General features: G+C 48.2%; 2 protein-coding genes across 3 annotated transcripts; both read right to left on the reverse strand.

The window, feature by feature from the left end:
- Positions 1-2409: 2409 nt before the first annotated feature.
- Positions 2410-24338, reverse strand: LOC121855374 (protein dachsous-like). Of its 2 annotated transcripts, none has more exons than XM_042350266.1 (17): positions 24124-24338; positions 23078-23250; positions 22755-22900; positions 22404-22549; positions 21586-21761; positions 21076-21273; positions 20174-20515; positions 19910-20050; positions 19340-19487; positions 16083-16300; positions 15471-15599; positions 10321-12209; positions 9854-10102; positions 8579-9450; positions 8075-8406; positions 7140-7408; positions 2410-6566 (listed from the first exon to the last, which is right to left on the reverse strand). In XM_042350266.1, exons 1-17 carry the CDS (start codon positions 24311-24313, stop codon positions 4010-4012), a joined length of 8175 nt encoding a protein of 2724 aa, XP_042206200.1. In that variant the 5' UTR covers positions 24314-24338; the 3' UTR covers positions 2410-4009. The 2 variants fall into 2 exon arrangements, with proteins under 2 accessions (XP_042206200.1, XP_042206199.1); XM_042350265.1 differs by having other exon boundaries at positions 22398-22549.
- Positions 24339-42096: 17758 nt separating this feature from the next.
- LOC121855372 (sarcoplasmic reticulum histidine-rich calcium-binding protein-like) lies at positions 42097-42750 on the reverse strand. Its single transcript, XM_042350264.1, has one exon. It carries the CDS (start codon positions 42748-42750, stop codon positions 42097-42099), a length of 654 nt encoding a protein of 217 aa, XP_042206198.1.
- Positions 42751-52500: the final 9750 nt, after the last annotated feature.

Raw genomic sequence — 52500 nt, forward strand, 5'->3', positions numbered from 1 at the left:
TAAGGAATTGCTGGACGTAGGCAATACATACAGGACCACGACCCAGCAAGCTATAGGGTTTCTGGGAGGGACGCTCCTGGAAGGGTCCCTGGGGCGCCACAGCCTCTGGGACGGCCATAGGGGCACTTCTGTCTATGGGAAGGCCTCTGGGGTCGCCGTCCCCACCCCTGGGAGGGCTGCTGGAGTTACCACCGCCTTTGCGAGGGCCCCAGGGGTCACATCAACTCAAGGAGCCTCATCTGGGGCTTCAACGACCCCAGGGGCCTTCCCTGGGGCTGTGGCGACCCTAGAGGCCCTCTCTGGAGCAACGGCGATTCCAGAGGCCTTATCAAGAGCAGCAACGATACGAGGGATCCTCCCTGAGGCTTTAGCAACCCCCATTGTTGTCGGAGCCCTCAGGATTTTTGGCCAAAAAATAGATTTTTTTCAAAATCTCAGTATAGGTACTCCTGAACATGCTAATTAAGGATCTGTTGACCAAAATATGATATCTGGATTATTGCTTGTTGAAGTGGGTTTTAGACAATTTTAATTACTTTTGCAATGCTAATTACTCGCCACTTATGGGTTTTCGAGGTCATTTCTTGGTGCTTGTGTATTATTCTGGATGCACTTAAATAGTCAGGCACATTAAATTTTAGTTCTGAGAGAAAAAGTATTTTGGGCCAAAAATCATGTAAGGCATAAACTTAGAATTTTTGTAATTTTCGGCCAAAAAATTTTGTTCAAAATCTCAGTATAGGTACTCCTGAACATGCATGCTAATTAAGGATCTGTTGACCAAAATTTGATATCTGGATTATTACTTGTTCAAATGGCTTTTAGAAAATTGTAATTACATTTGCAAGTCATTTGAATGAGTAAAAATGCAGATATCAAATTTTGGTTAACAGATCCTTAATTAGCATGTTCAGGAGTACCTATACTGAGATTTTGAACAAAATCTATTTTTTGGACGAAAGACAAAAATTTTAAGTACAGGCACTCTTATCCGAGTTTATCAAGGGTGGACCCACACAAATTTCTTGTCTACCATCTGTGTGTGTGTATGTGTGTGTATGTATGTTGTCTTACTGTAGTGTAATGTTATCTTTGATCTGAATTTTAAAAAGTACAAGTAACAATAATTCAGTCTTATTATTTTGGTCCAAACATTAAAACACAAGATTTATCAACTATTTCTTTATTAAAGTTTATACCTTAAACAAGGTATAAGGCGTTATCACAATACAAAATTATACAAATTTCTGTGTGTACACAAAATTAACTGTACAGAAAAGAGAAAATGCTCACATCAAACTATGTACAGAGAGAGTTGCCTGTCCGCGGCGGACAGGTTGATGCTATGTAATAGGTACATTTTGATTTGGCGGGGAAGGTGTCAGGTTGACGGCTTGACACTTTAGGCGAAAATCTCATTGTTTCACACAGGAAGCGAACCATGTGTGGCGGCCTTGCTTGTTGCACTTAAGCCTTTGGTAAATATGTAAGATGTATCTGATGGCAGGACTAAGGGAGCCCACCAGTGAGGAATATTGTCTCAACAGTCTAACCCGACACTTATCCTTACTTGGCATTGCACAAGTTTATTTTTATATAAATACAACAAATTCACATCTTTAACACTTATAAATAATCAATAATCTATTGCGTAATTTCTTCATTCGACGACAGCCAAAGAAAAACGTGTTGTGTGGAAACAGTCAGAACCTGCGTAATAATTTATAATTTAAAAACAATCTGTACATCTTCAAAACTGACCAAGGCATCAATAGACGACTGAGAAGGTGTGGTGAAGGAGGACTTGGCACAATCAATGCCCAGGAGGACCTCTGGGTGTCTTCTGGACTGTGTGTGAGGCTTGGCACTCTCTTGCCCACAGCACCATGGCAATGCATGGGGATGAATTGGCACCGAGTTGCTCAGTGAACCACGGCAACATACATATGGGAATTGGCACTGTGTCACCCATAGGAATGTGGCAATGTGTGAATATGGGAATTGGCACTGCATTGCTAAACAGGCCATGGCAACATTTGGGTTTAAGGGGCATTGGCACTACGTTGCCAAATGGACCATGGCAACTTATGTGAGAAATTGGCACTGCGTCACCCAGCGGACCATGGCAACGTGTGTGTGTGGAGGTTGGCACTACGTTGGCCATCGGATCATGGCAACTTGTGGGTATGCAGGGAAGGAGGGAGAAGAATTGGCACAATTATTGCTCACGTTCTTCATGGGTGGCATCAAACTGTAAAAATAATGTGGTAGGGCATCTTGGCACAATGAGGATCCCAGCGACCCACCGGCTGGAAGTTTATGGTAATTCTGGAGGAGGAGGAGTGGGAGAAGGAGTGTCTCTAAGGAAGGAGGCTGCTGAGGACAGGAGGTGGAACAAAACAACGGGACAGTAAATCAAGCATTTTATAACTTTGGTATAACTGAGGATAAATAAGAGAAGACGGAGAGCGGGAGAGAAATAATCCTTAGACTCAAAGCAAGACTCACACTGCTTGGCTTTAGCACACAGTTTGTTTCCTTAGACTTAGAGATCCAACATCCAGCAATCTTTTGTCAGTATGGTGAAGAGAAGTGGGTCTTGGCCAGTGGATAAGGTAAAGTTATGTAAACATGAGCAGCTTTGGAGGAGAGACAGTCATGTTACCAAAATCAGCTAAAATATTATCTCCTTGGGTAATGCAGCAAAATGTCACTACTGTCAGAGGTAATGTTCAGCAGAGCCGTGGACAGTGAGGTGGTGTGTGTCTGCACCCTGGAAGGTCGACATCACCCTAGCCTGAATAGGAGAGTGAGAGGACAAAACCTTATTGAAAGGAAGGTGTAGGGGATTTTATCACACATATAATAGAAAAAAAGGAAGGAAGGAAGGGTATCCAGGAGAGGATGTGGGAAAGTACAGAGGTTCACACTAACAGGAAGACCCGGTAGTGCAGGAGGCAGAACATGTTGCCGGCGAGGGGTCGTAGGTGTGGTAACTACCTTGGCACTGCGCCACTATGGGCAGGTTCATTGGCATAACATTCCTTGTGTGACACATTTGGCAAATAACTTCTGAGGTGATACAGTTAGCACCCTTATTTTTCAAACAGGGCACCTTTATCGAAGCTCTATATTTATTTGCACTGGGTGTTTATTTCACTAAAAACACTGATTTGAGTTATCACTGGAGAACAAAATGAGTACACAGCCACAGCGACGTGGGCGTGAGGGGCGGATGACACACTGATAGGTTTATGTTACCATCACTGAGGTGCAGCAGAGTTCCGCTACACCGCACACGGATATAAGATACTTGTCTGTGAGGCGGCCTCATGGCTCACAGCTCTGGCACGCTTAGTAACTGGTTGGTTGTTTTTTGGTGACTCCATCAGACTTCGTCACGCATCGTCGGTCACCGATGCACTGCTTAACAACACTAGTTAACGAGCACTGGTATAACGAGCAAATGATCAACAAACACTGATTACTGAGGTACAATTCAATAAAGGCATCAAGTCGCACCGGCTACATGATGGTGACGGCTGTTCTCACCAGGTGGTAGATTCAACAGTGCTTACACAGTCACTGACACTCACCATTAATGTCACCTTATCAAACACACTGCCACTTTCTTCGCCCAAGAGCCTCCATCAGGTGAGGACCTGACAAGAGGGAGCGCCCCACTCTCACTCTTTTTCCATGCCAGCTTTGATTCTAATATTTAAATATTCACAAATATACACAGAACACACACACGTAATGTACCATGCGATGAAGCACATTTGGCAACGTCACACCAATAACTATATCACATTCGTAATTTGGCCACTAACAAGGTAAAGTCTGGAGTCTGTTGAGGCAGGGGGCAGGGTCCTTTGTTTGGAGCCGGGGCAGTCTAGTGTGGGCGTTGGGGTAGGGGCAGGCTGCTGTGGTTATGGTGGTGGTGCTGGTGAGGGTGATGGTGGTGGTGGTAGAAGTGGTAGTGGTAAAGAAGAGGGTATAGTGACGGCTATATCCTGAGTTCTGTTTCTGAGCCCGATGAAGCCCCGGCCATAAGCCCTGTCGGCCCTGGCCGCTGACCAACTGGTCGACCATGGTGTGGCGTGGACGTGGCCGAAGTCTGAGCAGCAGCAGCAGCGGCGGCAGGAGATGTGGTATGGCTGACGCTTCCTGGGGTCATCAGCGGCGAAATGGATGGGGATCGGGTGGCCAGCGGGGAGAGGGAAGGACTGAAGGATGGTGACATGGCAGGGGAGGTGAAGGAGGACTCGTGGCTGATGGGGGAGCGAGGCAGGGATGGGAGCGTCAACTGACTAGTGCGCACCGAGCTGAGCGCCACAGGGGCAATGGAGCGCGGCGCCACGCTCGTCAGCAGTGGTGGTGGGATCGTCTTCACCTGTGGATTCAGCGTCTTTTTCATTGGCTCCCTACTGTAGTTAGGTGCAGAGTCATCCTTGAGGCGGGCAATTTCAGAGAAAACGTGAGCCAGAGGCTGATATTGCGGCCCCCAGTCCAACAAGTAGTCCCAATTGTAAGAACCCTGCAACTCCTCTTCACTGTGGACGATAGAACTAAGAGAACCCGTCATGGAGGGTTGACTCTCATCACCAAATCCAAATGCCCGTGTGCCGTCCATTATGGAGGATTCTTCCTCTGGTGTGACCTCGTTTAGCTTAGCATAAATAAGATTGCTGATATCCATGCCATCTGCCTCTCCTCCACCTTCGTCGTCGAACATGTGCATACTTTCCATGGAGTGCGCCAGGTCCTGTGAGCCCTTGGTCGACTCACTTTTGGTAGTGTCAATACCGAGTCTTGCCAGGTATTCCTGAGTGTTGTGTACAGAAACGTCGCTCATGTTGTCATCATCACGAATTCCGGAGTCAGGCAGGCCAAGTCTTTCCCTCAACTTCTGCTGTTGTATAAGAGGACCCTCATTGATCATGCGGATCTCCTCGTCCTCCACATCTTCGTTGTCATCAGCACTGCCCCGTCCGCTGCTGGCACTCTGGCTTTGTTCACTCATCTCTGATGTGGTGTTGCCATGGTGATGGCTGCGCTCCCCATGGTGGTCATAGTGAGGTAGGTCGTTGTAGCGCGGTGGATATTGGGACAGGTCTGGTTGTGGTGTGGGTGGAGGTCGGATGTCTATAGTGTCAAAGGAAGTATCAAACTGGTCGGCCATTGCAGGTTTCCGAGCACGAATGTTCCGTCGGTACAAGAACAAAAATGCTCCTCCAAAGATGATCACTAGGAAGATGAGGGCAATAAGCAGACCGATCGCCCAGGTGGCAAGGCCTCCTGAGTCCTGGCCCCCGGTAGTTGGAGGTGTCGTGTTGTTCCATGTTCCGTTCTTTCCTCCGACACTCACCTCAGCTACAGCCACGGCACTGAGAGATCCCACCAGTCCTGATGTGGCCACCACCTCCAACCGTGTGAGCCCCTCCTCGCCTGCACCAGTTCGTCGCACAGTGATCTCTCCAGAAGTGCGATTAATTTTGAATGTGTTAGATGATGTACGGAGGGAGTAGAAGACACGGCCATCGGGGCCCTCATCCTTGTCTGTGGCCTCCACTCGCCCCACCACCATCCCGACCTCCATGTTGGGTGGTATAGGAAAGAAATAGTTACGTTCTAAGAATTCAGGTGCAAACTCATCCTGGCTGTCCACGTTGACCTGGACAGTGACCACAGAGGACTTGCCTCCTGCATCAATTGCACGGAGCAAGAATGAATAAGCTTGCTTATCCTCATAGTCGAACATTGCCTTAGTGACTACGACACCCGTCTTGTAGTCAACACTGAACTTGTCCATGTCCTTGCCTCCAGGTATGGAGTAGTTGAGTGCTCCATACTGTCCCCTGTCGGCATCATTAGCATGTGCAGTAAACACCGAGGTGCCGACAGGAGCATTCTCGCCCACAAACTCAAGATACTTGTCAACAGGGAATTGTGGAGCGTTATCATTCTCGTCTTCCAGTGTGATATGCACCGTGGCCAGAGCTGACAATGGATGGTGGCGGTTACTATCAGTTGCCCGGACAATAAAGCGGTATTCAGCTACACTGTCATAGTCCAGAGCCTCTCGCAGAGTGACCACACCTGTCTCGGAGTCCAGAGCAAACACCTGGCGATCGTTCCCTGATGTAATGTCATAGTTGATGCGTGCATTGTCCCCGGCATCATTATCTGAGGCCAGCACCTGCAGGACTGATGCACCCAGGCTCAGAGACTCACTCACAGTGACAGCGTACTCGCTCTGGTTAAAAATGGGGGCATGGTCATTAACATCATCTACGGTGATGATCACCTCCGCTGTGGCATTTCTCGCGGGTCGTCCTCGATCGGTGGCCAGAGCTACCAGGCGGAACTCAGCCCATTCCTCACGGTCGAGCCTCTTCACCAGGATGATCTCCCCAGTGCTGCTAGTGATCTGAAAAGCACCAAGCTCGTTACCGCCCACCAGTCGGTAGTCGATATTACGGTTGTGGCGCGACTCATCCATATCAGAGGCAGACACACGGGTGACTGGGTGACCTCGAGGGGCATCTTCGCTCACATGGGCTCTGTGAATATAAATACAAACATCAGACAGTTAATCTTCCTCACCCACAAACCACATACATTATCTTTCTCACAATTAAAGTGTGTTGCACTTTGAAGAGGCTAAAGTCAAAGGGGATTAATTAACGTTTGATCACTTCATGGGTTAAAGTTATTGTACTGTAAACATTAAAGTCTTCCACACAGTTAAGTTATTACCTCCAATGTTTCCAAACTCTAAAACTCCAGGAAAATATAAGTCGGTCTTAAATTTGATCAATGGCAACTCAGAAAAAAGTGAAATATAAGATTTTGAGACTAGATGTTGACATCAACTATGTCAGATTATTTCTATTTCAGGAAGTAAACCCGAGCAAACAGTACTGTACAGGGTATGTATGTATGTATATGATGATTAACTTGAGTTAACTATGTAATGTTATGTTATGCCTTGCGTATTACCCTACTGCTTAGAGCTTACCTGTACTGTACTGTATATGTAACATATGGGAAACATTTTGAGCTAAAGTCACCAAGGAAGACATAATTTAAATGTAAACTCAACAAGCAAGTAAAAGACGCGTGGTGGATCTTACGTGTAAACTTCTCGGGAGAACTTTGGGGCATTGTCGTTGACGTCAGTGACTTGTATCCTGACGGCAGCGACGGCGGCGAGGGAAGGTCTTCCACCGTCCCTGGCGGTTACCACCAGCTGGATGACAGGGTGGCGGGGGTTGTAATGGATGGAGGAGTTGGTGAAAATGACACCTGTCCTCTCGCTGATGTAGAACCCGCCGTCCGATGATGTGCCCAGACTGTATGATACACGAGCATTGTTCCCTGCGTCAGCGTCTGTTGCGTTTACCTGCAGAAGATAGAGAGGGAGTGAGTGAGACGGAGTGGGTTATATACATGGTGAGCTGGGGGATTGGTAGTGTGAATGTCTGCCTTTGTTTCTCTAAATATATACATGTTTTATATATGTCTATTGTTTATATAGAAAGCTATGATGAAAATGGTGATGGTGCCTTCACTTCCTCTTCATCCTCTTCCTCATCTCCTCCACACATCACCACTACTTCCTCCACATATCAACATCACTTCCTCCACACATCACCTCTAGCTTCTCCACACATCACCACTAACTCTATCACACATCACCACTAACTTCTCCACACATCGCCACTAACTCGTCCACACACCACCACCTCCAAACATCACCACCTTCATCACACATCACCACTAACTCCATCACACATCATCACTAACTCGTCCACACATCACCACCTCCAAACATCACCAATAACTCATCCATACATAACCGCAACCTTCACACTTGACCACCACAGAGGGTAAACAAGCAGCACATAAAGACAGACAGAGACACACCCGGTCAACAGTTTCCCTTGTGTCCGACCGTTTAAACACTTCATTGTGATCTGTGGCGTGGGTAAATGTTGTTATTAATATTACTAAACCATGAAACTTATCAATATAGTGCCAGGCATGGCAGACAAAGGGTGTCACTCACCCGTATGACAGAGGTGCCAGAGACAGACAGCTCTGGGAGGGCCACTTGGTAGGCCTGTTGGGTGAAGATGGGGCTGTTGTCATTCTCATCAACTACCTGGACGGTGATGGAGGTGGTGGCCACATGGGCGGTGTCTGACGCCTCCACCTGCAGCATGTACTCAGCACGAGCCTCGTGGTCCAGCGGCACTGCCAGGGTGATCTTGCCACTGAACTTGTCGATGCTGAACATATTGTGAGGGTTGCCGTCTGCCGCGAAGTTGTAGGTGATGGCCGGGTTGGTGTCCACATCATTGGCGGTGATGGTGGTGATGACGGTACCCACCTCCGCACCTGTGTCAGGTGATAGTGATGATAACAACATGAATGAGTAGCAGTAACAATAATAACCTTAGTGAAAATAGTGATAACTATAATTAGATTAAAATATTACAGTAAGTTCATCTGTTGACAAGTGACATATACTATCAGGGTATGGAGAGTAAAGATAGTTGGCAGTACTGACCTTCAGAGACTTGGACAATGGAGTGTGGAGGGAAGGTTGGCTGGTTGTCATTAGCGTCCACGATGTTGATCCTGAGGGTGCAGGTGCCAGTCAGCTGAGGCACGCCCTCGTCTGTGGCGATGATGGTTAACTTGTAGGCGTCGCGGATCTCCCGGTCCAGCACGATGTTGGTCTTAACGATTCCAGAGAAGGGCGGGTCGATGACGAAGGCGTTATCATGGTTGCCGTCGACGATGTGGTAGACGATGTTGGCATTAACTCCTGTGTCGTCGTCAGTAGCCGACACCTGCATGACGTAGGCCCCCTTATTGTAGCCCTCCCAGACGGAAGACACGTAGCGGTCCTGTGTGAAGCGAGGGGCATTGTCATTCATGTCAACAAGTGTGATCCAGACGCTGGTGTAAGCATAGAGGGGCGTCTCTCCCTCTGCCTGAGCCACCACGATGAGCCTCATCCTTGGGATAGTCTCATAGTCCAGGCGTCGAGGGTCTCGCACACGGATCAGGCCATTGTTACTGTTTATGTCGAAGATGTGGTCCTCGTTTCCAGAGCCAAAGCTGTATGCTATTCTCTGTTTTCGACGATCAGAGCGGAAGGCGCCAACTTTCACCACGTCTGAGCCAGCAGGTGCGTTCTCACCCAATTCGGCGGAGTAGGTAAAATTCTGGAATTGAAGTGTGGTGGCTGAAGTGGCGTCTCCGACCCGTATCTCTACGAGGCCCGTGGAAGACTGTGGAGGACGGCCACGGTCCTGGGCCACCACCTCGAGATGGAAGATGCGGCCACTCTCCAGGCCCAGTTGGCTAGTGGCTGTCACAATCCCGGTCTCAGGGGTGATTCGGAACTTATTGTTGGCCGGTTCATCCACCAAGCTGAAAGTAAGACGTTACAACATGACCGACTCACACATTTATTTATACCTCACTCCAATGTTTCTAAACCAGAAACCATGTTAGTCAAATGGTAGCCGATGTTTCTCTTGTCTGCAGATGTTCAGTTATTGTAGACATAAAATTGAATCTCTAAATTGTTCATGGAAATCTACCTAAAACTTGCAGCTGCATGCCATGGGAAGGTAAGGGTAAGTCTATGTAAAGATTGTAACTGCATGCCATGGGAAGGTAAGGGTAAGTCTATGTAAAGCTTGAAGCTGCACTCCATGAGAAGGTAAGGGTAAGTCTATGTAAAGCTTGCAGCTGCACCCCATGAGAAGGTAAGGGTAAGTCTACTTAAAACTTGCAGCTGCACCCCAAGGGAAGGTAGGGGTAAAATTACCTAAAAACAATATCGGCGTTGACCCCCTCATCTTTGTCGGTGGCGGAGACCTGGAGCAGCTGGTGACCGGGCTGGGAATATACGGGCACGTCCACGGTGAACGGGTACTGTGTGAACACTGGCTTATTGTCATTCACATCAGTAATGGTGATCTGTACCTGTGCCTTCTCCGAGCGAGAGTCATACCGCCCGCCGTCAGTCGCCCGCACCTCGAATGTGTACACATTCTGTTTCTCTCGGTCGAAGTACCTGTCGAGAAGACAAGTTCCCCGAGTGTTAGAACACGTAAACCAAAATGTACAATGAATAAAAGAGAATGAATAAATATTGGCTTTCGAGAAAAAGTAAAATTTAATCATTTAGTTTCACTCATTTGCAAGAAAAAAATATTAATTTGAAGTTAGCCATTAAATTACTGTACCTTTACGTGTATCAATTATATAATATTTTTTCAGCATTAAACCTACCCAGCAGTTGTGATGACACCAGTCTCATTGTCTATCTTGAAGAGCCACTGAGTCTCGTTACTGAGGGAGTAGGTGATACGGGCGTTCTCACCGTGGTCCTCGTCCACAGCCCTCACAGTTAACACCGTCGTGTCCGGCAGGGCGTCCTCAGGCAGAGTGGACGTGTACCGGTTCTGGGAGAACTTGGGGTCGTTATCATTCTGGTCCTCGACTGTTATGGTGATGTTGCAGATACCACGAAGGGCCGAGGATGCCCGGTCTTCTGCCGTGATCACCAGGAAATACTTGGCGTGTGCCTCTCGATCTAGAGGTCGAGAAGACAGCTGCCCAGAATATGACCCAATACTAAATTTGTTGTTGACGTTACCATCTGTTATGGAGTATCTGACCTTGCCATTGAGTCCTGCGTCTCTGTCAGTGGCTAACACTGTGTGAATGACGGAGAGGTCAGTGTTCTCCGGCACACGCAAGGGGTAGCAGGAGTCACGGAACTCGGGAGCGTGGTCATTGACGTCTGTAAGTGTTACCAAGACAGAAGCAGTGTCGTACTGAGCCGGGAAGGATCCATCACGCACATATACAGTCAGAGTGAACTGGTCTTTTTCTTCGCGGTCCAGTGTGGCCACAGTGTGGATGGCTCCAGTGGCTGGGTTGATGCGAAACTTGTTGTCACCGATCCCCGCTGGGATGATGTAGGTCAGATTGCTGTTGGTACCATGATCACGATCTGACGCTGTCACACGAATGACGGAGGTTCCTGGAGGAGCTCCCTCGGAGACATTGGCCCGGTACACAGGCTGACTAAACTTGGGAGGGTTATCATTGACATCTTCAATGAAGACTTCTATGACCTGCGCAGCAGAACGTGGAGGTTGACCGTGGTCACTTGCGGTCACATTGAGGCGATACTGAGTGGCACGCTCGCGGTCCAAGGCTTTTACTATACTCAACACTCCTGTTTCGTAGTGAAGAGCAAAACTAGCATCTTCATTACCAGAACTGATGATATAAGTGACGCGGCCATTATCACGCGAGTCCTCGTCAGTTGCAATGACGTGTAGGACCGGGTATCCTCGAGGCTCATCCTCCATGATGTCAACACGTCCCCGTGATACGAACTTGGGCGAGTTGTCGTTGTAGTCCTCGATCAATATGCGCGCGGTGACAGAAGCCTGACGGCTGTGGGTCTCGTCCCGGGGCTGGTCAGCAGCCGTCACTACGAGCGTGTACTCCTGGTGCTCCTCGTGGTCAAGGGGCGCCATCAGGGTCAACATCCCAGTCGTTGAGTCCAATTTGAACACCTTCTTGGGCCTCTGCTGCGTCAGTGAGTACTGTACATATCCATTGTCACCTGAATCCAGGTCGGTGGCAGTGAAGTTCCACACTGGTGTACCGATAACTGTGTTCTCGCTGATAGAGAAAATGATAGGATCATCTTTGAAGATGGGAGACTGATCATTCTCATCCTGGACTTCTATCTTGACGTTGATGATGGAGCTCTGGGGGTTAGTGGCTGAGGAGTCAACAGCCTTCACCTGCAGCATGTACTCCGTGGCCAGCTCGTAATCTACCTGTTTAGCAGTGAACACCTGCCCCGTCGTCTTGTTGATATCAAAGGTGCCGTAGGTGTTGCCAGTGAGGATGGTATAAGTGACACGGCCGTTTTCTCCGGCGTCCCTGTCCACAGCGATGACAGAACCCACCTCCTCGCCCACCTTCACACCTTCTTTCACCTTGAAGACCATCGACGACGCGGGGAAGGTGGGCCGATTGTCGTTTAGGTCCAACACCTCTATCTGTATGACCTTGGTGACGTTTTTGGGCGGGTTTCCTTGGTCACTGGCCAACACTGTGACGCGGTACACCTGCTTCACCTCGTGATCCAGAATCTGTCAGAAGACAAGATATATTGTATACAAAATTCCACTATCTTTGTCTCTTAAGTTCTTATACAACACACCCAAGCACCTTCAGGGAATACTCTCTCTCTCTCTCTGATGTAATAAAATATATTCACGACTCAAATCTTCGTTATACACTACATTGCTGCAGTCCAATAAACAGTGACCCCAAGTTACGGATAGTGACCCCAGGGTATGGTTAGTGACCTTATGTTATGGATAGTGGCTCTGGAGTGTGGATAGTAGCCCCGGGTTACGGATAGTGGCCCTGGGGTGAGGATAGTGACCCTATTTTATAGAATATAGTGGCCCCGGGGTGTGGATAGTGGCCCTGGGGTGTGGATAGTGGCTCTGGAGTGTGGATAGGGCCCTGGGGTGTGGATAGTGGCCTGGGGTGTGGATAGTGTCCCTGGGGTGTGGATAGTGGCACTGGGATTTGGATAGTGGCCCTGGGGTGTGGTTAGTGGCCTGGGTGTGGATGTGGCCTGGGGTGTGGATAATGGCCTGGGGTGTGATGTGGCCCTGGGGTGTGGATAGTGGCCCTGGGTGGATAATGGCCTGGGGTGTGGATAATGGCCCTGGGGTGTGGATAGTGGCCCTGGGGTGTGGTTAGTAGCCCTGGAGTGTGGATAATGGCCCTGGGGTGTTGATATGGTGGCCTGGGTGTGCCTGGGGTGTTGATAGTGGCCTGGGGTGTGGATAGTGGCCTGGGTGTGGATACAGCCCTGGGGTGTGGATAGTGGCACTGGGGTGGATGGTGGCCCTGGGGTGTGGATAACGGCCCTGGGGTGTGGTTAGTAGCCCTGGAGTGTGGATAGTGGCCTGGGGTGTGGATAGTGTCCCTGGGGTTGGATAGTGGCACTGGGATTTGGATGGCCTGGGGTGTGGATGGGGGCCTGGGGTGGATAGTGGGTGTGGATAATGGCCTGGGGTGTTGATAGTGGCCCTGGGGTGTGGATAGTGGCCCTGGGTGTGGATACGGCCTGGGGTGTGGATGGTGGCATGTGGCCTGGGGTGTGGATAGTGTCTGGGTGATTGGGATGGATAGTGGCCCTGGGGTGTGGATAGTGGGGTCCTGGGGTGTGGATAGTGGCATTTGGATAGTGGCCTGGGGTGTGGATGGGGCCTGGGGTGTGGATGTGTCCTGGGGTGTGGATAGTGGCCCTGGGGTGTGGATGAGCCCTGGGGTGTGGATAGTGTGGGGTCCTGGGGCCCTGGGGTGTGGATGTGTCCTGGGGTGTGGATGGTGGCCTGGGGTGTGGATGGGGCCTGGGGTGTGGATAGTGTCCCTGGGGTGTGATAGTGGCCTGGGGTGATAGTGTCCTGGGGTGTCCCTGGGGTGTGATGGCCCTGGGGTGTTGATAGTGTCCCTGGGGTGTTGATAGTGGCCCTGGGGTGTGGATACCCCTGGGGTGTTGATAGTGGCCCTGGGGTGTGGATAGTGGCCCTGGGGTGTTGATAGTGGCCCCTGGGGTGTGGATGTGGCCTGGGTGTTGCCCTGGGGTGTGGATAATGGCCCTGGGGTGTGGATGGTGGCCTGGGTGTGGTGGCCTGGGGTGTGGATGTGTGGCCTGGGTGTGGGTAGTGAACCTGGGGTGTTGATAGTGGCCCTGGAGTGTGGATAGTGGCCTGGTGTGGATAGTGGCCCTGGGGTGTGGATAGTGTCCCTGGGGTGTGGATAGTGGCCCTGGAGTGTGGATAGGCCTGGGGTGTTGATAGTGGCCTGGGGTGTGGATAGTGCCCTGGGTGTGGGTAGTGAACCTGGGTGTTGATAGTGGCTCTGGGTGTGGATGGGGGTGTTGATAGTGTCCCTGGGGTGTTGATAGTGTCCCTGGGGTGTGGATAATGGCCCTGGGGTGTGGATAGTGGCCCTGGGTGTGGGTGGTGAACCTGGGGTGTGGATAGTGGCCCCTGGGTGTGGGTAGTGAACCTGGGGTGTTGATAGTGGCCCTGGGTGTGGATAACGGCCCTGGGGTGTTGATAGTGGCTCTGGGTGTGGATAGTGCCCTGGCGTGTGGATAGTGGCCCTGGGGTGTGGATAGTGTCCCTGGGGTGTGGATGTGGCCCTGGAGTGTGGATAACGGCCCTGGGGTGTTGATAGTGTGGGGTGTGGATGGTGGCCCTGGGTGTGGGTGAACCTGGGGTGTTGATAGTGGCTCTGGGTGTGGATAGTGGCCCTGGGGTGTGGATAACGGCCCTGGGGTGTTGATAGTGGCCCTGGGGTGTGGATAGTGTCCCTGGGTGTGGATAGTGGCACTGGGGTGTGGATAGTGGCACTTAGGTGTGGATAGTGGCCCTGGGTGTGGGTGAACCTGGGTGTTGATAGTGGCTCTGGGTGTGGATAGTGGCCCTGGCGTGTGGATAGTGGCACTGGGGTGTGGATAGTGGCACGGGATGTGGATAGTGGCACTGGGGTGGATAGTGGCCTGGGTGTGGGTAGTGAACCTGGGGTGTTGATGGTGGCTCTGGGTGTGGATAGTGCCTGGCGTGTGGATAGTGGCACTGGGGTGTGGATAGTGGCACTGGGTGTGGATAGTGGCACGGGATGTGGATAGGTGTGGATAGTGGCCCTGGGGTGTGGATAGTGGCCCTGGGGTGTGATAGTGGCCTGGGGTGAATAGTGGCCCTGGAGTGTGGATATTGGTCCCGTGTTATGGATAGTGGCCTGGGTGGATAGGCCCTGGGTATAGTGGCCCTGGGGTGTGGATAGTGGCCCTGGGTGTGGATACAGATCCTGGGGTGGATAATGGATATGGATTCCTGGGGTGTGGATAATGATCCTGGTGTGGATAATGATCCTGGGATATGGATAATGATCCTGGGGTGTGGATAATCCTGGGGTGTGGATAATGATCCTGGGGTGTGGATAATGATCCTGGGGTATGGATAATGATCCTGGGATATGGATAATGATCCTGGCGTGGGATAGTGGCACTGGGGTGGATAATGATCCTGGGGTGTGGATACGATCCTGGGGTGTGGATATCCTGGATGATCCTGGGATGTGGATAATGATCCTGGGGTGTGGATAATGATCTGGGGTGTGGATAATGATCCTGGGGTGTGGATAATGATCCTGGGGTGTGGATAATGATCCTGGGGTGTGGATAATGATCCTGGGATGTGGATAATGATCCTGGGATATGGATAATGATCCTGGGGTGTGGATAATGATCCTGGGGTGTGGATAATGATCCTGGGATGTGGATAATGATCCTGGGGTGTGGATAGAAGAGGGATGGTACAGACCTTGGTGGTGGTGATAACACCGGTGGTCGGGTTGATGTTGAAGGCACTGTCATCATCATTGTCGTCGCTGGTGATGAAGGAGTAGGTGATGGAGGCGTTGTTGCCCTCATCCCGGTCTGTCGCTCGAACCTGTACCGGCACACGGCTTAGTTAATGACAATTTGGCACCGTTTACCATTTTATTGGTGACTTGACGCCTTGTTGGCTAGATACTGGTTAGTTGATGCCTTGTTGGCTAGATACTGGTTAGTTGACGCCTTGTTGGCTAGATACTGGTTAGTTGATGCCTTGTTGGCTAGATACTGGCTACTTGATGCCTTGTTGGCTAGATACTGGCAACTTGACGCCTTGTTGGCTAATTATTTGCTACTTGATTCCTAGTTGACTTGATGCTGGCTATTTGGCACTCTGTTGCTAGCTAAGTCACGTACAGGATCCTAAAAGAGCAAGGGAACAATGGTGGAAACTCTCTGCATTAATCTACGGAAACTTATAAGAATCAAAGAAAGACTGGAGACCTTCAGTGACTACAGAAGGCCTAAAATTACTACCTAATGGAGCCCAACAGAAGCCAAGTAACTCCGGGAGAAGAATATCATCAACACCACCTACCTGCAGGACCTCGGTGCCGGCGGGTTGTTCCTCCCTGACGCTGACTGATGGCTCACGGGGCTCGATGAAGGTTGGGGAGTTGTCGTTAACATCGGTGACGAGGACTCTGACGGTGGCGCGGGCGTGACGTGGCGGCCGCCCCTCGTCGTGCACCTCCGCCGTCACCTCGTACACCGCCTTCAGCTCTCTGTCCAGGGCCACGCGGGTTACGATCTCTCCTGCAGGAGGAAGTGGATCTTTAGGGAGGTATAAATAATATATATGTTTGCAAGAGTTACATTAAGGTTAGGTTGGGCAACAGTGATGCAGGGGTGAGGTTTGAGACAACAGTAAGAAGGGTGTGGGGGAGCAGTGGAGGGGTGTGGGGAAATACCAGGTGCAGTGGAGGGGTATGGAGAAACACTAGGGGTAGTGAAGGGGTGTGGGGAAACACTAGGTGCAGTGGAGAGGTGTGGGGGAACACTAGGTGCAGTGGAGGGGTGTGGGGGAACACTAGGTGCAGTGAAGAGGTGTGGGGGAACACTAGGGGTAAGAGTGGTGTGCGGGGCAGTACTAGGGGCAGGGACGCTGTGTGGGGTAGCTGGGCGCCCCCCGGGGATCCTCATGGGCCGCCACTACCTGCCGCCCTGCCAGTGTTGACGCCTCTACCAGGGGTCTGTCAGAGCTCTCGCGGGCCGTCTACTCCCCTTTTTCTTCTATGGACTAACGCGCCGTGCATCACCCCACCCGGCTCCAACTCTGGTGTATTCCTGCATTCCTCTCTTCGTAACACCCCCAGAGAACGAAGCGAGAGGGCATGAGGCGAAGATTAGTGAAAATGGCAGTGTGTGTGGGGCGCGGCGCCCCCCGTGGCGCGGGGTGAATGGTGGGGCCGGCATGGCATGCCAACATACACGCCTACACCGCGCCTCACACCAGGGCGCGCCCCGACCCGCCCCGGACAACCTTATTAACCCTCTCGTCTCCCCCCACCCCTCTCACGCCCGTCCAACTTACCCGTAAGCTGGGGCACGTGGAGACGATGTCCCACGGGTCGGAGTATGTGGGAAAGGTGGTGTGCGGGTCGAGGTACTTGAGTACGGTGCCGGGTGTAGCAGGGACCCAAAATGTATCATCACTGGGTGACGTAACAGAGTGGCCCTATGAGGATCACCTATCACAGAAATTAATAAAAAATGTCGAAGCAAGGGATTCGATTCTTTTCCTGCGGAAGGAAACCCTCTTTAATCTTCAGAGAGGTGATGGTCTTCCCCAGGCAGGACATCCCCCCTCCCCCACACATCCCTGGACCCCTGCAGGGAGTGAGGGTGATAACATCGCCGCTAATATCGGACAAATCACGGTCGACGGGGCGTCCCCCACACCCTCTATACAGCCAATCATCGTCCCCCACGCCCTCCATCAGCCAATCATCGTTCTCCACACCCTCCAGCAACCAATCATTGTCCCTCACACCCTCCAGCAGCCAATCATCGTCACCCACACACTCCATATAAGCTAATCATCGTCACCCCACACACTCCATATAAGCTAACCATCGTCCCCCACACCCTCCATCAGCCAATCATCGTCTTCCACACCCTCCAGCAGCCAATCATCGTTCCCCACACCCTCTATACAGCCAATCATCGTCCCCCACATCCTCAATCAGCCAATCGTAGGGGAGAGGGAGGCGATAATATAGCAGGGGAAAGAGTGTGTTACAGGTGTTAGAGTGGGGGAGGTAATGATGGAGTACAATTGGGGGCGGTGATGTGGGGGCGGAGCCGGACTACAGTATGGGTAAGGAGTAGGGGGAAGGAGAGGGACAGAGTAGGGGGAGTAAAGCATGAGGGGGAGGAGGGGGAGGAGGGGGAGGAGGGTAGAGGGAGGGAGGAGTAGGAGGAGGGAGGGAGTAGAGGAGGAGGGAGGAGGAGGGAGAGGGCGGGAGGAGGGTAGGGGGAGGTAGAGAAGTGGGGGGAGGAGAAGTAGAGGAGGGAGGTGGGAGTGGAGGAGGGAGGAGGAGGAGGAGTAGAGGGGGAGGGAGGAGGAGTAGAGGGGGGGAAGAGAGTAGGGGTAGAGTAAGAGGAAGTTGGTGGTAGAGTAGGGGGAAAGGAGTGGGGTTAGGGTAAGAGAAAGGGAATAGTGGGAGTGGGGGAAGGTAGTGGGAGTGGGGGTAGAGTAGGGGGAGTGGGGGAGGGTACTGGCCTCACCACTGTCTTGGACGAAACATTCCACTGTGTTAATTCATCAGGAAATTTACACAGGTATTTGCCGACAGTGTGTTTTCTCAAGGCCGCCTTGGAGCCGCGGTGGTGAATGGCCGGTCGCAGGATGTCCGCCAATATTTGTCCTACAGTCTACATGAGCCATCAACCACCACAACTCTGCATGTTGGGAGTGAATTATGCCAACGTACAGTATATTATGTAGCAACCCTTCCATCCTGCACGGCCCAGTTAGTAATGTATGTAGTCGATGGTGTGTACACCCAATAAAAAATTATTCAGCACCCGTGTCATATTGTATCACGCGGTAAGGATGCCGAATAATTTTTTAGTAGGTGTACAGTATGTTAAGTGGAGTTGTCAGAGGTTGCGGTAGGGAAGGAGTTAACGGCTCATCATCAAAACTTATAAACATCTATTACAACGATATAATAATCCATATTGGTATAATTTCCGCATAAACACCTTCGTCAGTTTTAACACCTTCGTCAGCGTCATTGTAATCTAATGTGACACTGTCATACCATCCCGCCGCTGGACACATTCTCCCCGTGGTGCAGCCAACGACACCCTGCACCAGCTCTTTCTGTTACCGGGATGTTCACGAGGAGTCATAACACGTCATTAGGCGGCCACACTAGTGATGCCTGTCTCAGCAACACTCTGATTGGTTGATGCCGTCATTTATTGTCACTGCCTGAGTCACTGATTGGGTAGAGCGAAGGGCACATCATCGTAAGTATATTTGGCGCCCTCGTTGGAATCTTTGTTGGTATTTATGTCTGATATGAGGTTCTTTTTTTTCGGGTAAGTTACAGTATTAAAGGAAACTAGAAGAAAAATCATCCTGCTACAGCCGAACTTTGTGTTGGTTCCTTAACAAAGGCGAAAAGGAGAAAATAACTTGGTGATGAAAACAATCACACTTCCATGGACGCCAAAACATGAGCTGTGACGTAAATGATTTGCAAGGGTCGTTTGGAAGAGCGAAAAAACACAGACAAATAGAAAGACAAACGGAATTACAGACAGACAGAGAGGGGCACTGACCTGTGACGGGGTTGATCTGGAAAGAGCCATCTGCTGGTGTGAGAGAGAACCTGAGGGAGGCGTTGTTGCCAAGGTCGCGGTCCTCGGCCGTCACGCTGCCCACCACCGCCCCGGAGTCCAAGTTCTCCTCCACCGTGAACTCGTACACCTGCCAGGGTAACACCGAGTTAGCGTGAGTGTGTGTGTGGGACGCTCAAGCGGTGCTCACTGCTGGCTCGACTGTTACTACACTCTGCCACGCATGCATGTACGTACGTACGCACACACGCACAGATATGTAATTTACATCAAAATAAGAAAAAAGCAAAACATGTACTATGAAGTAAAGGACCTAATTATAAAAAAAATAACAGTCAGAAGGTTCACATCAACAACACAACTAAATACTTATATCTATCAAGACAAAAGCTGTACAGGGGGACTGACTAACACAACACTTTTCATTAAATCATTAAAAGTCAGAGAAGGAAAGTTGCTGTCTGAAAAATGAGGATTAACTGTTCAGAGAAGAGGAGCCACCTGTCTGGAGAAGGGCGATACATATACAGTATATAGAAAAGTGGACAGTACCTGTCTGGAGAAAGAAGGAGTGTTGTCGTTGGCGTCGAGGACGTTGATGGTGACGGTGGTGGAAGCTGTGGAGACGGGGGTTCCGTTGTCCGTAGCTACTACCGTCAGTACGTACCGGTCCCGGGTCTCACGATCCAGCACCTGCGTGGACACAAGATATAAAGCGAGGCGCTAAAAACACCTGCATTATATTTACTTCATAGACTCATGACTGACAAACCAGTGGTGCAGCCGTAATTACTTAAGACACACTCGAGTACTTACCTCCTTCAGGTAGAGTGAGCCAGAGTTGGGGAAAATGCCGAAGATGTTCTCAAACTCCTTCTCCCTGATGGTGTAGGTCAGCCTGGCATTGTTGCCCGTGTCTAAATCGACCGCGGTCACCTGCAGGAACTGAGAGTTGGCCGGTAGGGACTCCAGGACGCTCACCACATAGGACGTCTTGTCGAACACGGGAGGATTGTCGTTGACGTCCTGCACTTCCAGGTTCACCGTCAGGTTGGAGGAGAGGCGGGGAACACCCTGGTCGTGCGCCCCGATCACCACCGTGTACTTCTGTACATCCTCGTAGTCCAGCTGTTCAGTCAACTTGAGGATGCCCTGATCCTGTGGGGGGACATAACACGTCACTCACAACATATAATGCATTCAACTGGCCATCTATTAATCACTCTATCTAAGGATCCATTCATTCATCTATCTTTATCCTCCTGTCAATACATCTATAGTTCTAACTCTCAATACATCTATAGTTCTAACTCTCAATACATCTATAGTTCTAACTCTCAATACATCTATAGTTCTAACTTCAATACATTTATAGTTCTAACTCTCAATACATCTATAGTTCTAACTCCTCACCACATCTATAGTTCTAACTCAACACATCTATAGTTCTAACTCTCATCATACCTATAGTTCTAACTCAACACATCTATAGTTCTAACTCTCACATCTATATAGTTCTAACTCTCACTATTTGGTAGTTCTAACTCTCAATACATCTATAGTTCTAACCTCAATACATCTATAGTTCTAACTCTCAATACATCTATAGTTCTAACTCTCAATACATCTATAGTTCTAACTCTCAATACATCTATATTGTCTTAAGCATAACAAGGATTCAAGGCGCTACATACCATACGAGGAGGTTCAACACTCACCTCTTCTATGATGAACACATTGCCGGGGTTCTGGACGAGGGTGTAGGTGATGACGCCGTTATCGCCGGAGTCGTGGTCGGTGGCGTGGGTGGCGTAGATGGCGATGTTGAGCTCTGCGTTCTCCCGCACCGAGATCTTGACGGAGTTCACATCGAACTCCGGGGCGTTGTCGTTCACGTCGTAAATACTGATGTTGACCTGTGGAGCGAGGCAGGTGAGTTATAACACTGGCCTCGGGATATAATTATCGAAGCACACCTCTTTAATTTATGGTGGCTGTCTATCTAAATACATCTTTATCTCACTATTTATCCACTAATCCATTCTTAAATTTTCCTCTTTATATATGCAGTTAATTTTTTGTGGCTGTCATCATATGCGTTTGTATGTATTGACCTGTGTGTGTGTGTGTGTGTGTGTGTGTGTGTGTGTGTGTGTGTGTGACCTGGAGGTAAGAGTAGTGACCTGGAGGTAAGAGTAGTGACCTGGTGATGTGGGGGGAATACTGACCTGAGTGTGACCGTAGGTGGGTGGGTTACCGGCAGTAGCGAGGACATTGAGCAGGACGAAGGGGTGTGACTCATGGTCGAGGGGCGAGGCGGTGCTCAACATACCACTCAGGCTGTCTATACTGAAGTAACCATTGGGGTCCCCGGAGTATATGTTGTACCTCACCTCGCCGCCACCTAGGGGATTAACAATAATAAATCCCCAGAGTCATGTTTAACCCTTAAGAAACCCGTCATGTCTGAGTCATACAGTGTTTACAGTCAGTAGTACAGGAAGACTAAATGTAAAATTACTTGTCATTCGTTTAAGTTAGTAGTAATTCGGTTTAGTTATTTAGATTCAGCAATACAGATACATGTACAAATACTGTAACACCAACGGAGTATGTAGTACAGTAAAGATACAAATAAAATTATGCACAGGAAATATGAATAACTTATCAGTGAACTCATTTAATTACGAGTGAAACATACAGGTACTTCAGGTAAAAATACTCTACTGAATCAACAACAAAAGTACATACATAAGTACATCAATATTACTATACGTTGCTATACTGTAAGTTAGTGAAGGTGCAATGAATAAGACCCTCTAAGTACCTGACATATCACCGTGTTTGTCGTGGGTCACATGCAAATGATGGTGACCATGAATTAGTTACTGGTTGCGTTAAGTTGTATTAAAGTAAAAAATAAAATAAAATATAAAGCCCCCCATATGCGTAAAACACCCATTAGTGAAGTAAACAAAGGCGTAAAATGAGATAACTTAAACGCAACCACGAACGCATGAAAACCATAAACACGACTCACCCCTACCGCTGGACGTGGCGGTGACAGTACCGACGACGGTGCCTTGGGAGACGCTCTCGTTGGCGCCAAAGATGTAGCGGGGCTTCTCGAAGATGGGCGGCTCCTGGTTGGTGTCGATCACGGAGATGGCTACCTCGGCATCCACCACGGACCTGCAGGATACTCAAATTAACTTGGGGCAGTAGTATACCCTGGTCGTGCCCTAGTAATTTACCCTGGTCGTGCTCTAGTAATTTACCCTGGTCGTGCTCTAGTAGTTTACCCTGGTCGTGCTCTAGTAGTGTACCCTGGTCGTGCTCTAGTTTACCCTGGTCGTGCCCTACTAGTATACGCTGGTTGTACCCTAGTACCACGTACCTGAGTCCAGCACCGTCACGGGCAGACACGTTGATGTGGTACATGGGTGTGGCCTTAGAGAGAGGCTGTTTGACGAAGATCTCCCCTGATTTCCCGTTGATGCGAAAGATGCCAGCGTCGTTACCGCCCACGATCTCGTAGGTCACCTGTGGGAGGAGATGAGGGGGAACACGTAAGACAATACAACACAACGCAATGCAACACAATATAACACAATATAACACCTCTACACACTTTGGAATGAGAGATGATGCGGGGAGGGGGGGGGGGAAGTAACACAATATAACACCATTACACACTAGCTCTCAAGCATTGCGACTCACCTGTCCGTAGATACCGGCGTCCTTATCTGTAGCGACGACCACCACGACAGGTGAGGAGGAGGACCTGTGTTGCTCGCGGAGGGATACATTGTACTGCTGGGGGTAGAACGTTGGGCGGTTGTCGTTGACGTCTAGTAACTGTATCTTGACGGCGGCTGTTGTACTGAGCCCACCTGTAACACGTCAACCATAGGAGATACAGTAATCCTCTCTCTCACCACCATGGGACACACTAATCCTCTCTCTCACCACCATAGGACACACTAATCCTCTCTCTCACCACCATGGGACACACTAATCCTCTCTCTCACCACCATGGGACACACCTAATCCTCTCTCACCTGTGGGACACACTAATCCTCTCTCTCACCACCATAGGAGATACAGTAATCCTCTCTCTCACCACCATGGGACACACTAATCCTCTCTCTCACCACCATGGGACACATCAAGAGGAACAATTATCACGTTCATGTCTTATCACCAGGAAGATAACAAGATAACAGGACGTAACACGACTTCACAGACATCATCTGATACACACACAGCATAGCAGTGGGCGTGTAGTGTAAGCATAGCAGTGGGCGTGTAGTGTAAGCATAGCAGTGGGCGTGTAGTGTAAGCATAACAGTGGGCGTGTGGTGTAAGCATAGCAGTGGGCGTGTGGTGTAAGCATAGCAGTGGGCGTGTGGTGTAAGCATAACAGTGGGCGTGTAGTGTAAGCATAGCAGTGGGCGTGTAGTGTAAGCATAGCAGTGGGCGTGTAGTGTAAGCATATGTTGGCGTGTAGTGTAAGCATAGTAGTGGGCGTGTAGTGTAAGCGCCGCAGTGGGCGTGTGGTGTAAACCTAACGAAGTGGGCGTGTAGTGTAAGCATAGCAGTGGGCGTGTAGTGTAAGCATAACAGTGGGCGTGTAGTGTAAGCATAGCAGTGGGCGTGTGGTGTAAGCATAGCAGTGGGCGTGTAGTGTAAGCATAGCAGTGGGCGTGTAGTGTAAGCATAGCAGTGGGCGTGTAGTTTATCCGGAGACAGACAGACTCACTCACCTCTATCCGTGGCCACGACAGGGAACTCGTAGACCGCTCGTGTTTCGTGGTCCAGCTGGCCAGAGATGCAGATGTCCCCCGTCATTGGCCGTATCTCGAACTCTTTGAAGCGCTTGAATCCATCCCCTATGGTATAGTTCACCATGGCGTTCACTCCGCAGTCCGGATCCGTCGCTGACACCTGGAACATAGAGGACAATGCCAATTAGGGTCACACAAGGTTAAAAGGTCAAGAAAAAGGGATATATCAACCAAGGGAAGAAAGATATTTATTTTTGATTCATGTATACTTACACCAGGGAACGTTATGTAAAAGTGCTGTATAAGTTATGTATACAGTAGGTTATGTATTATTGAAAGATGTATCAAGAGTAGAGTACTTTAAGTTTAATATGGTGATGCCTACGTAGTATTGATTTCTTAGCCAATCAGATGATGTTTACATAGAGATATATCAGCCAATCAGGTAACATCTACTTAAGTATTGATCTCTCAGCCAATCAGATGATGTTTACATAGAGATATATCAGCCAATCAGGTAACATCTATTTAAGTATTGATCTCTCAGCCAATCATGTGACACCTCTGGCTCTACAAAAACACATCCCCTGATTACTGCGCAGAGTTGTGCGGACAATGACGTACTTGAAAAAAAAAATCACATTAACAAACAATTTGCTAAACTAAAAATGTTAAAATTCGAGGATATTAACACCTACACCTGTGCCCTATTTGTTTACGAGTCTGTCAATCACTTGTCTGTTGTCTAAGTATTAATATTTTTGTAATACCTACTTCATATACCTGTTTATGTTGTACCACCAAAACCATTCAATAGAAATAACTATTGTAATAATCATATTTGCCAACTAGACATAATCCTAACAGCTCTGTCTTCCTATTTCACCTTAATACAACCCAGACTGTACTGGTTCCCTCCCTTACCTTATTAATGTATACCAACACCACTGTGAAATATGCATATACTTATAATATACATGTAAAAAAATAAATAAAATAAATAAATAACGAAGTGATAACTGTGGTAACATTCTGATATGTCCTTACGACCACCATGCTATGTGTACTATTCTGGATGTAGCAGTAACAGAAGAAGTAACAGTAGCAGTAACAGAAGAAGTAACAGTAGCAGTAACAGAAGAAGTAACAGTAGCAGTAACAGAAGAAGTGACAGTAACAGTAGCAGTAAGAAAAAAGCAGTAACAGGAAGTTGCATCAGTGGTAGTAGTGACAGTGACAGCAAGAGAAGGAGGAGAAAAAAGAGAATTAAGAGGGAGGAGAAGGAGGAGGGAAGTGTATAAAGAAGGAGGAGGTTGAGAATGAAGAGGAAGGAGGAACAGAATGAAGGAGGGGGAGGAGGAGGAGGGGGAGGACAATGAAGAGGGAGGAGGAATAGAATGAAGAGGAGAAAAAAGAGAAGGAGGAAGAAGAGGAAAAGGAGGAGGAAGTAGAGGACAGTAACATGGAGTTGAAGGTTTAACATGAAGTAGTGTCTTGTGTTCATCTTGCACCACTATGAACTAAACGAACGAAGACAGTCCCGCAAGGTGTGATGAGCGACCCCCTCCCCCCCGAGGCCAAGAGGGTCAGGGAGGGGCATCCACTTGTGACAACGAGATCGTTCCCATGCATACATACATACATACATACATACATACATACATACATACATACATATTATACAACCTTTCTCCCTCTTCCTCACACACACACACATTAGAACATAAGAGTGGAGGAACTGCAGCGGGCCTATTGGCTCATACTGGACAGTCCCATTTACACCCAACCCCTATCGCTCATATATCCATCCAACCTATGTTTGAAGCTATCCAGCGTATTCGAGTTAATGATGATGTTTGGTAACTTGTTCCACTCATCCACTACTCTGTTACCAAACCAATGTTTACCTATTTCTCTCCTATATACGCCCGCTTGTGAAGCAATGTTGGGAATCATTGATCAACTTGTGCTTTTTCAGGTGATTTCGAATAAAGTTTTAAATGATTGCTTCCAGTAATTTTCCTACAATTGATGTTAAACTGATTGGACGGAAGTTAGAGGATAGTGATCTATGTCCCTTCTTGAAAACCGGTATTACATTCGCTATCTTCCAGGATTCTGGTACTACACCCGTTTTTAATGTCATGCTAAAGGCATACTAAGCTCTTCCTTACATTCCTTTATTACTCTGGCAAATATCTCATCGGGACCAGGTGACTTATGAGGCTTTAGTTTGTATATTTGCTTATTAACATCGTTACTAGTCACTACTATCTCGCTTAATTTATTGTCTTACCTATCACTGTATATTGTCGGTGCCTCGGGTATCATGTTTAAATTTTCGGTGGTGATACTGACAAATATTCACACACACACACACACACACACACACACACACACACACACACACACACACACACACACACACACACACACACACACACACACACACACACACACACACACACACACACAGAACGGTTTCACTCCTACAAGCTAGTGAGGTTACCAGGAGCAAAATTAAGACATGGGTAGCACAGAAGTCCCAGCAGGCGGGCGAAGGATCTCCAGGGCAGGCGAAAGAAAAAAAAAATAGAGAGAAAAAAGTGACACGGGAACGACAGGTACAATTATGGAGTGTCACCGCTGACTACCATCTCTTAATGTGTATTATTTATGAGTGGTTCAGACGATCAAATGGTCACTGTCTGTACCTCCGTCACTGTCCCTTGTCTGTACCTCCGTCACTTCAACTCCTTGTCTGTACCTCCGTCACTGTCCTCCTTGTCTGTACCTCCGTCACTGTCCTTGTCTGTAATTCTCCGGCCATTTGTCCCTTGTCTGCCCTCCGTCATTGTCCTTTGTCTGTACCTCCGTCACTGTCCTTGGGTCTGTACTCTCCTTGCCTGATGGTCCTTGGGTCTGTACCTCCGTCACTGTCCTTGTCTGTACCTGCCACTGCGTTCCGTCTGTACCTCCGTCACTGTCCCTTGTCTGTACCTCCGTCACTGTCCCCTTGTCTGTACCCTCCGTCACTGCGTCCCTTAGTCTGTACCTCCGTCACTGTCCCTTGTCTGCTGTACTCGTCACCGTCCCTTGTCTGTACCTCCGTCACTGTCCCTTGTCTGTACCTCCGTCACTGTCCCCTTGTCTGTACCTCCGTCACTGTCCCTTGTCTGTACCTCCGTCACTGTCCCCTTGTCTGTACCTCCGTCACTGTCCCCTTGTCTGTACCTCCGTCACTGTCCCTTGTCTGTACCTCCGTCACTGTCCCTTACCTACCCCTTCGTCACTGCCTTTATAATCCACTTACGGCTTCCTTTTGTCTGTCTTAACACACACACACACACACACACACTGATCACACCAATGGCAATTGAGAATAACCAAGCAGCCTGGCTATGATTGGCTGGATCGCGTGACGTCATGTTTCTGTGAGCGGGCTGCGTGAACCTAACCTAACCTAACCTAACCTAACCTAGGCTAACCATTCTGACCTAACCTAAGGCAAGAGCTGTCTGAACCAATCACAAACTGGCAGAGGGCGCTCTTAAGCCACACACACATTTCCAGATCACAGGGACACATAACTACCCTCAATCTTGTGGACTTTAGACCCCTTTAACACTGAGACTGCAAGCTCGTCTCAAAATAGCTAATCTCGGTCTCATTTTTAGCCTCAAAATTTCGTCTAAATCTCACTAATCTCAATAATATTGCTGATCTCATTCTTGCTAATCTCACAACTCCCACCTCTGTTATATACTGCACACTATCACCTTAATTCTATAGTGATCCATGGACATTAGTGGCCAGTGGTTCAAATGCCCCTGTTGCTCTGGAGGGGCTACCAACTGCTGCGGGGAACAAGGGCACGAACCTTAGTGGTGAAAGCTTCTATGAACACATTCTTCCACCTTGGGAGGGGGGAAGGGGAGGGGGGAAGGGGAAGGGAGGGCGGGGGTAATCTGGGAAAGGGGAGATAGGAGAGGGCAGGGGATTGGCATGAGGGGGAGGGGAGTTTAAATATTTTGGGGAGAGCTAAGACATTGGGGAGAGTTGGGGGTTACTGGGGGGGGAGCTGGGGTAAGTAGGGAGAGGGAGGGGGGGTTGATAATGAGGGTTGAAGAATGCGACACAGCGGTGAGGCCACAACACTACTACAAGATTCAATAAAGATAATGTGTGGGTGACATCGTCGGTGTCCGCCAGGCGATGCCCCGCGGCCCTCCTCCTCCTCCTCCTCCTCACTTACTCAACCACGTACGCAAAATTTATACGCAAGCAAACATGTATACGCATATGTGCATACACTCACGTATTGAGGGAAGCGTGTGTGCGTGTGTGTGTGTGTGTGGACATACAAGCACCAAGAGCGCGCGCACACACACACACACACACACACACACACACACACACACACACACACACCGGCTACAAATCTTTATCAACGATCTGATTCAGCTACCAAGAACACAAAAAAAAAAAATAATAATATCAATTGCAGATCCCAAAACACATTAAGCGAGCGAGAGAAACGAGAGTTAGTAATGAGAGTTTATAGAAGAAGTAAATTACTGTACACATGAAGAAGGCGGTGAACTACACGTGTTGGCTCTTATTACCTACTGCTGTATCTTAAGGCAATACACTACCCGCACACACAGTGACCTCGTCTAGGTGCAGTTATACCCTGTGAATCACTACCCGAGTGTTAGGGTATTTTAAGACTAGTTTAATCTTCATCGTTAACGCCCAGACATTGATCTTTAAGGCATCAACACCTGTTCCTTCATATTACTCACAGGGATAAGGTGCGGTGTTGACAGACTGGCAGACAGACAGTTAAACAGATAGATTGAGGCACAGACCGACAGACAGAGATAGGCAAAAGCACACAGACAGACAGACAGACAGTTAAACAGACACACAAACACAGAGAGAGACAGACAGACAGACAGACAGATTCATATATTAGCTGCTACCGGATGTTCTATTGGTTTAGATAAGGTCTCTGAGTGGTTGGTGTGAAAAGCTCTGATTGGCTAGTAAGACAAACTCTGATTGGCTAATAAAGGCAAATTTTCTGATTGGGTGGTCTATGAGTGGTTGGTATGAAAAGCTCTGATTGGCTAGCAAGACAAACTCTCTGATTGGCTAATGAAGACAAACCCTGATTGGCTAATAAAGACAAACTCTCTGATTGGCTAATAAAGACAACCTCTCCGATTGGCTAATGAAGACAAACCCTGATTGGTTAGCACGACAAACTCTCTGATTGGCTAATAAAGACAAACTCTCTGATTGGCTAATAAAGGCAAACTTTCTGATTGGGTGGTCTCTGAGTGGTTGGTATATGAAAAGCTCTGATTGGCTGGCAAGACAAACTCTCTCATTGGCTAATAAAGACAAATTTTCTGATTGGCAGCAAAAAAAAAAGCCTGATGGCCATGGGTAACGGTAGTGCCAACATCAAGACTCCCACACTGTAAACAAAACAATGTGTGTGTGTGGGGTGTGTGTGTGGGTGGGGGTGTGGGGCAGTGTGCGTGGGGGGGGGTGTGTGTGGGGGTGGTGTGTGGGGGGAAGGGGGGTGTGTGTAGGATGAAGGATACGAAGATAGGAACTACAACAAGTGTTCAGTTCACCAGACAGGACACAGTACACGGGGAATGTAAATAAACTTGGTATAGAGAAGTACCTCCATTAATGTACTGATTCACCTTAATTATCACATTGGTAATAATCTCACGCCTCATTAATAGACTAAGTGAAACTGATAATTTATATGTAAACTAATTACCACATATAGCCTTACCATGTACAGTAGCTAAAACAACTATCTGTGCATACTTTGTGGGAAACATTATGAGACTATGGACGATAAATATTGGTATACGAGGCGCTGCTGTCAATAGTCGCACGTAAAATTTCGGAGCATATCGACCCCTACCTGAACTGATACTTGTTTTAGCTACTACAACACCTCGGTCTCTATTGGCCTCGGGTCTAGGGTGACGGTCCAGTTCGACTTATCACTGTTACACAATATATATATAATAGTTTCAAGGTGTGTTCTCTCCTCATCAACTGTTTCTGGTGTTGACGCAGGTGTGACCTTCCAGCGACCAGGTGTTCCTCCAACCTGGTGTGTGTGTGTGTGTGTGTGTGTACAGGTATGTGCGTGTGTGTGTGTGCATGCGTGTGTGCGTATGTACAGGTATGTGCGTACGTGTGTGTGTGTGTGTGTGTACGTATGTGTGCGTGTGTGTGTATGTATAGTGTGTGTGTGTGTGTATGTACAGGTATGTGCGTACATGTGTGTGTGTGTGTACGTATGTGTGCGTGTGTGTGCGGGCGTGCATGCGTGTCTGCGTATGTACAGGTATGTGCGTGCGTGCGTGTGTGTGTGTGTGTGTACGTGTGTGTGTCTCAATCACATATCAACAGGTCGGTAATCCACCAATTATCAGGACCTGGCTGCCAGACTTAATAATATCCTCAAGGAAACAGTGACTGAAGCAGGTACTAGCGTGCATTGGGATATTCGTCATCAGGGACAGTCAGGGGCAGGGAGCCAGGCCACTACGGACCTCCAGGGCTCTTGGGTTAAGGGTGAGACTCGCATGGAGGTGGCGCAGGTAACCGGGCTCATCCATCATAGCCAAGCATGATAGGGGCAGAACTGAAGCGACTTAATGGATGGCAGTGAAATAAGTTTTTGCAACGAGGAACTCAGGCGACACGAGACTGGCTCCTGCTAGAGGCGATGTTGAGTAACGCAGCCGGGGAGGGAGGGAGGGAAGGAGGGGGAGAGAGGGAGGAATGGTGGGAGGAAGAGAGGGACGGAAGGATAGGGACGGGAGGGTAAGAAGGAGGACTGGAGAGATGGGAGAAGGGAGGGGGAAGGAGAACAAGATAGAGGAAGAGAGGGACGGAAGGATAGGGACGGGAGGGTGAGAAGGAGGACAAGATAGAGGAAGAGAGGGAGGGAGGACGGGAGGAATGAATGAATGAATGAATGGGGGGAGGGAGGGAGGGAACTCACACCACCAACAACAGAGGAAGGATCAAGACTGAGGTGACAGAGGAAGGATCAAGACTGAGGTAACAGAGGAAGGATCAAGACTGAGGTTACAGAGGAAGGATCAAGACTGAGCCAGACACGACGAAGATGAGAGATTGTATAAGTGAGGGGGAGGTGGGGGAGAGGTGAGGTGAGAGGGAAGGCGTGAGGTGAGAGTGGGAGAGGTAAGGTGAGAGAGAGGAAGAGGTAAAATGAGAGGGGTCAGTGAGAGGCCAGTAAGGCACAGGTCCGGCTGGCGGGACTTCCCACGGTCTGTCCCTGCAGGCCCTCCCTCCCTCCCTCCACCACACGCTAGAGGCCTCCGCGGGTATCCTCGACCCACAGGCGGGTTCGGTGTTGATGGGTCCGTAATCTATGACGCGGGTGCATCTAATCCGTGATAGCTCGGGTAGCGGGGAGCTGGTGTTGGTCCCGGGAGGCGAGATACAGCCGTGGTCATAAGATTGTTTGACTGTAGATCATAGTGTCAAATCTAATCTGTCCCCAAGATCCATTGTTACTTTGTTATGACCTTTATTGTCCAGAAGGAAACCGGAATTACCTGGAGGAGACCTGTAATGTTTGGTAGTGTCACACTGTATAACACCTTTCCCATGTGTGTGTGTGTGTGTCGGGCCAAGACTGGAACCCATGAAAATACATCCTTTTTCTTCCACGTGAAATAATTTCCTACCAAATTTCCGTCAAAGTTATCTTCTGTAACGCGTAATAACAAAGTTCTCACGGCCAGAAGGTTAAATTGGACACGTAGTTCACCTCAGTCAGTGTTTAGTTTATCCCCGCCATCACGATCATCAGCGGCGAGGCACCAACTGTATGGTGAACGACGAGTCTCACGTTGGTAACACCTTCACTACTGACTAACATCACCCCGCCGTGGACACACTCACACGGTCCAGATCACACAACCAGAAATGTTAACTCTGAAAATTAAACCCACATTGAGGAGATATTTTAGACGCTTAAAGGTGGTATAATACTGTGTGTGTGTGTGTGTGTGTGTTTAAGAGAGAGAGAGAGAGACTGTACACTAAGAACCTACCCAAGTGACCTCTGGCAATGAGAAAAATCCTAAATAAAAACTAAGATACGGTATAAATAAAATAAAAAGTTCACTAAGTTAAAAAATCTCAAATCAAATAAAACACTTCTTTAACAATCACATACAGTTAAGTACCCGCAGTGTAGTAAAAACAAAAATTGTCCTCACTACCAGAACACTAGTGTGGGTTCTGTGCGGCTGACCATGAATTTTGTCCTAGTGTGTGTATATATACGGGTGTGCGGGGGTGTACGTGCATGTGTACATATATAAATAAATGTGTATGTGTTGGAGCCTGTATACATGAAGTTCCGTGTATTTAATAATAGGATAAGGATGTGCGGTGTGTGTGTGTGTGTGTAGACTAGACTAGACCATGCGTGTGTCCGTCATGCGTGTACGGTACAAAAACCAGAGGTTCCCAGGGAGAGGGTATTGTCTGACAGGTGGTCATCACACACACACACGCACACACACACACACACACACACACACACACACACACACACACACACACACACACACACACACAGACGAATTTTGTACAAACTATCTCGTGACAAATGAAACTATTAATCAGTAGGTCAGAAAATGCGTGTATAGGACTGACTAACGCATTGAAACTATGTTAAGAAACCGACTGTCTGAGCTGACTGTCTGTGTAACTGTGAGAAGACTTCGGTAATAATGTTAATAACGTGAAAATGTGTCAAGTAATTCTGCCAGTAAGCTATCAGGTAAGTTTGTCAGCCAAGTGTGTCAGCCAATTGTGTCAGCCTATTAGTGTGATACTTTATTACCCATAATACTTCACCTTCATTAACATCTATTTATTCCCGGGCGAGTTACCGCATTAGTGACACCAGCTGACAAAGCTATAAGATGATCTCATCCCAATCTCAACCCCCAAAAAAAATAGTTTTTAGTTTTGTTTCTATAATTCAGATTTTATTCCCGATTTTCTGCTTTTTTTTATCAGTGAAAATTACAGACAAATGGCACTCCAGCTGTGATGATAGAGGTTTGTTTACTGTCACAAGTCAACAAATCGAAGCAACTAATCTAAACTATCCCGACAAGATAAACCCCATCAACTCATTCCTATATTTACATCCTTAGGTTAGGTTAGATTAGGTTAGGTTTGGACAGTGCGTTTCATCTGTCATCAAGCTTAAACGGAAGATGGCGCCCACATCACTCAGTCCAGCTAATGCAGTGTGTCCCTGTGGTTTAATTTAAGATACCAGTATAAAACAACAACAACAGCAACAAAAACAAAACAAGAAACAACTCCTCCGGTAAACACATTGCACCTTCCATTCGGTAATAAGGATACCGGCCCCATAAATCAGGGTTGCATTAGCGAGATTTAGTTGATTTAGCCAGAAAATTACAGATGCAGAATGGACAATAACACCAACATTGGTCCGGGTCTACCAGTCAGTGAATCATACTGTCATGAGATAGGTTGTAATATCAGTCCCCTTCACTAGCGCGTTTACAGGGGCTCGTCAGGTTTTGTGCAGTGTGGCGGCTCTGTGTTTGTTTACAGTCGACAGAAGGAAACTCACAATAGTAAACATACTAAGGAGTAAAACAATAGTAAAATAACTGTGTATATGAGGTACCTAAAGGCCAGCTCTTCCCTCCCTTTCTGTTTTCACTCTGGACGTAAAAATTAGTTTTTCACCGGTACCTACAAACCCACCAGTTTCTTCACCCGGTACTCACAAACACACCAGTTTCTTCACCCCGGTATTAACAAACACACCAGTTTCTTCACCCGGTATTTACAAAGCCTCGAGACTACCCACTGCGGTTTACACACAAAATATTGATTAGTTGTGGGTGGTCGACCATAGCGCCTCCTCTCTCGTGTCAAAACATCAATTTGTCACCAGGTAATGAAGTTGTCACCTGCCAAGTTCAGCAGAGGAGGAGGAGGAGTAGGAAAAAGAAGAAGAATAGGAAGGGGGAGAATAGGAGGAAGAAGAAGAAGAATAGGAGGGGGAAGAAGAATAGAAGGGGAAAGAATAGGAAGAAGAAATATAGGAGGGAGGAGAGGAGGAGTCTACCCATAACTTAATCTAACATAACCAAATGAAGATCTACCCCATCTTAACCAAGTCTACTCCTATCCTAACCTAACCTAGCCTTAGTAATTCATCTTCATACATGACTTAACCACAATCAAACAAAATAATCCGCTGTGTAAGTATGGCAATTCGGGTTTGATTTGGGGTTCGCAAAGTTCGGGGTTCGGATTTGGATTGAATTTAAGCCTCCACTACACCCAGCGTTTTAGTGTGCTGGTTACTCACTAGGGTTCAGGGAGGCTGTGTTTTAGACGAGAGAGAGAGAGAGAGAGAGAGAGAGAGGAAACTAAATATTTGTTATAGAAATTCCACTCCAGCAGAAAATGACGATGTGTGTGTGTGTGTGTGTGTGTGTGTGTGTGTGTGTGTGTGTACATGAGAGACAGACGAGGTAAGGAATGTTGACGTGGCAACGTGGGAAAGTTTGATGTGGCAACGTGTGTGTTGACTCGCTGTCTAATTACCCTGATCCATCACTGTCCGGCCATAGTGTGTCCTGGCCTCTCTCCCTCCACGACCTCCACTGTCCCGGCCATAGTGTATCCTGGCCTCTCTCCCTCCACGACCTCCACTGTCCCGGCTATAGTGTGTCCTGGCCTCTCTCCCTCCATGACCTCCACTGTCCCGGCTATAGTGTGTCCTGGCCTCCTTCCCTCCACGACCTCCAGACTACCTCCACTCTCACAACCTATAATGTGTCTTCTGACTGGCCTCCGAAACCCTTGCTTCTGCCTTTACTACCGAGGCTGTGATGGGGCTACCTGTGGCTATGGTGGGGCTACCTGTATGTAGGGGCTATCTGTGGCTATGGTGGGGCTACCTGTGGCTATGGTGGGGCTATCTGTGGCTATGGTGGGACAAATTCCGTAAATCAGATGATCGTACAACAGGTGGTCGTACTACAAGTGGTCGTACTACAGGTGGTCGTACTACAAGTGGTCGTAGTACACAGGGGGTCGTACAACAGGTGGTCGTACTACAGGTGGTCGTACAACAGGTGGTCGTACTACAGGTGGTCGTAGTACACAGAGGGTCGTACAACAGGTGGTCGTACTACAGGTGGTCGTACTACAGGTGGTCGTAGTACACAGAGGGTCGTACAACAGGTGGTCGTACTACAGGTAGTCGGGCGCCTCACTATCGTCAACCCGTCAATCACAACAATTAAGTGTGACCGAAGATTGATGGTAAGGAAAGACTGATTCCTCGTCAGATGTGAAGACGAATATTTTGGGTGTATCTGGGTGTACCTGCCAGGGGTGTAGGTACGCAGGTATGTGGTGGAAGCCGCTGGTGGGTGTGTACAAGGTAGATATAGCAGCCCCGTGGTGGTGTGCAGGAGTAGCATACACCCCAACAGCAGACCTGGAAGTTCTCATTCTTAATTAACATCTGGAGTGGACTGCCAGATAAACAGACTCTGGCTCCACCAAGAGACGACGTGCATGTCTCATTACGTCTAGACATGTCTCATTACGTCTAAACATTGGTTCATCATGTCTAAACACACCTCATTACATGTCTTAAGTGTATCTAGACTTGTCGCCTTATGTCTTTAGTCGTGTGAACATGTCTCTCCAGCACCAACATTATCCTCCTATACTAAACCTTACCCTCTCCACCACCACCACTCCTCCAACACATCTCCACTAATCACCCACATCACCACCCACATTCCAAGCATTACCATCATTCTCAACAACTGCTGCCACCACCACCACCACATCGCCTACAACACCGCAGACATGCCACTGCCCTATAATCCCAACCACTGACACCTTCACCACTACCATTGTCCTAACTCCACCCCCCCTTCCTCCCTAACATCACCACCGCCACATCCCCAACACATCCCTCCCTCACCAACACCTCCGGAAGCCGGCCACCTGCGCGGGGATACACATCTTGAGGCTAATGAACATCGCCCCACAGATTACAGCCCGAATCCTCCTTTTGAGGTTATCTGCACCAGTGTTCCCAAACAAACACGACAGCGCCCCTCCCATCGCCCGCCTCGCCGCCCCAGACCCACCACATCCCTCAATACTCATTGGCCGCTCAGGAACCAACCAGTGATGTGATTGGTTGTTTGTCTCCGTCAACTTGTCAACATGGGTAGTTCCCGAATACGCCTTGCTGATCACCGAAGGCCAAGTCCATACGTAAAAAGAGTTTGATAAAGAAAAAAAATATATATTGGAATTTAAACGGACCAGAGGCGATTATGTAAATGTACTGTACAAGATAATACCCAAATATATTATAAGAAGACGACACGTTCAGTACACCCCCTACTCACCACCCTAAAAAAAATCCACATTCTTGAAAACAGGCCCTGACGAGTACTGGTGTACATGTGAGTCGTACACACGCACACACACAAATACACACACAGACAAACATACACTCAGGAGAGATGATGACCAAATCTTCGAGAGACATAATTAATCAGGGAGGAGAAAGGTGAGGGCGGGGAGTGTGTTGTGGTGTGACGGGCCATCTCCCTCCACCACCACCGTCACCGTCACACCCTCCACCATCACCGTCACACCCTCCACCATCACCATCACCGTCACACCCTCCACCACCACCACCATCACCGTCACACCCTTCACCACCACCACACCTCCACCACCACACCGTTACACCCTCCACCACCACACGGTCATAACATCACCACCACATAGTGACACTCGCCACCACCACATCCTGTCATAACCTACACCACCACCACCACACCACCACACCCGTTCTTATCACACCATTACTCTCATCCACGGAGACTTGACAGGTAAGGGGAATTTACCACGCTAATTCTCATTATCTCAAACCTCTCTCTTGTTCTCTCTTTCTGTCTCTCTCTCCTTCTTTCTCTCTTCTATTTCTGTCTATCCTTCTCTATGTCTCCCTCTCTATTATCGCTCAGTCTCTTCCACTCCTCTCTCTAAACTCTCTCTTCCTCTCTCTCTAAACTCTCTTTCCCTCTCTCTCTCTATCTCTCCCCCTCCTCTCTCTCTGTCTCTCTCTCAACCTAGTCATCTCAGTCTCTGTCTCACCCTATCTCTCTCTGCTTAAATCTCGTCCTAAGGAATGTTAATGACTCAGTATTTACGACCTAACAATTAACAAGTTGGTTTTATTTGCTCGTTCAATGCTCTATCTAAACTACGTTGGGTTACGTTAGGTTTTGGTTAGGTTTAGGTTAGGTTAAGTATACTGAGGAACTCTCCACCACACAACACACTCACCACAACACACTCACCACAACACACTCACCACCACAGTATAGGTCGGGCCGTCTCTCCACCTGAACGTACCTGAAATTAAACAAAATATCAATTAGACTCCCATTAAGACAGACAGATAGACAGACAGACAGACAGACAGACAGACAGACAGACAGACAGACAGACAAGAAAGAATAAAGTCTTTTGTGTTGTTTAAAGTCATCATGAATTACAGACGGACACAACAAGTTACCTGTACTGTCCAGGTGTATGTCAGTCTAGGTGAGGTGGATGACGGGAACTAACGGTGTGTGGAGGACCCAAAACAAGAGGGGAGAATGGGGTGGATGAGGGGGGGATGGGGTGGATGAGGGGGGGTGGGGGGGATGTGGGGGTGGATGAGGGGGGGATGGGGTGGATGAGGATGGGGTAGAGATTCTGTTCGTAGGTGGAGGAGGCGGGAGGGTAGTGTGTGTGTGTGTAATAATAATAATAATAAACGGTTTATTAATAGAGTTGTAGCGGTGGCTGAAAATATACAGACTTACATTTGATTTAGACATAATGATATAATATGCAGTGAATACATTTACAGGGCTGTACAGTACATAAATCAGGAGTTGTTTATTATTTTAACAATAGATGGGATGGTGCTGTTCTTATATCTATCGGTGCGGGCTCTTATGGGCTGAATTTTGTTGTAGTGGCGGACTGCGCGAGGTGGGTGGGGGGCTGCAGGTGGCAGGCGGTGGCGATGAAGAGGGTGGTGCAGTAGTCCCCTGCCAAACCTTTCCAGTGCTTGGTGGTGGAGGTCACTGAGGGATTGCATTTCCAGGGTGGAGAGAGCATTGGTGTAGCCGGAGTATTCTGCGCAAAGCATGATTCTGCAGGCCTTTTCTGTACCTTCTCTAGCTGACGTTGTTGGGTGGAGTTGAGAGAAGACGACCAGGCTGGTGACGCATACGTTAGTGTGTGTGTGTGTGTGTGTATGGATAGCGGTGGATGTCAGATGTGAAATGTGTGGCGTAAGTGTTCTGACTACAACCTGACGTCTTCACACACACACACACACACACACACACACACACACACACATCAACACAATACTCTGTCTACTCCCATCCATCTGTCTGTCTGTCTGTCTGTCCATCTCTTTTCTCTTTATCTTTCTCTCTTATTCTCTGTAATTATTTGTCTCTCTCATTATCTATCTTACTCAATATCTCTCATCATCATCATCATCATCATCATCATTAAATTACCGCTACTGAAAGACCTTAATTACTTCACCCCCTTCCATATGTCACTTTCCTTCTCTTCCCTTATTCCCCCTTCCATTTTCCTTCCCTCCCTTTATCTCCCCCCTTCCACTTTCCTCCCCCCCTTTATCACCTCCCTTCCACTTTCCTTCCCTTTATCTACCCCCCTCTTCCACTTTCCTCCCCCTCTTTATCTCCCCTTTTCACTTTCCTTCCTTACTTCTCCTTTCCTTCTTACTTTCTCCTCCTTCACGCCCCTCTCCCACCCTTCACCACTTTCCCACGCCCACTGTCGCCGGCGGAAGGGAAGCTGCAACTCTTGTCCACACGTGACATTTGATACTGGATAAATTTCACGCAACACCGCACCTTCATCATAAACAGGTTAGGTTAGAATACATTGGGTTAGGTTAGGTTTTGGTTACGTTTGGTTAGGGGGTTAGGTTAGATTTAGGTTAGGATTAGGTTAGGATTATGACGTTCAACAAGTCAGCTTAAGCTAATCTACGTTTCATTAACACAGGTTTAGGTAAGAGAGAGAAATCCGTTATATGGAAATAAATCCGTTATATGTAGACAAAAATCCGTTATATGTAGAATAAATCCGTTATATGTAGAAAAAATCCGTTATATGGAGGTGTTACTGTAACTCTTCCATTTAAACAAATATGGAAACATTTACACAAACTTGAGACAATTAAAAAAAAATAAGTGACTCTAGTGGCCCGAATAAGTGACTCTAGTGGCCCGAATAAGTGACTCTAGTGGCCCGAATAAGTGACTCTAGTGGCCCGAATAAGTGACTCTAGTGGCCCGAATAAGTGACTCTAGTGGCCCGAATAAGTGACTCTAGTGGCCCCGAAGAAGTGACTCTAGTGGCCCGAATAAGTGACTCTAGTGGCCCAAAGACCTGAGTTAAGGAGTCACTTCAGACCACCACCAGGAGAAGGACTCGACTCATTCCTCGCCTCCTGCACCTGTGATTGGCGGAAAACAGTTCACCAATCACCGTGAAGTATTCATATAGTAACGACGGCCAGAATCTATACTATACTCACTCTCTCTCTCTCTCTCTCTCTCTCTCTCTCTCTCTCTCGTCAGGTCTAGCAGGTGTAAAAGAGGGAGGTAATCATGCGTGCATCCCGTCTCCTTTGGTATCCCACACTCTCACCTATCCATCCATCCTTCCCTCCTTCTCTCCCTTCCTCCCTCTTACTTTCCATCCCTCCCTCCTTCTCTCCCTTCCTACCTCCTTCCTTTCCTCCTTCCCCTTTGCCTGTCTCCTGATTCTTTCCTTCCTCTCTCTCTCTCTCCCTCCCTTCCTCTGACTTCTCCTCCAATCATCACTTTCTTTCCCTTCATCTGTTTTCTGCTTCCCTCTCCCTTAATTTTATTCATTCTTCCTTTCGCCTCATCTCATCTCTCCTACTCCTCCTCCTTCTCTACCTTCACCTCCTCCTCCTCTTCCTCTATCTCCTCCTCCTCTTCCTCTCTTCCTTTTTATAACACAGACCTTCACTCTCAAAGGCGTTCTCCCTCACGTAGAAATCAGCACTAAGAGGCCCAGGGTCCCTCCTTCTCTATGACCAGGAGAGGTGTGACAGGAGGAGGTGTGTGACAGGAGGAGAGAGTGTGACAGGAGGAGAGTGTGACTGGGAGGAGTGTGTGACAGGAGGAGTGTGTGTGACAGGAGGAGTGTGTGACAGGAGGTGTGTGTGTGACAGGAGGAATGTGACAGGAGGAGTGTGTGTGTGTGACGGGAGGAGAGTGTGACGGGAGGAGTGTGTGACGAGAGGAGAGTGTGACGGGAGGAGTGTGTGTGTGTGTGTGACGGGAGGAGGAAAGTGTCGGGAAGACTTGGTCGACTACCCCACCACAAATGCCTGTCTTAGGGTCCAACAGGAAACTCAATCTGTTATCCTATCTGCCCAGGGCCCACAAAATGGCGGCCCAGACGACACCAAGAGGGAAAGAAGGTGGATAAATGCCCCCAAGAAGGAAGGAAGGAAGGAAGGAAGGTGGATAAAAGCCCCCAAGAAGGAAGGAAGGAAGGAAGGTGGATAAATGCCCCCAAGAAGGAAGGAAGGAAGGTGGATAAATACCCCAAGAGGGAAGGAAGGAAGGAAGGTGGATAAATGCTCCCAAGAAGGATGGAAGGAAGGTGGATAAAAGCCCCCAAGAAGGAAGGAAAGGAAGGGAGGAAGGTGGAGGGAAAGAGAGGAAAGGAAGGATGAAAGGGGAAGAAAGAGAGTTGAAGGTGATGGAAATAATGAAAGATCTGAAAGAACGAATCATAATAGATAAAGGGGGAAGAGAAAAAAGCATGGAGCAGCATAAAGACGAGACGAAAAAGCACGAGAAGGAAAGAAGGAAGAAGAGAAGGAAGAAGGAAGATGAAAGAAGAAGAATAATCATATTAGAGGCAGTGTGTGTGTGTGTGTGTGTGTGTGTGTGTGTGTGTGTGTGTGTGTGTGTGTGTGTGTGTGTGTGTGTGTGTGTTCCTTAAGACTGTCTAATGGCATTTGTTGGTTGGATGAGATGGTTATTTTTTCGATCTATATAATGCTATTTATTTCACTGGGGCTATATTTCAGTTGACGGCGGCTATATTTCAGTTAACGGCGGCTATATTTCAGTTGACGGCGGCTATATTTCAGTTAACGGCGGCTATATTTCAGTTGACGGTGGCTATATTTCAGTTAACGGCGGCTATATTTCAGTTAACGGCGGCTATATTTCAGTTAACGGCGGCTATATTTCAGTTAACGGATATTTGAATTTCTACAGTTGACGGGTAATGAAGTCATGGGATTCAAATCATCTGTTCATCTGAGAAAAAAAAATCAACTTTAACACCATTACTCGACTTTGTAATAAATAACACCAAATATTGTATAAATCTATGTTAATATTGATCTTAAATCTATTAAATAGTCTTATAGGTTTATTTTTTGTATTTACAGTTTAGTTATTTTTGTTTATTTTTCGCTAGAGAATGAATCTCGGTTGTGTTGGTGGGAGGAGAGTGGCACTGCATGTCTGGGCAAGATGGTGGCGCGGTGGAGTAAGTAAAATATTATTATTAACTTTTATTAAACGTAAAACAAAAGATATCAATAAAATCTTACTTATAGAAGAAAGAATAACATAATATATCGGGAAATTAAATACTTGGAGTTAGAGAGAAAGTTCCAGAGTTAAGTTATCGGTATTTTAAATTTATCACATCACCCGTTCGATATCATAACGTTAATATATAATCTCTTCGTGGATAACGGTATGATATCGGCACATTAACCACTTGGAGGATATCGAACTGAAACTTATTCGTTGACCACCAAGGCGATAACATTCCGATGTTCTTAATGTGGTTAATTAGATCGTACTGTCTTTCGTCTTCGTCCGTACTGTCTTTCGTCTTCGTCCGTGATGTCTTTCGTCTTCGTCCGTACTGTCTTTCGTCTTCGTCCGTGCTGTCTTTCGTCTTCGTCCGTGCTGTCTTTCGTCTTCGTCCGTGATGTCTTTCGTCTTCGTCCGTGATGTCTTCGTCTTCGTCCGTGCTGTCTTTCGTCTTCGTCCGTGCTGTTCGTCTCGTCCGTACTGTCTTTCGTCTTCGTCCGTGATGTCTTTCGTCTTCGTCCGTACTGTCTTCGTCTTCGTCCGTGCTGTCTTCGTCTTCGTCCGTACTGTTCGTCTTCGTCCGATGTCTTTCGTCTTCGTCCGTGCTGTCTTTCGTCTTCGTCCGTGCTGTCTTTCGTCTTCGTCCGTGCTGTCTTTCGTCTTCGTCCGTACTGTCTTTCGTCTTCGTCCGTGATGCGTTTTGATCATCTTCAGTGTCGTTCCCCAGGTGGGCAGCTTTGAACCCCTGATATGAACCCTTAAATGAACCCGACATGAATCCTGACATGAAGCCTTAACACGAATCCCTAACACGAATCCCTAACACGAACCCCTAACATGAACCCATAACACGAATCCCTAAATGAACCCCTGACATGAATCCCTAAATGAACCCCTGACATGAATTCCTAAATGAACCCCTGATGTGAACCCTAAAGTGGCCAAAGCCCCGAACACAGAACAAGTAAACGGTGTTACGTGCAGGACCGGCCGAGGTGTTGTGTTGTAAGCGACCATAAACACACATCACCTGTAAGAGTAATCAACAGGACATACCGGTGGCCTCAATCTCTCAATGACTGACACACACACACACACACACACACACACACACACACACACAAAAAGAATGAGATATTAGTTTTAAATCTGTAGGAGAAAACAAAATCTGGAACTCATTATAAATAGGGTTATTAAATCTGCCGAGATAGAGAGAGACATAACACTATTTAGACATCATAAATCGGCCAAAATCTGAGGATATCACAATAAAGACTTTCGAAATCGGCCAAAATCTGGATATATTACATAGTGTCATTTTAAATCGTCCAACACTTAGACACATTCAATTTGTAAAAAGAAAGAAAATGTATTCGATAATTTGGAATTTTTCTGACCTCTTAAATACGTTGGCTATGAACAACACAAAAGCTATTTTAATGCGACTAACTCTTTTAACAGACTGACCTCCTATAACACTATTTCGACTCTACAACGGTACTAGACCCCTTACAACGGTACTAGACCTCTTACAACGGTACTAGACCTCTTACAACGGTACTAGACCTCTTACAACGGTACTAGACCTCTTACAACGGTACTAGACCTCTTACAACGGTACTATACCTCTTACAACGGTACTAGACCTTTACAACGGTACTAGACCTCTTACAACGGTACTGACCTCTACAACGGCATTTAGACCTTCTATAACGCGACCTCCGTAAACCAGTGAGGGGAGAATCCTAGTATTGAAGGTGGGAGGTGTGGAGGAGGGGAGGTGCTTGGAGGTGCTGGGAGATGCTGAAGGTGCTGGAAGGTGTTGGGATGTGCGACGAGGTGCTTGGAGGTGCTTGGAGGTGCTGGGAGGTGCGAGGAGGTGCTGGGAGGGGGGTGTTGACGATGCGAACGTGAATACCATCATGTCCAACTGGTGGCGAGGATGTACTGCGGGGAGGTGTTTAGGGATGTGGACGTGATTGCTAACACATCCCCGGCGCCACACACATCCTCTGCCTGGGCGTCACTGAGTCTATTTATGTTTTAATCACGGCAGATCACCTCGTAAGTCCTCGCCCCAGTGTCCTCGGGTCCATCCTTCTGGTCTGTCTGTCTGTCTCTCTGTCTCTTTTAATTCTCGATCTCCGTGTCCCTCCATCTATTTAAGTCTCTGTCTCTCTGTATGTTTCACTTTGACTGTCTGTCTGTCTGTCTGTCTGTTCATACATCTTTTTCAGTGTCTGTCTTTCGGTACCTTTTCTTGTCTGTCTGTCTTACCGTCTGTTCTGTCTGTTTTAATTGTTTGTTTTTGTGTGTGTCCGTCTGTCTCTGGCTCACACTAGACTGTCTTGTGTGTGTGTGTGTGTGTGTGTGTGTGTGTGTGTGTGTGTGTGTGTGTGTGTGTGTGTGTGTGTCCTCCTCTCCACCATTCTTCCTCCCACCATTCTTCCTCCTTCTCATTCTTTCCTCCTTCCACTACCATTCTTTCTCTCCACCATTCTCTTCCTCCACTCCTTCCTCCCTCTCCATTCCCTCCCCCACATTCTTTCTCCCTCCACCATTCTTCCTCCCTCTCCACTTCTCTCCCTCCCTATTTACACTCATCCTTTCTCTTTTCTCCCTAAATCGTTTTCTCCCTTACCCTGTACTTTCTCCCTATTTACACCTTCCAGATAATAGTCCAAATGAAAGGGAGAGGGAGATAAAGGGGGGGACGGAGAAGGAGGGGGGGGAAGGGGGAGGTGGAGGGGGGGTATGTATGTAGGAGGAGATAAAGGAAGAGAAAGGGAGATAGAGGAAGAGGGAGGGGGGAGAGAGAAAAGGGAGAGGGAGAGGGGAGAGAGAAGGGGGAGGCAAGAGAGGGTGAGGGTGAGGGAGTGAGAGAAGAGGAGGGGTAAGGGGAGTGAGAGAGGGAGGTGAGGAGGAGGGAGGAGAGAAGGTGAGAGGTAAGAGGAGGGAGGAGAGAAGGAGGAGAGGGAGGAGTGAGAGAGGAGGTGAGGTAAGAGTGAGGGAGTGAGAGAAGGAGGAGGTAAGAGGAGGGAGTGAGAGAAGGAGGAGAGGTAAGAGTGAGGGAGGAGACATGAGGTGAGGTAAGAGGAGGAGGAGAGAAGGAGGAGAGGTAAGAGGAGGAGGAGAGAAGGAGGTGAGGTAAGAGTGAGGGAGTTGCTTAGGACAAATATTTTCAACCTCGTTATTACGTAAAAGTCACCGTGATCATGTTAGTCCGCCATTTTGCCGCTACTATCACGTCCGCCGCTACTACGATCTTTATCGCACACATCACTGCTACTATCACTGCTACTATCGCCACATTATCACGACTTCTATCGTTACTACTATCACTACATATCACTGCTACTATCGCTGCTACTATCACGACTTCTATCGCTACTACTATCGCTGCTACTAACGCTGCTACTAACGCTGCTACTATCACTACTACTATCGTTGCTACTATCACCGCTACTATCGCGACTGATAGCACCACTTGGAGAGAGAGAGAGAGAGAGAGAGAGAGGAGAGAGAGAGAGAGAGAGAGAGAGAGAGAGAGAGTTGACTGGTGGACAGTACAGGGAGGTGGCAGCCTGTTAAAACCTATGAGGTGTGCATTTCTGTCTGTTTTTTCTGATGGTTCTCACCTGAGCTGCTACCTGCCAAGTGGCCACAGTAGGGGGGGGGGAGGAGGGGGGAGAAGTAAGGTGGGAGGGGTGAAGGAGGTGGGGAGAGCAGAGGAAGATAGGGAGGAGAAGGGAGGAAGTAAATGTGAGATGAGAGAAAGAGAGAAAAGGTGATGGATGAGGGAGGGGAGGGAATGTGGAGAGAAGATAGGGGGAGGAGGAGGAGGAGGAGGAGGAGAGGAGGACGAGGAGGGAGGAGGAGAGGAGAGAGGAGGAGGAGGGAGGGAGGAGGAGGAGGAGGGAGGAGGAGGAGGAGGGGAGGAGGAGGAGGAGGGAGGAGGAAGAGGAGGAGGAGGAGGAGGAGGAGGAGGAGAGGAGGACTAGGAGGAGGTGGTGGTCATGGGGAGGCAGATCAGGAACCAGTCTCTGCAGGTCTTAATCAATCCAAGGTAATTTTTCACGCCACATTGCCAAAAATCTCTACAGTGATTTTTTTCTTTTATTTTTTTTTTACCAGCGGCGGATAATATCAGGGCCCTCTAGGAGGCACCCCAGAGAGAGAGAGAGAGAGAGAGAGAGAGAGAGAGGTAGTGAGTTAGTTTAGGTTTAGGGGGGGCATGGTATATACACATTCAGCACTACCAAGGGTCTCGTGTCGTGTTTGGTCATGGCCATTAAGGACATTGGTAACACTGTCGCTTTAAGTTATGATGGGAAGTATTTCGGTGAGTAACTGTGGCCGAATCTCTCTCTCTCTCTCTCTCTCTCTCACACACTTAAGCTGAGACGTATGTAGGGAGAGTAAACAAGGGAGGAGAGAGATTGAATAACAACAACAATAACAACAACAACAACAACATAAACAAACGAACAGGAAACGGACTCTTTGGGATAAGTTTTATAACAAGTAAAGCATTATGTTGACTGTTCCCATCGTGTGTATTGCTCTCCCATCTTTTCTCTGGGATAGATTAAGAGGTTGTGGCAACATTAAGTCAAGAGGAAGAACACAACAGAGAACAACACACGCGGTTATCAATGACGTCACAACTCACTCTGGTGTAACTCTCTCCCTAACTCCCTCCCTCTCCCTGACTCTCTCCCTGACTCTTCCCTAACTCCCTCCCTCTCCCTAACTCCTTCCCTGATTCCCTCCCTCTCCCTAACTCCCTCACTCTCTCTCTCTTACTCTCCCTTGATCCACCCTCCTCACCCTTGATCAAACTCCCTCACTCTCCCTATTTCTCCCTTCGTCTAATTCTCATTTCTTTTCCTTAACCTAACTTGCTCTTTATCCTCATCTCTCATTCACCCCCTCACTCCTCTACTCTCCCTCACCTCTCCTTCCTCATTCCCTCACTCCTCACTTCTTCATTCTCCTTACTTCTTTGGAGGGTTAACTATGCTTCAACTTGTCTTTGCAGGGTTATAGATGAAATAAGGAGAGGAAGGGAGGGGAACATAGGGTGAGGGAGAGTGAGGGTGCTAGCCGAGGGTTCTAGGGAGGGAGGGAGACAGGGAGGGACTAGGTGAGTGATGATCGTCGTGGTCTATAGGGAGGAAGGGAGAGTGATGGCAGGGTGATAACCGTGGCCTGGTCTCAGCTCTGACAGAGAAAAAGGCTGTGGGAGCTTCTTGCATGCCTAATGTCCTGCCGGTGACAGACGCAGGAGGAGGAGGGGGGGCGAAGAGGAGGAGGATAGGTTAATTAATACCCAGTTAGGTTAGGTTAGGTTAGGTTAGGTTAGGTTAGGTTAGGACCCCTTAAAGTTAGGTTCGTCTCAGTTTTAATCAGTTACAAAGTTAAGTCAATGGAGGTCATGTTATAATCTGTCAAGTTAGGTCATGGACTCAAGGGTGAAGTCATGGTACTCAAGGGTGAAGTCATGGTACTCAAGGGTGAAGTCATGGTACTCAAGGGTGAAGTCATGGTACTCAAGGGTGAAGTCATGGTACTCAAGGGTGAAGTCATGGTACTCAAGGGTGAAGTCATGGTACTAAGGGAAGTCATGGTACTCAAGGGTGAAGTCATGGTACTCAAGAGGTTAACAGCACACCTCCTCTAGTGATGGTTCGAGCGAGAAATTTTCATCATCAGCGATTCAACAGTTATGGAGATCCAATTTGACCCCTGACCTCAACCCGTGACCTTGACTTCTGGTGTACCGCCAACAGGAGCCTCACTAACGGAAGGTCGTAGTTGACACGAGAACCAACGAATGAAGTGAAGATAGAAAACGAAGGAATGAATAAACGAGAATACTTTAGAGAGATGAAGTGAACAGAGCAACAGAACGGGGCAGCGAGGGAGGAACCAGGACTACAGTATAAACAGTATCTATTGAACGTTGTTGATCGACTAACTATGCTGACGCCATGTTTAACTCTGATGATTTCCTCTAACTGACCAATCGCCTTGTTCCTAGTAATGAAATGAGGTGGTGACGTCATCCCATCAACCATCACAAATGATTTTCGGGGAATGACGTCACGTATATCAGACGAACAGAGAGTACATGACAAAGAAAATAACACGAGGAGCTAAGGTGTGACACGAGGAGCTAAGGTGTGACACGAGGAGCTAAGGTGTGACACGAGGAGCTAAGTGACACGAAGAGCTAAGGTGTGACACGAGGAACTAAGTGTGACACGAGAAGCTAAGGTGTGACACGAGGAACTAAAGTGACACGAGAGCTAAGGTGTGACGAGGAGCTGGCGTGTGACACGAGGAGCTAAGGTGTGACACGAGGAGCCAAAGTGTGACACGAGGAGCTAAGGTGACACGAGAAACTAAGGTGACACGAGAGCTAAGGTGTGACACGAGAAGCTAAGGTGTGACACGAGGAACTAAGGTGTGACACTAAGAGCCAAGGTGTGACCTGGGACCAGAGAGGTGACGTACGAGCAGGTATTAATAATGTGGGCGTGGTACTGAGGCCAACATTAAGTAGATAGCAAGTAGGACTGGGAGGGGGTAGTACCGGTGTGGGGTGATGGGGTGGTACTGGTGGGGTGGGGGGTAGTACCGTGTGGGGTGATGGGGTAGTACCGGTGTGGGGTGATGGGGGTGAATTATGTGGGGTGATGGGGTAGTACCGGTGTGGGGTGATGGGGGTGTACTGGTGGGGTGATGGGGGTAGTACCGGTGTGGGGTGATGGGGTAAATTGGTGTGTGGGGGTGATAAGATAATAAAGTTGAGTAGGAAGGAGGATGATAGGAGGTAAGGAGGATTGAGGGAGAAAGGAGAGGGAGGAGGGATTGAGGGAGAAAGGAGAGGAGGGAGGAATTGAGGGAGAAAGAAGAGAGGAGGGAGGAATTGGGGGAGAGACCTGGAGGAGAGAGGGAGCATTAGCAGATGACCAGGAAATCGGAACAGGAGAAATAGTACAGTGACAAATGGTGTGTCGGAGGTGGCACAGGGCCGCGTCACACCCCCTCCCTCCCTTACCAACCTGGCCAGGCTGTGCACTGCCTACAGTATACCCCCCTCAACACACACACACCTCCACATCAAATATTCTCAACTACCTACCTAACTGTTGCCTTATGACTTAGACCTGACGAATTGGTGTTATCAAGCGGTGATGATAAGAGACAACAGTACTTTGGTCGATATAGAAAATGGGAAGAAGAAGAAGAAGTGGAGGAGGAGGAGGGGGAGTGTAGGAGAGGAAGAGGGAGTAGGGAGGAGGATGGTATATAATGGGTGACCCCGAGACGGCAATACCGCCACAAGGCCTTGCAAGAAACGGTCATCAAACTTGAGATTCTCAGTTTTATCGCTCAGTAGCAGAGTCGTGCCGTAAAATTTGCTCAGGGCAGTCGTAACAAGCCGGGTAAGCTGATCCTGCACGCAATGCACGAATTTTTTTGAGGGCGCTGCCTGTGTCGGGGTGAAGAAGGGGGGAGTGGAAGGGTAGGGGGAGGGTAGAGGGAAGGGAGGGAGGGTATAGAGGGAAGGAGGGAGGGTATAGATGGAAGGGAGGAGGGAGAGGAGGAGGGAGGATAGATGGAAGGGAGGGAGGGTAGATGGAAGGGAGGGAGGGTAGATGGAAGGAGGGAGGTAGATGGAAAGAAGGGAGGGTAGATGGAAAGAAGGGAGGGTAAATGGAAAGAAGGGAGGGTAGAGGGAAGGAGGGAGGGTAGAGGGAAAGGAGGGAGGGGTACATGGAAAGGAGGGAGGGTAGATGGAAGGGAAGGAAGGTAGAGATGAGAAGAAGGGATGGCAGAGCGGCCAGGCATCTGTGTCATGAAATTCCAATAACAAATTCATTATCATAGAGAAGACAATTGTTGGAACGACTCGCTAGATGATGGTGGTGATGGTGACGGTGGTGCGGTGATGGTGACAGTGGTGGTGGTGATGGTGACAGTGGTGGTGGTGATGGTGACAGTGGTGGTGGTGGCGGTGGCGTTGGCGGTGGTGATGGTGACAGTGGTGGTGGTGGTGGTGGCGTTGGTGGTGGTGATGGTGACAGTGGTGGTGGTGATGGTGACAGTGGTGGTGGTGATGGTGACAGTGGTGGTGGTGGCGGTGGCGTTGGTGGTGGTGATGGTGACAGTGGTGGTGGTGGCGGTGGCGTTGGTAATGGTGATGGTGACAGTGGTGGTGGTGGCGGTGGCGTTGGTAATGGTGGTGGTCATAATGGTGATGGTAGTTGTGATAGTAATAACAGTGGTGGTGGTAGCAGAACGATTCTCTGTAGAAATGCTAACTAGAACGAGTCACTGAAACAGCTGTCCATCTAGAGAGAGGAGAGAGAGAGAGAGAGAGAGAGAGAGAGAGAGAATGAATTACGTTCCTTGTATGACTATGAATTCACTGAAGATATTAATCCAGAATACATGAGCGGGAGCCTTCAAGGAGTGCCTGTTGAGTCCACCGCTCCCTTGGTAATCACTGGGAATACGAACCAACTGTCCTCAGATATGCGCATTGATACCATGTGCATTTGTACCTGTCTAGTGCCTCCGTGTGTACCTGTGTATTGCCTCCGTGTGTACCTGTGTATTACCTCCGTGTGTACTTGTGATTTGCCTCCGTGTGTACCTGTGTAGTGCCTCCGTGTGTACCTGTGTAGTGCCTCCGTGTGTACCTGTGTAGTGCCTCCCTGTGTACCTGTGTATTGCCTCCGTGTGTACCTGTGTATTACCTCCGTGTGTACCTGTGTATTGCCTCCATGTGTACCTGTGTAGTGCCCCATGTGTACTTGTAAAACACACACACAGTTAATAATAACCTTAAAACTCTGTATCTGGCGTAACTTCCTACCTGGGAATTATGCACTAATTAAGGTTATTGTATAGCCAGACGAACGTTCGCCAGTCCAATGCCTGTCGTGACGTTCGATTATTATGAGATTGTAAGCACATATTGATCTTCTCGCCAACTGTTGTCCTAAACTATTGCATTATTGATCTTGCAACGCGATACTTTTTTTTTTTTTACCTTTTACCAACAACTGAGGCTTATTTTTTGATATATGATCACTGGCGGGCGATATGTACACGGCCATCATGTTACGCCCTTTGGAACGGTACAGGTTAGGTTAGGTTAGGTGAGGTTAGGTTAGGTTAGGTTAGGTTAGGTTAGGTTAGGTGAGGTTAGCAACGTAATGATTGGCCGTTTGTCTGCAGGTGATCTGAGTGCAACAGGGGAACACAGGTCAAGGTCTCGATATTTTGTTGAGAGAGAGAGAGAGAGAGAGAGAGAGAGAGAGAGAGGAGAGAGAGAGAGAGAGAGAGAGAGAGAGAGAGAGGGGCTATACATAACACACACTCAGCCACCGTACCTTACAACTTATTATCATTAAAACATTAATCTCACCAGGTATAAATTTATCACCTGACAATTGTTACACCCACAGTACACACTACACTTACACCCTGATCTCTTTACTATACTTCTATATATCCTCCACTCTATACACCTCTACACCCTGCACACGAGAAGGTTTGATAGGTGCACAGAGACACAAGGAGGAACTACACAGAGACACAAGGAGGAACTACTAAGAGACACAAGGAGGAACTACACAGAGACACAAGGAGGAACTACACAGAGACATCGCTACACAATACACAGGTAGGGAGGTGTGTTAGGATGGGGTAACTAACAGTAATCATCATTAATCTGGCCTCAGCTGATCACTGCTCGCCAGGTCGGTGTGTGAGGCCGCCTAATAAGCGCCAGCATCTGTATAGAGCACCGGGATTATGACCAATCAATAAAGCGCTTGAATCAATAATAAATATTTGATTGGTCCGCGACAATCCATCCATTACCAACACGGACAAGACGGAGGAGAAGTGGACCTTACGGACATCGGGGAGACAGGCGGAGGTCCCCTGCTGCTGGACACGCATTACCGGCATTATGGACACGCCGTGCGTTTCCAGGTGCGCCTGTTGGGTGGCAGAAATGCGCCGCTGATGCAGTTTGTCACCTGACGATTCATTAAAAAGTTATAAAATCAAGTGGATCGCCAGCAGGACATTAAGACAACACTCATAATTCTTTTTTTCCGCTGTTTATCGACCAGGTTCAGTGTGGAGTGTGTGTGTGTGTGTGTGTCCCAAAACCTCTCTTTGTTCTGGTGTGTGTGTGTGTGTGTGTGTGTGTGTGTGTGTGTGTGTGTGTGTGTGTGTGTGTGTGTGTGTGTGTGTATTGTGTGTGTGTGTCACTACAAAGGAGTATAGACCACACACTACCTGAGTGGAGGTTGCGAGGGTGTAGTGTAGTGTGATAAGGTGTAGTGTAATGCGATAAGGTGTAGTGTAGTGTAGTATAGTGTGGTGTGATAAAGTGTAGTGTAGTGTAGTGTAGTGTGGTGTGATAAGGTGTAGTGTAGTGTAGTGTGATAAGGTGTAGTGTAGTATAAGGTGTGGTGTAGTGTACTGTAGTATG

Source organism: Homarus americanus, unplaced genomic scaffold (genome assembly GCF_018991925.1).
Source record: "Homarus americanus isolate GMGI-L3 unplaced genomic scaffold, GMGI_Hamer_2.0 scaffold51014, whole genome shotgun sequence".
Taxonomy (NCBI): Eukaryota; Metazoa; Arthropoda; class Malacostraca; order Decapoda; family Nephropidae; genus Homarus; species Homarus americanus.

Bases quoted from the DNA above. Each gene is read 5' to 3' on its own strand.
- LOC121855374 (XM_042350265.1), bottom strand. From the start codon at position 24,313: ATGTTCCAGGTGTCAGCGACGGATCCGGACTGCGGAGTGAACGCCATG. The intron at 16,301-19,339 runs GTCAGTGCCCCT...TTCCTCCTGCAG, and splicing joins CCAGATCAACCCCGTCACAG to GAGAGATCGTAACCCGCGTG. The intron at 9,451-9,853 runs GTAATTTTACCC...TCTTACTTTCAG, and splicing joins AACGCCGATATTGTTTTTAG to CTTGGTGGATGAACCGGCCA.
- LOC121855372 (XM_042350264.1), bottom strand. From the start codon at position 42,750: ATGTCGGGTTCATTTAAGGGTTCATATCAGGGGTTCAAAGCTGCCCAC.